This window comes from Aythya marila, assembly GCF_965140915.1.
Source record: "Aythya marila genome assembly, contig: HAP1_HAP1_SCAFFOLD_337, whole genome shotgun sequence".
NCBI classification, from domain to species: Eukaryota; Metazoa; Chordata; class Aves; order Anseriformes; family Anatidae; genus Aythya; species Aythya marila.
The window spans coordinates 51,997-122,500 of record NW_028136741.1 but is presented as its reverse complement, the minus strand read 5'-3'; the positions used below and the strand labels follow the sequence as shown (position 1 = coordinate 122,500).

General features: G+C 43.3%; 1 protein-coding gene, 1 long non-coding RNA gene and 2 pseudogenes across 4 annotated transcripts; 1 reads left to right on the top strand and 3 right to left on the bottom strand.

The window, feature by feature from the left end:
• Positions 1-13,682: 13,682 nt before the first annotated feature.
• Positions 13,683-22,911, bottom strand: LOC309891475 (ubiquitin carboxyl-terminal hydrolase 42-like; the record flags this gene model as incomplete). The annotated part of the gene is made up of 14 exons (XM_082785834.1): positions 22,830-22,911; positions 20,990-21,227; positions 20,050-20,250; positions 19,355-19,465; positions 19,093-19,195; positions 18,821-18,888; positions 18,594-18,664; positions 17,980-18,062; positions 16,950-17,061; positions 16,432-16,572; positions 16,137-16,237; positions 15,532-15,673; positions 14,144-14,851; positions 13,683-13,771 (listed from the first exon to the last, which is right to left on the bottom strand). Coding segments are annotated over exons 2-14 (2,159 nt in total), but the record flags the coding sequence as incomplete, so codon positions are not given.
• A 5,490-nt stretch (positions 22,912-28,401) lies between these two features.
• Positions 28,402-30,766, bottom strand: LOC309891471. Its single transcript, XR_014319513.1, has 3 exons — positions 30,628-30,766; positions 29,521-29,567; positions 28,402-28,522 (listed from the first exon to the last, which is right to left on the bottom strand). It is a non-coding gene; the product is annotated as an uncharacterized lncRNA (long non-coding RNA).
• A 3,613-nt stretch (positions 30,767-34,379) lies between these two features.
• LOC309891474 (ATPase family AAA domain-containing protein 2-like) lies at positions 34,380-43,800 on the bottom strand (annotated as a pseudogene). The gene is made up of 5 exons: positions 43,790-43,800; positions 40,575-40,734; positions 39,617-39,708; positions 38,875-39,189; positions 34,380-34,390 (listed from the first exon to the last, which is right to left on the bottom strand). The product of its transcript is annotated as an ATPase family AAA domain-containing protein 2-like (transcript).
• A 7,576-nt stretch (positions 43,801-51,376) lies between these two features.
• Positions 51,377-57,407, top strand: LOC309891473 (zinc finger CCCH domain-containing protein 11A-like; annotated as a pseudogene). Its single transcript has 8 exons — positions 51,377-51,430; positions 51,631-51,750; positions 52,530-52,653; positions 53,084-53,286; positions 53,834-53,953; positions 54,459-54,517; positions 56,325-56,379; positions 56,899-57,407. The product of its transcript is annotated as a zinc finger CCCH domain-containing protein 11A-like (transcript).
• The last annotated feature ends 13,097 nt before the right edge of the window (positions 57,408-70,504 follow it).

Sequence of the window (70,504 nt, the reverse complement as noted above, 5' to 3'; positions counted from 1 at the left end):
CGTGGTACATGCTCATGGAGCGATTTGGAAAGAACGTGGATTGCTGACTGCTCAGGGAAAACAGATAAAACATGCTGAAGAAATTTTAAAATTGTTAGGGGCTATAAAACAACCAGAAAAGGTAGCTATCATGCATTGTCGGGGACACCAAAAGGGGAACGCCGATTTTGAAATTGGAAATCGATTGGCAGATCAGGAGGCTAAGCGGGCAGCTGAAATAACTGAAGTGAAGGTATGGTCTTTGATACCAGATGGTAAAATCCAAACTATATACATGAACCAAAAGCCAAATTATATAAAAGAAGACTTAAAATTAATTGAAGATTTGAAAGGTAAAATGAAACCAGATGGATGGGTATATTTAAAAGATAACTGCGTAATAATACCCTCTAATTTGACATGGCCCATAGTTCTTACAGAACACAATAAAACACACCGGGGGCTGACATATTGCATAAGAGCCTGAGTCAGACATTAGTGGGACGAAATTTATATACAATGATAAAACAAGTAACTCAACAATGGAGCATTTGCTTACACAATAACCCCAATACCAAGAATAGAATAAAATTTGGAATAATCGATAAAGGAAATTATCTGGGGCAACGGTGGCAAATTGATTTTTCAGAACTCCCTAGAAAAGGGGGGGTATCGTGATTTACTGGTTCTGACTGACACGTTTTCAGGATGGCCTGAAGCCTTTCCCTGTCGAACAAACAAAGCAAGAGAAGTGGTTAAAGTCTTGTTAAATGAAGTAATACCACGCTCTGGGATTCCAGTAGCAATGTCTTCTGATAGAGGTTCACATTTTTGTGCGCAAGTGGTAGAACAGATAAGTAAGATTCTAAAGATAGATTGGCAGCTGCATACTCCTTATAGACCGCAGGCAAGTGGACAGGTAGAAAAAAATGAACCGTTTAATTAAACAACAAATAGCTAAAATCGGCTAATTTGTCATGGCCTCAATCCCTCCCTTTAGCATTACTTAGAATCAGAGTGAAACCTAAAATAAAAGGGAATATGAGTCCCTTTGAAATCTTATATGGAAGGCCGTATCAATTTCTATTTAGTGGAGAAGACCTAACGCAGTTAGGATCAGAATATTTATATGCTTATATATCTGAACTTCAGAAACAATTAAAGAAAGTACATAAATTTGTTTTAGGGACCAGGGCTAGAGGGTTGGATCAACCAATCCACCCCTTTAAGCTTGGGGATTATATAAAGACTTTTTCAGGACAACCCCTAGAGGAAAAATGGAAGGGAAGTGGAGGGGACCATACCAGGTATTACTGACAACACACGCTGCCATTAAGATTAAGGAGCAAGCAGCTTGGATCCACTATTCAAGGGTGAAGAAGGCCCCGGCGAGGATATGGAGCACCACCCCAATTGGACCAGCAAAACTGCGGTTTTCCAGATCCTAATGATTGCGGGGGTGATGTTCTCGGATTTGGGGTGGGCAACTTGGGATGAGAACTTACACCTGTCCCTGATACAAACAATATCTCAAGTAATTAATAAGACGAGATGTTGGGTATGCACCCATCTGCCAGAGCATGGGAATAAGAGTGTATCGTTAATCGGGATTCCCTTGCCTGCAGATTTATCTTGGACTAATTTGTGGGAAAACACATCTTGGGGTCGAAAATATGAAGAAGTTTTGGAACTAGAAGTGAGTAGCTTCCTGCCGTTGGAATCTTACTATGCATGTGTACAAAGGTGTAACCTGCCTAAGGGCATGGGAAAACAGGATTGTATAAATACGAATACTACTTCTGTGGGAAATCAGACATCTTGTGATCGAACAATTGATATTAGTACGACTAGCGGTTGGGCAAATTCAACCAGCTGGCCGGTTCCAGAAGGAAAAGGGTGGTATTGGCTATGCAATGATACAGCCCATAAGGTCTTGCCCGAGAATTGGAAGGGAACTTGCACTCTTGGAGCAGCAGTCCCCAATATGATGGTTACTTGAGTGATCATATCAGGAGAATCAGACGACAAATTAACAATCCGTTGATAGAGAGACCCACCGCTTTTCATAGTTTTGTTCGATGGTTTATCCCATGGTTAGGAGTGAGTGAATTGGAAAAGGCAATAGTTAATATTTCTGCAATTATAGAGAAGTTAGAAAACAAAACTCCGGATGCTATAAAGGCTCAACAAGAAGAGATATCTAGCTTATCACAGGTAGCATTACAAAATCGGATGGCCCTAGACTTGTTATTGGCCGTTCAAAGGGGAGTCTGTACAGTAATAAACACAAGTTGTTGTCTGTATGTAGATCAGAGCGGAAGAATCTCTGCTGACCTGGAAGAAATAGGGAAGCAAACAAAGATCATACATGAAATCAGTAAAGATGATCTTTCATGGAATTTTAGTGAAATATGGAATAAGTTAACCTCCTGGTTGCCCAATTTCCAATGGTTGAAACAAGTTTTCATTGCTCTAATTGCGCTAGTGGTGTTAGGAATATTTGTGTACATGTTGTTTAGATGCCTGCTTTGTTGTGTTACGGCGAATAATAAATCTGATGCAAAAGAATTTGCATGGGAAAAGAAAAGGGGGGATTGATTAAGGAGACATTGGGGAGGCAAGGGCAATAGACATTGGGGAGGCAAGGACAATCCCCCGATAAGGAAGCGGCAGACAGACAGAGAAACAGATGTAAGGACTATAAATCTCAAAACAGAACATTGGAATTCATGATAAAGATACAACAAACAGAAGAATCAGCAAAAGCCAGCTCTTGCAATTCAGAAACATGCCAACCCAGCAGAATTCTGACCAATGGTGAAAAGTACACTGTGAGGAGGACTCGGGCTCTTCCTCCCAAAGACCACTGCCCACATCCCAAAGACCCCTGCCTGCAATTCTTGGGAGGCTATACACAGGTGCAAGGTGCCAAAAAGCTAATTAGCATGAGAAACGAGGGAAGGTGGGGATAGGTGATGAATATGTATAGGCGCTTGTAGAACATTAATAGATTGATTGTATAAATTCAAGACTGCTTTCCGCTTTGGGTATGCATGATAGGTGGAGAGATCCCCCGTGCATCCAGCGCTGCAATAAAGAATATACCACTTCAAGGAATTTCGGCTTCAATCTTTGAATCACCTTTGAGGAAGGTACCCCTTGGGGGGCACCAGGGGGAAATAGGGTTTGTAGTGGTTCCTTTGAACACGTCAGATGTAAGAAATTTTAAGAAGGAAATGGGAAACCTTTTAGATGACCCTTTAGGAGTTGCCGAAAGATTGGACCAGTTCCTAGGTCCAAACACGTATACCTGGGAAGAAATGCAGTCCATATTAGGAATCCTCTTCACTATAGAAGAAAGAGGAATGATCAGGCAAGCAGGAATGAGACTGTGGGAAAGACAAAATCAGGGAGGTCCTCCAGGGGATGTGAAATGGCCAAATACCAACCCTAAGTGGGATCATCAGGCTGCTCAGGGGAGGCAAAATATGAGGGATCTTAGGACCATAATGATACAAGAGATAAAGGAATCGGTTCCAAGGGGACAAAATATAAATAAAGCTTTTAACGAGTGTCAGTGCAGAGACGAATCTCCAACTGAAGGGTTAGACAGGCTGAGAAAAAGCCTTCAGATGTACTTGGGGATAGATCCTGATTCCCCTGCAGGAGGGGCACTGTTGAGAACCCAGTTGGTAGCAAAATCCTGGGAAGACATCCGAAAGAAATTGGAGAAACTTGACGATTGGCATGAAAAAGGATTAGAAGAATTATTGAGGGAAGCACAAAAGGTCTATGTGAGGAGAGATGGGGAAAAACAGAAGGCAAAAGCAAGTTTTTGTGGCAGCAATAAGGGAAAGTCAAAAACAAAGTGGACAGGAAAGCAGGAAAGGATCAGGAGAAAAACAGGGTGAAAGAGAACCCATGGATAAATGGAATGGACAAGATAGAATCCTTATCTGTTACTATTGTGGCAAAAAGGGGCATCTTCAGAGGAACTGTAGAAAAAAGAAACAGGATGAAGAAATGTTGAAGGAAGACTAGGGGTGTCAGGGGCTATATCTTTTGGGGACCCGAACATCGAATGAGCCCTTGATAAAATTATTAATAGGTCCCCAGAGGGAAGAGGTGTATTTTTTGGTAGATACTGGAGCAGAGAAATCACCTATGAGAAAATTACCAAAAGGGGTTAAGGAAGGAAAGGGGAATACCATGGTAGTAGGAGCCCTTTAAGGTTCCTATATTGGAAAATATAGAAATAGAATCAGAAAAGAAACTATGTCTCAATGACCTATTGCTGGTGCCTGAGGCTGAGCACAATCTATTAGGAAGGGACTTAATAATAAGATTAGGGTTGGAAATCAAGAGCCAGGGGGGAGAATTTAAAATTCAGCTATATACCCTAACCCAAGAAGATGAGGGAGAAATAGACCCACAGGTATGGTACCAAGAGGGAGATTCAGAAAAATTAGATATGGAACCCTTGGTAGTAGAAATAGTGGATCCACAACAGCCAATAAGGATTAGGTAATATCCTATCCCATTGGAGGGGAAAAGAGGACTCAAACCAGTGTGAGGAATGTTTGAACAATTCTTGTCAATAGAGAGCTTGAAGGAAAATGTATTCGTAAGTTTTTTCCTTGAAGTCTCTGATATCCGGGGGTTTCAGAACAACTGCTAACTATTACGACTTTTGCATGGGACACTATGCAAGCCCCTGATATCTGGCCAGGAGATGAAGGAGAAGGGAAAAGCTGAAGGACGGCTACAAGACAAAGCTTGCAGGGAACGCTGTGCAAGCTTTTGACATGCACCCAAGAAGTACAAAGAAGAAGGACAAGAAAAAAAGCCTGAGAGGAAGACTATGAGCCTTCAGTATGGGAGACCCCCAGAGACCCCCAGAAGGACCACCAGAGACTGATACGCATGCTCCAGTAGGGGGGTTCAGATTCTGGAACTAATTATAATAACCCTGCTTTTTTTAGAAGTAGTAATGAATATGTATTAGTCTAGGAGCAAAAAAAAATCATCATCTTGATGTAACGGGTGTGCGTCTAGGTGGAGCGGAGACTCCTGGCACACCCAGCACTGTTTGCTTACTTCTATTCCTTTAATAAATTGTAAACGTTGATTATAATCCTATTTGGGGATTTAGCCATTTATAACACCAGTTATAGACAGGTTGCTCCAAAAGGGGATGCTGGAACCATGTATGTCCCCACATAATACCCCCATTTTGCCAGTAAAAAAGGCTGATGGATCATACAGGTTGGTTCAGGATCTTAGGGCTGTGAATCAGCGAACCATAACCAAATTTCCAGTGGCGGCTAACCCATATACTTTATTAAACCACCTAACACCTCTGCATAAATGGTATAGTGTAATAGATTTGAAGGATGCTTTCTGGGCCTGCCCATTAAGTGAAGGGTCTTGGAATTACTTCGCCTTTGAATGGGAAGACCCCGAAACAGGAAGGCGACAACAGCTTAGATGGACTGTACTTCCTCAGGGATTTACTGAATACCCAAAGTTATTTGGCCAAACCTCAGAAAAATTATTACAACTTTTTGAGGTAAAGGGGGAAGTGAAATTGTTGCAATATGTGGATGACCTATTAATAGCTGGGGAGACTGAAAAAGAGACACGGAGAACCACTATCGAATTACTTAATTTCTTAGGGAAAAAGGGTTGAAGGTCTCAAAATCTAAATTACAATTCGTGGAAAAAGAAGTAAGGTACTTAGGACATGGGCTTAGCCAAGGAAAGAAAAAATCGGATGCTGACAGGGTATCTGGGATTTTAGCCCTATCATCACCCAAAACGAAGAAGGAAGTGAGGCAACTGCTCGGGCTCTTGGGATATTGTAGACCCTGGATTGAAGGGTTTAGTGAAAAGGCAAAGTTTTTATATGAAAAATTGACTGGAGAAAAAATTAAGTGGAACGAGGAAGATGAGGAAAAGTTGAGGTTGATCAAGAAAACGTTAACAGAAGCGCCAGTGCTGAGCCTCCCAGATTTACAAAGACCCTTTTATTTATTTGTAAATGTTTCTAACCAAACCGCATATGTTAGTTGCAATTACAGCTAAGTCAAGAATGGGCAGGAATCAAGAAACCTGTGGGATATTGTTCCAGACTATTAGACCCTGTGAGGAGGGGGTGGCCAGTGTGCTTCCAGGCTATTGTGGCTACTGCCTTACTGATTGAGGAAGCTAGAAAAGTCACTTGTAGGGCACCTCTGAAGATATATACTCCACATAATGTTAGGGGAGTACTCCAGCAGAAGGCTGAAAAATGGTTAACTGATAGTAGGATGCTGAAGGATGAGGCCATCCTGATCGACTCCCCTCATTTAGAATGAAAAATAGCTGCTGCACAGAGCCCTGCACAATTTCGATATGGGGAACCCCTAACAGAACTACAACATAACTGCGTGGAAGTGATTGAATTGCAAACCAAAATCCGACCCGATCTCGAGGAGACAGAATTAGAAACAGGGGAAAAATTATTGATGGATCATCCAAAGTAGTAGATGGAAAAAGAAGATCAGGGTATGCCATCGTAAATGGGGATATGGTCCTAATAGAGTCAGGACCACTCAGCGCTGCCTGGTCCGCTCAAGCATGTGAACTTTATGCATTATTACGAGCCCTAGAACTATTGAAAGGAAAAAGTGGCACTATTTATACAGACTCTAAATATGCTTATGGAATAGTCTACCCATTTGGGAAAATTTGGGAAGAAAGGGGACTCATAGGCACACAGGGAAAAGGGCTGATTCACCAAACTTTAGTTACTCAAATATTGCAGGCACTGAGAGGACCTAGGGAGATTGCTGTGGTACATGTCAGAGGACATCAAAAGGGAACTGCCTTCCACATAAGAGGGAATAACCTAGTGGATAGAGAAGCTAGGGAAGCAGCTCTTAGGAAGCATGATGTAGTCCTCACCCTACAAGAAACGGATAACGGAAAAGGGACACAAGAGAAAAAGTATACAGAAGCAGAAATAAAAATTATAAAGACCATAGGAGCAGAACTGAAAGAAGGAAAATGGATTCTGCCTGATGGAAGAGAAATACTGCCAAAGGAACAAACTAGGTGTCTACTTTTACAGCTACACCTACAAACCCACTGGGGAACAAAAGCATTGAGTGATCAATTTCTAAAATTTTATGGGTCTGTAGGAATATATGAGATAGCCAAACAAACCGTCCAAGGATGCTTAACATGTCAAAAGGTGAATAAGAAGGTGATTAGGCAAACACCTGCTGGAGGAAGACGAATTGCATATCGACCATTTGAGAGAATACAGGTGGACTTTACTGAACTACGAAAGAGACGGCTAGAAGAATGGTGGAAAAGGGGTGGACACATGCATCACGAGTAAAGGGACCCGTAACAGGAACCTGGAAGGTTGAGTCTACTTCTGGAGATCCGAAAGTTAAGCTTAAAAGAACTTGAAGCATATCAGGGCATAGCTACCCTTTGGATGCTAATTGTATGTATATTAAATCTTGTACTGATTAGAATATTAGCCATCATTGGAAACTCATATAAAGGCCCTAATAGAAGGATTGGGGGACCCCAAAATCCCATAGGGGGAGTGCCACCTCCAGTAGAGATACCCACAACATCTTGAATTACCTGAAAAATTTAAAATAATAGGTGGGAAAATTTACCTAGATGATTGGTTATCTGCTTTGAATCGAGCCCCCACTAACTCGTGGAAAAGTTGAACGCAAATAGAAGAACTATTGCGTGTGTAAGTCTGGACCATTTCCTAAGAAGCATCATGGAGAGGGCAAGACCGGAGAAGGGACCAGTACTGTGGCTCAAGAAGGTTTACCAAGGGCTGCAACCCCTTAGGGTAATAACCACCGGGTAACATGGCCTTTACCGGACCTCTCCTAATTACATGTGATTGGTCTCAGAATTGTAGTGAATGTATTGTTAACACCCGGAGGGGAAGAATTCAGGAACAAACACTACTATGCCTGTTAAACCTATGCTATGGAAACCAGAGTATGCTCGATGTAATGAAAGCAATAAGATAACCAGTTACAAGCTGAAAGAGGTCCCCTATCAATGGCGGATAGAGGTAAGAGCTAATAATGAAGGAGGGTTAACTGGGAAAAGTACAATTATTATACACCCTGCGGAATCATGAAATTGAAACACGAGCTAACTATGGGATTCCAACCATTGCTAAAAACTTGTTTATAAATCTTACAGAGAATATTGTGAAAGCATTCTTTTATGGTTCAATTGGCCTTGGCCAAATTCAAAGCCAGGACACGAATTAATGACATTCAAAAGAAGAGGAGGGATTGTTATATATGGAGTGGTAATTTGTGTCAGAAAAATGGCTGATATTAATAAAGAAGGGAGAGATTTGGGAATGTGGCAATGGGGGTCGGAAAGCCTCCTGGTTGATGATAACATCAGACTCTTAACGGTGAGGTCATCAGGAATGTAAAGAGGTTAGAGGAAATAAAGAAGGGGGATTGAGGCAACGCCCTGCTGTCTGGGGTTGCTTGTTTTCCCCTCTGTTAAGGCACAAGGCACGGAAGTTGCTGGGGGGGTTGCTGGTTAGAACTGTTAACATTTATTGTTTTATGTTATATGATAATAATATTATTAGTGTGGTTTCAAGGGTTAATGAAACGCGGGAAAAGCAATCCCGTTTTGTTGCTTTTGGGAACCTTGTGGTGGGCAGAGCATGTGCAGAAGAAGAGGGAGACAGTCGAAGCCGCTCCTGCAGTCTGGAACAAAAGGTTGCTAATGGTGATGGGGAAACCGTGAGCCTTTCACCCACAAGGACCGCCACAAAGAGAATTCTAATATGAAGCGGGGATAGGATATCCATATGTATAGGCGTACTTGGGTTTCTTGTAAATATGTAACAGCAATGTCCTCTATATATTTGGAAAGTTTGACAGTTGGGTGCGCATGGTGGTAGAGCATAGACTCCCCACGCACCCAGCGCTGTTTACTTGCCTTTTATAAATATTCTTTTATGTTACTAAATTCAGAGGGAGTTGAGACTTCATTTATAACATGATGAGGTTGCATCGTCGGTTGTGAAGGTAAAAGGCAGTCAGTTTTGACTGTAAAAGGCAGTCGGTTTTGACGGTAAGAAGACGTTGGGATTGACGGTAAGAAATTGTAAGAAGTTGTTGGGTTTTTGATGGTAAGAAGTCATAAGACGTTGTTGGGTTTGACGGTAAGAAGTTGTTGCGTTTCGATGGTAAAAAGGTTGTCGGATTTGATGGTAGGTTTAGTCTGAGTATTGAAGGCTTCCAGCAGTAAGCTCTGCATCTGAAAGACAAAGGGAAGAAATGTCATTCCCTGCTGTGATAGTCTACATGGAACTGTCTGGCTCACTGGTTTTCTTTCCAAAGAGAGAAGTCACAACCCTGTACACGGATTGATCTGCTCTCTGACTACAGGGCTGAACTGACTGGAGAAGGCGGCTTCCAAAGCCCTCCCATTAAACGGACTACATTTGAATTCTATGCTAAAATTGGTGAGCTGTACAGAATAGTAGGACAAAGCTACCTGCTTTGATAGCAAATGGTTGCCCTTAGGTAAGTTACAGTCATTTGAAGGTTTGACTGGACGGCATCCTTGTTTTACTAGTGATCAAAGCTGACCAAATCCTAGCCACAGAACAGAAGCGTTCAGAAACTTGCTAGAGAGAGCACTTAGGAATGCAGGAATTTAACTGCTTTAATGCTGCTCTTTCTCTCACGTATCTGCAATTTCCTTAAATCACAAATTGTCACTAGCTATCCTTGTTCATTTATTCAAAGGAACATGATTCCGGTTGAAAAGGCACTCTAACAAGTCCTCCGTTGCTCCTAGTCTGTCCCTAGCTTCTTTGAGAGCTTCAATACAGTAGAAAATTAAAAATAATAAACTAGCAAATAATTAACATGTGGAAGTGGTCGTTTTTCAGATTAGATTCCACCATTCAGAAAATCCTGCTTAAGAGACATTTTTTCTTTGCTTTGAAAGACTGACCTTCCCCAAAAGGAAACTAATTAGTATCTTTAGGCTTGACGAAATACTTGAATTCCTCAATTTAACAGAATTGCTTTGCACAGCCCTCCTACCCTGCTTACCTTGCAAGTAGTGTATCCAAGTGGGGTGGGTACTGCTGTATTTATCAACGAACATCTCTTTCACGTATATAGCCCAGGGATCCCCATGCCCCGCGCTTGTGTAATGCATGCAAGACGTTTACTTTCTTCCTCTACTTTGGACTGGTTTAGAAAGAACGAGTTCGCCATCTGCTGGCCAGAGAATTCACTGAAGCCCGAAGAGCAGTAGAGCAGAGGCATTTTCTTCTGTGCTCTTCCTGATTTTTCAGCTAGAAGAGATACTTCCAGTCCAGTACACTCAGGATTCTTTTGACATTAGTATCGTAAAAAGTCCATTTTTGCAACACTGGAAATTGAAAGACCTCCGTTCAGTCCCTAATTTTGTTCTTGATAATGGGACAGATTGCATGAATGTTGGCAAGAATGTGTGAACAACCAGCCTCCCCTCCATGTCGTATTTTAAGATGACAACTTCTGGTGCTCCCTATCTTAGAAAAGAAAAATGCTTGGAAACAATTGCACTTGCTCTTAAGCTTGAAGAAACTTGTCAGTGCCAGAATCTACTGACTCTGGCAATTTACTTCATCATCCAAACTGGGCAAAAGATATGAAAACCTCTTCCAAGATTTTACTTCTCCAAACATTACGTAAAAGGCATTCAGCTGTACAGCAAGAAGCTGAAATAGCTGAAGGTAGTATGTTATTCACATGAATTATTCAGGCAGGTTTTTTTTTAGGAAGGCTGCGATTCATTAGAACATTACTAGCCTGTAAGCCTCATGGCATCACCTTCCATCTTGACTGCTAAACCTCCTTGCTCCCTACTATCTTCTTTGCCAAGATACAGCTGTCCACATTTACTTTTCCTACTTGGCTGGACTGAATTTAAGAAGGGAGCTTGCAACTCTTCCTCTTGTTTGCCACTTCATCATCAAACCAGATGAAAACCATTTGCCTTTAACCTCTTTATTTCAGGCCTTCTTTCCTAGTGGTCATTCAAAACTGGGAAAAAAATAGTCTACCAAGTCGGGGTTTTTTTTGATTTGATAATAAATCTGCAGACTGTTAAGTCATCAAGCACTTCAAGACTGTTTGAAATAATCTCGAGATTAATATAAAAGGAATTCCTCAAACACGCTGCGGCCGCTTACCTTTAGTATAGTCGTTGGATGTGATGGAGCTGTATTTCTTGCTTTCGCCTGCACTGGAAGTCTTCCCTTCCTTGTAAGGTTGTTTACTGCTCTCACTTCTGCATTACTGACATGAAGAGCCATCTGGAGGATGGGATTCTTCCTTCTTCTCCCGCGTTATCTTCTGGAAACGAGGATCTAAGTGTTCCAAGGAGCCTTTCGCTTTCCTGGTGTTTCTCCTTTTTCTTCTTTTTCTTCTCCTTTTTCTTCTTTTTCTTACGCTTGCGATTGGCATTGTCAAAGTGAAGCGCACAGAAACACAAATCATGAAGTCTGAAAGAAACATGCAAGTTAAAAAGGGAAAAAAAGATGTGGCACTTGTTGCCTATATGAAACTTGATTTATTTTACCACAGGTGATGATTTGCAGCATGTCAGCTATTTTGTGGTGCTTTGTGCACACGCAACTTACTTTAGATGCAGCAAACTTAAGCCATCAGATTGAAGGACCATAGGTCCTGGTTTGTACACAGATCATTAACAATGGCTAGCTCTGGAATACGTGCAAGCAGAAAAAAATCTTTTAACCTAATCTGGAATGGTGTACGGATGTGATTCGAACTATGTGGTCCAAAGCTAGTGCTCTGACACAATTCAGCAAGAGCTTTCCTATCTTCACTGATCAACCTAACAACATGATCCCCAGCCAGCTGATGCTATCTAAATAACTTAGAAACTACCAGGAAAAAAAAAAAAAAAAAAAAAAAAGGAAGACATGAGAAGCACCCAGAAAAGAATTAGGATAAAAAATGCGGAGTATGCTGGAATCCTTGCTTACTTGGAATCCTTCTCTCCATCTTTATCCTTAGACTTCTTTTTCTTCCAGAACTTGTGATATTTTTGCATTTTTTTCACCACCTACAAGCTCCTTTTCTATCTTTCTGTCTTTCCTTTCTATTTCACTTTCACTACCTTCTGCACGGGTATATTTTCTTTTTCTGTTTCCTTCTGTTTCATTTTTCTGGCGACAGTTCTCCAAATGAGCTGACACAGGTGGAAGCGCATGTCTTTCACGAGAATGTCTTCCGGAATGTTGCTGAGGTACCGAGCAACGATGCAAGTCTGCTCGGGGTGTGCTAAAGCGACGTACATCTTCCTCTCTCAAGAGGGAACCGTGAGGCCATCCGCTTTTGTAACGATAATGCTTATGTGACCTGCTGTAGTAAGTTGCAGTCGATCTGTCAAAGGCTGCATCGCCGTGAGAGAACTTTCTCTCTCTACTGTCTCCTGTCGCATGAGGTGAATAGTAATCATTGTAATAGCTACATCTTTCCCATCTCCGTGCTTCGTCTCGATAGTATCTTTCTCTGCTCCAACTTCTTTCCCCTTTGGATCGGTAGTATCTATTGCTACCTTGTTCTGATCTTCCTCCACTGCCAGATCTGTACTTTGAATATTTGACTGCTCTTCTGCCATTCTCAGGGCTGTTTCTTTCACGAGGGAAAGATCTGTACCTGCTTCCCTCCCAGTACTCCTGCTTGTGACTCTTTTGCTCAACAAATTCCACGCTCTGAGAACACCTCCTCTTGCTGGAAGGACCTGCTTTTTGACTCTCCTTCTCTTCACTAGGAGCATGTTCCCTCTTTCTTCGGTAATGCTCTTTCTCAGTGGTTTTAGTCTTGTCCTTTGTATCTTGGCGTCTATCTGCAATAGCTAAGGAGGAAAGGTTTTTAGAGCTACATTCAGTGTCAGACTTGAGAGAGGAAGTTTGCCGCAATTTCTCACCAGGCTCACAAGACTCTTTGCCGTACAAAACGGTTTCTTTTGAAATGAGGTCACGTTCTTTTGATCTTCTTGGTTTCTCCTTGTCTCCACCGTCATCACATTGGTACTGGGCGAGGTATTCATCATTCCCAGGAGATTTCAGAGGTTCCGCAACACTGCATAAAATAAAAACCCATTTCTCACTTCTGCTGAAGGACGTGAATATTAAGAGTAAAACCTTCCAAAGGCAAACAAACAAACAAAAACCTCCGGACTACAGGAACGCTCGCAAAGATATGCCATTTAGAAACCTCTCCTGTGATTAGGACACCTTCTTCAGCTCCCAGAGAAAGTGTTTTTTCCCCTCTTGCTTCTGAAGCCATTGCACTAAAAAAGCAAACGCATCTGTCTCCTTCCACCTGCTGCTCTGAGAAAAAAGGCATAGGGGCGAGCGGGGAACAGCCAATGTTTCTCCAGACAGTGGAGAAAAACGGAAAAACATTCTATAAAGGAACACAAGTTCTCCTTGAGGCACCAACCTGCATCAGAGTGATATGCTCAGTGCTGATCATTAGTTCTGTTCGTGACACTGGACACACAGTATGGAATTGTACTAATTTAAATCCTTCCATTAAGTACTATTAGTAGACAGATAAAACTGTAACGAACTTCCATAAAGTCTTTTCTTAATAAGACTGTGCTCATTTTACCTCATTTCCTCTGACAAGCTGTTCAGCTGGCTGGCTGTGAGGGACTCCGTGATGACTTCTCGATTGACTGAAGGCATAGCTCCAGGCATCTGCAATTAAAACGCACAAGTCAGCAGACAAAAAAATACTATTTGTAGTAGTACTGAGGACTAGTCTTGTCAGAATGTCTCCATTAAATGGTAAGCAAGACCGCTGTGAGTTGTATGCGTTATCTACACTTCAAAGATAACCCCAACTCACCCCCCAAAATCTACTTTATGAAATTAGGAATTTTTATCTCAGCTGAGCTTAAGTTGACAAGTTCTAATGTAAGCTCAGGTCTGCAAATTCTAATGGGATAATACGACAAAGTCTTACGATCACATTTGTGCTGTGTTTTCTCAGTATTTCACCTGAATTAGGAACACAATAAACACTTCCGGATACATCGTAGGTGAGAAATTCTCGATGGAGCAAATCTATGTTTCAAGCAATCCATTTGTTTTAGAAAAGAACATCTCAGAAGGTTTAACAGGTTCAACTCGGCAAGTGGAATCATCAAGTTTCAGTCCGTTTTCTTTAGATTCAGTAACTAACCTAATAGCACCATTTAGTGAATCTGTTTTTGGCAGCTCATGCTGGGATCTTCCTTTGTCAGCATTCTGACAGGAAGAGTTGGAATGCTGCAATGTACGGACTACCTTTCCAACCAAAATTCCATTAGAGGACATTGCATTGCAATTCCTTTGAAATAAGCCCTTTGACTCCTCCTCAGATTTTCCTGAAGATTCTGCACCATAAGGGACTGTGTTATCAGAGCTGAGTTTAGGATTTTCATTCACTGTTGGCTCCACAAAAATTTCATCAGAAACTTTTTTGTTTGTTTGCATTTGCTTCATTTGCATTACCGAATTTGTAATTGTGGATGAAGGAACAGCCTGGTAGAGATCTTCATCCTCCACAGCACTGCTAAGACAGTCAGGCTGTGACACAGTCTGACGAGCAGGCAATTTATTGTGAATACTGATGGTGATCTTCTGTTTTCTTGACGTATCAGTCATTGAAGGCCTGGTAATTGCCTGGTTTTGAACACAGGCCATTGGTGGTGCTGAAGATGGCCTTTTTAGGGTGACACCAGTGGTCTTTGCGTCCTCTTTTATGGATCCATTTCCATTTAAACGGCTTGAATTCTGTATTTAAAAAGAAGAAATTGCAAGATGGATTAACGCAAACACTGCATGTAACATTTTGAAACACAAAACTCTCCTACTGAGTGTTTCTACAAATGGTCTTAACACCTAAAAAGAAAAACACACTGCCCTTTAAGGATAAATGCAAGTCCAATAAGCGTATTCAATTCCTGCTTTTGGTTTACTGCAGATTGGTATCAAATTAACATCATCTTTGAAAACCAGCCAAGCAACTTAACATTACCTGCTGCTATTCCCAAATATATTTATTTTCCCCTTTAAACATACCCTGAAAAGCCTGAAATAATTGTTCTGGTGCTCAGGAATAAGACAATTAGTTTTCCCTGTCTTAGCTAAAGTGACGAGGATAGGAAAAACAAGTCCTCTTTTAAATGATTTGAGGATTAGTACACTCTGCTTAAATTGTCAAAGAGCGTAGCTCTCTGTGCTTTAGAAAGCTGTCTTGGAGCTATAAAGTAATGGAGTCGCATGGCTGCACAATTTAGCAGTAACCACTGTTTGAGTGACTCTGGCTGTAGCATGAGGGCTGTGAAGAAAGCTGCAGCGTGGGAAGGAAAACAAAACTAAGATGCCGAAAACCAAACAAAAAACCCCACACCAAACCCCAAACCCACTAGCAGTTTGGTGCCGTTATCTGCCCTCCCACTTCCCTGAATTACCTTAATCATATGAGGAAGAAGTCGTGGTCCCATAAATCCAGCCTGCTTACTATTAGCCCCCTGCTGACCAGGAGGGAATGAACAGGGATAAGATGGTGCTGGCAAGTAAAACGCACGTTCTCCAAGTGTCAAATCATAGCGCCTTCAGAAAAGAGCAGTGATCGTAGTTTAGTTTTTCTTTCAGCCTACTCTTGGATTAAATCCCATCCTATCATTTTAGAGGAACAGCTCATACGATATGGAAGCCTTCTCTACAGAAGGCTTTGCCAAGACTACAAACTGAAAAGTAGAGAACAGTCTTCCTACTAAGACTATCACTTGCAGAGCAATAATTCATTCTTACACCACAGATGACCTTCATTTCTCTCCTTCTCTAAAGTAGCCAGCTACAGATAACACATAGATAGCAATTTACACAAGTGCTGCAGTTTAAGGCCAAGCAACAAAAGATAATAAACGACACAGAGAATTTCAGGTTAGACAGAACTGAATTAGACAAATAATAATCTTCTCCCCGGATAGCAAGAAAAACACTTGCAAAACAGAAAAATATCAATAACGGGAAAGTAAATCTCTTCTGAACACATTTTAAGATTTGTTATTACCTGATATAAAAAAGTATGTAAGCTTGCTGACCAAGAACTCTTTTAATGTCAGTACGCACTACTTTTGCATCATTCATCTGATACCAAAGTCCATTACCAGCCTGCAAATAAAGACAACGATTTCTTTAGGTGAATTGCACATTTTCCAAATGAAATCACGGATAGGAACAAAATACACACATGTCAAATAAAAATATAATGAAATCTTTTTCCCTAGAAACAGTAGCTGCTAGTCATGCTTTAATTGGTTTGCCAGCACAACCTTTACCCTGTTAGAAATGCTGTTGACTTCTACCTTTACATAGCATATATAGTGTCCTGAGTGACAGTTGACACCGTGATGTACCAGCACCGCATATAAGGCATAGAGCAGTGGTTCTCCCATTGACTGCGACATGTAGGCTCTCAGGTCCAAATACTCCGGATATTTCACCTCCTAAAGAGACACCAAGAAGATAGAAAAATTATCCCAGAGTACTTCGTGGACTAGCCAGAGAAAAACACTTCCAAAAAACACAGACTAGAATTTATTTCTAGAATATATTTCTAGAATATATTTCTTGATTCACTACAAATAAGTCTTCCCATAAACAATGGTTAAGACTAGAAGTTGCAGAGAACTGTTTCCTGATGAATCAGCCTTCTCAGAGGAAAGCATATGCTTCTTGTCAAGCGGGAACTTTATTGATATTAAGAGAAAGAATAAGCCATAGTCGTTAGTCTACAATTATTGTCTGAAAATATTAACAACTTTCAGCTTTGGGGGATGTCCCATTACACAATGATATAGTTGCATTACAGTGGTAAATATACCTTGTTGATCTTTCCACCTGTGAAATCTGCAAATCTTTTCAGTGATATTGTGAGAACCTGGGAAGAACGGTGTATGGTAAATCTCTTGGACGCAGGAACCATCTTTTTACACCTTAAAAACAAGCAGAGATAAGTGTTTGAAGGCATCTTCTTTTTTCGCCCCCAAAACAAACTCCTTTTAATGTCTCACGCATGCCTATGCTATTTGAATGATATTTACTTGCATAATAGGTTGGTCTTTTTTCTTTTCATAAACCCATGCACTGCGTGTCAGGTTTGTTAATACAGAGAAGAAGGTCAATTTTCCCAACAACTCAGAGCATAGCGGGAACAGGAATCTCTCACGAAAGGGTATTACCAGGTTGGATGGCAAGGTACCATTTCTTGGTCTACAAAAGTGGCTATTTGAACTCCAATCCTGGATACATTCTTTCAGCTTTCAAGGGAAATACAAATACTGAAAGCGGAACGAGAGAGCCTTGGTCCCCAGGACTAGAAATTGCAAATAATCTCCAACATAGGTCGACTATCAACATCAAAAATACAACAGAAGCACATGGTCATTCTACAGGAGGGAGACATTTAACAGTAGGAAGTCTTCATGTACTGAGCTTGTCTGGAAAGACACTGAAACCATCTGCCATCCTTTGAAACAAAATAGTTCAGTTTGACACATTGCCCGCTCCAAGGTAGGACCTACGGCGTAAGCAGTGAAAATTAGCCACTAGCCCAGAGAACAACGTAAACTGGGCAGTTTACATCAAGAAAAGTACTGTCGAGAGCTAATAAATAGAAAGAACAAAAGCACCTCTTTTTGAATTCTGATGGCAAAATACAAGCCAGAGAATTGCAAACCCATAGGGAATGCCTATGAACAAGACTTCCCCCCTCCAAAGAAACAAAAATCCAAGTCTTTTATAAACTTCCACAAAACTTGTAAGTAGATCCAAAGTTTAGAGGTAGTCCAACAGAGTCATGCAACATAGAAAACTGACATCTAGGATTAAGACCTAATCCGTCAAAATCTTACTCGCTACATTTATAGCAATTCTCTCCATCCAGCTCTTCAGGTTTCACAAAGAGTTCCAGAGCTCTGCTAACAGACGAAACCGCCTAGAGCAGCGAGAAAGAAGAGCGTAAAGTCACCGTAATTCAAAATTCCAGAGACACACTAGTAGTTTATAAGAGAATCTTACTAACATACTCAAGCGATCTACTAGGAGCACTGTGAAGAAGGAGGCAGAAAGAGCATGCTCAGCATTGACCTCACCTGGAAGGCATTTGACTTTGGAACAAATACTTTTCCAGTAGCCTAGACAGCATCTATAGTGTGCTTTGTCATCAATACTGGGGACAAATTCATCAGTCTAACAATTAGATGTATATTGAGGTAGAACAACAAAGAAGTATGACAGCATTATCATTTTTGCAGAAAGAGAATTCCTTCCCCTTAAACCCAATGCAAATGTGGAGACTATTTACATGGGTTCCACAGAAGGACAAAGTCCAATCCACTTCCTTAGCACCACCAAGCTCTTATGTTTTAACATTATATGTGGTTTGGTTTTTTAAGTTAAACAGGTTTAATTTAGAAAGTTATGCATGTACTTAAACATCATGAATTATATTTAGAAAACATCTTACCTTTATATCCAAAGTGATATCAAGAAATGCCTCATACGTATCCGAAACTGCTTTGCAATTCAAGCACTTCACTGGAAGCAAAATATAAATGCTTAACATTATGTGAAGGAGACTAACTGTCCAAATTCAAGTTGTTGACAGATACTACTTTAGACAAACTACAGACTGCTTTACTACCGACAAAAGACACAGATCAGTTCTAAGGACAGGAATATTTTTTCAAGTACCTCTCGATCTTAGAAATCCTCCAAATATTTGATGAATGATGGTGGTAGCTTGAGAAGATCTGTCCAATCTGGAAATAAATTATAATCAGACCTCAGAAGATTTAAGGCACAGAGTTAACTCTTCAAAGAGTTTGATGAAAACCAAGGATGATGTAGACTTTCGTTGCTGATAGTAAATAAGGCACTAAAAAGTGCTAGAGATCATTTCTGAGAGTAAATAAAGGACTAGAAGGTGCTAGAGAATGTATGAAAGTGAACTTGTTTATGCTTACTCGGTGCTTCCGTTCAAGCACGCTTCCTGCATAGCATCAACAGTATAGCGCAAGAACTCGTGTGCATCTTCTTGACTGCCAAAACGGAAATGTTGTCCTATTCCTAAATAAGAAGATGATAGTATTGACCCCATTTAAAAATGAAATCATTCTTGTATTTCTAGAATCTCTCTTCATTTGAGTGTTAAAACCACTTATACACATCAAATAATTATTTGAAGATTACAAGCTATCGAAAAGAAACACATCTGAAGCCACTTACGACTGAGATTACTGATAACATGCGTAGGCTCGATGGCATCAACAGTGCAACGCAGGGCCTGGTTAATGTGAGTCTCCATCGTGCACATCATGCAAAAATCTTGTTCACGACCTGAAGAGTGAAAGAACAAAGCATCCCAGTCCAGCGAAATATCCATACCTACAAACATCTAAGTACAATTTAAACTATAGATACAATATCCACTCTCCTTGCTACATTCTATTCTCCCAAGATGCCAATGTCCCAACAGTCTTGTAACATTTCATTTCACACAACTTTACAGAAGAAAAATATCCACTAAGCCTGTATTCAAATGCATTTTGTGATGAGAAATCTAAAAGACTACTGCAAAGTCGCAGTTGTAAAGGCTGACAGGAATGTGAACTCCACAGGCTGCAAAATGTATTACTCTCCAAAATTACTACTAAATGCATTACTGTCCAATGCACTTCATTATTCCCATGAAGCAATAAATGATCCTTTAATAAACAAACAAACAAATAACTAACTAAATAAATAAAACATGGTGCATTAATTGCACTCCATATGCTATTCGGAGCCCACTGCTAATACGGTGCTCAAAGCCAGCTTCTACAGGTAAAATCAGGCAAATAAGCTTATCTCACAGAATCACTGCTGTTCTTTCACCTTCAGAGCTATCCAACAGATTCAAAATACTGTTAGAAAGTACTCACATGACTGGCTGTGCTCAAGAGAAAGCATGTAATTGGCAAGTGGGGGTGTGTAGGTCAAACACTGTAGGGTAGCATTAAGAAAACATGTGTTGCCAAGATTGTACAGGCCAACTCCAACACTTTGTGTTTCTCGCCCATCCATACAAATCTTCTCAGGTGGAAAAAGAATGCTCTGTGGCGGAGCAATTCCATCATTAACGACTGCAAGAAAGTTAAATTTAAAAAGAGATTTTGTTTGTTTGTTTCGAAGAAAGGTATTTAAAAAAATACTATTCTGCAGGAGCACCTAGAGGAGCTAGCTACAATCCAAACCAGAAAAACTTATTGCAGACAGCTTTAATACCACCAAATTCAAATTGGCTGGTCAACACAATGTTTTGGGGAAAAAAAAAACAAACAACTTTAGTCAACCATTTTAATTTTTCTAAGGCAAGGCTAACTGCCATTCTGTTTGTAGCACCTAATGCCAAGTTCCTCTCCATCTATAATCTTTAACCTGATTAACTCAACTACTGTTTTTTTCCTTATTATAACTTAAACCACAAACTTAGACTTGAAATTATACGGTAAAAACGTAAAAACTAGGAACTAGGAATGACGGTACCCCTACAGATACCAGATTTTTTCCTGAGCAATGTTATCATTCAAAAAACCTGTGAAGAATGGAAGCTGTGAATAGCAACCATCAAACACTTTTCTTTGCAAAACAGAAAAGACATGGAGGAATCTGTGCATTACAAAAAGCTCCCCACATTTCTCTGTTGACTGTAAATATATCAAAATTAATTTCTGTAACATCAGTCACTTCAGTTGCCTTAGGGGATTCGCTTTTGAAGTCTTTGTTCACAGTAGTCCCCTTCTCTATCAGTGCAACAAGTAAGAACTGCATTTTCTACTTTTGCTTTGAAGAAAATGGAGGCAGGATAAAACGCACACTTACTTAGATCTCTTGGGGCAAAAGCCTTAGATTTTTCAGATGATCTACAGTAAATAGCACCTCCACGTCCTTGGGCCACAGAGACTTGGCTTGAATCTTCTGCAGGCACTATCCGGCCCCAGTTGGTGGTGCGTGACATCAGTATTTTAGGACTTGGTTTCTTGGATTTGCCAGACCGCCTTGAAGAGGGCTTTTTAGGCTTTGAAGATTTGGGCTTCTTAGCTACGGTCATTGTTCACATCTGCGACAGAGACAGAAGTTCTGGTTGACGTAAGAATATCAAGAAGCATTCCAAGAAGAAAAGAGTAGCAGAAGTCCTGTCACTTAATCTCAAAGAAACAGCCTTAAGAACTAAATCGCTGGTATGAATGATTTAAAAAGAATCCCCAAACTAAACACACAAAGTGAAAATTTCCATCTAAACTCTATCAGTATTACTTCTAGCTTCTGCAGAACTAGTGGCTGATGCCATTTCTTTCCCTTACGTAGGATTTTAATCCATTACAACTCTGGAGTCTTTTTAATATAAAAATGTAGAAGACATTCTCTGAGGGGAATCAGTTATTTATTGATTTCCGGAGTTGCGCAATTATCTGTTAATTAGTACCTATGATCTAATAGATAATTGTTGCAATTATCTATTGCTGGCATGAGTAACGGAACACTATTACCTCACTGCCTGCGTTTTTCTGTTTCGTCTGCACAAAGGTACCCAGAACTCACTGCTACTTTTCTTCTGTCTTTCCAGGGCTCGCCCTCTACCTCACTGTCTACTGCACCAGTCATGAGGGGTTTGTTGTGATTCTATAATGAGCCTAGCTTTTAAATACACCTTTCATGGGCGTCACTTGGTGATAGCAAGTTAATTTCTGAGGGCTCCTCAGTCTACATCATGTGGTCGCTTTTTCCAGGTGAAAAAGCGGAGCCGTAAGTGGCAGTACACTAAAGCCCTGGCATGTTGAGATCCAAGAGGAGAGATGTTTGGCCCTCCTTTTCACTCCTGGGAACCATATACCTCAAAACCCACAGAGGATGGGCTATATCTCAGAGAAATCTTGGGAAAGGAGAGCATGAAGAGCATGTTTGCAAATTTATTTCTCCCTGGGCTTCTTCTGCTTCTCCAAGAAAGACGAGTTTGAATATAACTTTGGCAGCAGTACTTCTGGTGTTTTACTCCTACCACATTTAAAACTCCTACGACAAACTGAAAAGTTAGACTAAAAAGCAGCTCTTTCCGTTCTACTTTGTAAAGTTGCACGTTTTCCTCATGCAAAACAACAGGGGAATGTAAGCTAGAAACGGAAATGCTGAATGTAAAACAAAACAAAACAAACCTCAGCCCTCCAGGACAAAAGCCAATAACTGCTACAAAGTCCTTTTTAAAATGCTGATTAGGTTTCAAGGTGATACCGCTTTAAATAAGCATAGCTGTGTGTCCATAGGCAGAAGCTGAATAATGACAGGATGAACTTCTGTACTTCATGTTTTGTTACTGTCTTACTGTAGCACACAGGGACTTGTTACCTTTAGGGAAACCACTAACCTCATGGAGGGTTTAAAACATAATCTAGTTTGTTATACCAAAATGACGGAGAGAACAAAGCATAAAGTGCTTTCAGATTTCTAGCACGCCTTGATTGCTATCCATTAAACTTCAGACACGTTAAACAAAACACAGTAAATAAGAAAACTCCTAGTCCCACAGCTGGCAAATTGTGTGCAGAGGTTGTAATTAGAACTTTTTTTGCCTTGACGTTTTACATTTAAAATTGATTTTAAATCCATTCTATACACACTTTCCATTCCTGAAAAAACAATACGCAAACCTGACAAATTCATTTACATGAGAAATGAAGTCGTCCTTGTCCGATTGGAAGACTAAGGTGACAGCTCCTGGGCTCAGGGATAAGCTCTGATCTTCACCAGTGACAGCTCCTTTTTTAGGATTGAAAGGGAAAATGTTTCAGCAACACATTGAAAACATACTTAAGGGACAAGAAACAAAATCAAGACTGCAGTGAGAAGGAGAACAGAAAAACAATACTGGGGAGAAAGGGAAGGGAAGGGAAGGGAAGGGAAGGGAAGGGAAGGGAAGGGAAGGGAAGGGAAGGGAAGGGAAGGGAAGGGAAGGGAAGGGAAGGGAAGGGAAGGGAAGGGAAGGGAAGGGAAGGGAAGACCTTGATCTTTATACTGACCAATGAGATAAGCCTTACACATTTTTAAGTTTATTTTTGACAACTGATTGAGGTGTTACCAGCTATTAAGTACGATTCAAGAGCAAATATTAACACTAGAAAGAAGAAATCCGATCCACCACCACTTTTTCAAAATACATCCATTTCTCATTTGGAGATGACGTCTCTCTGACAAGGTAGTAGAAAAACTGTAAATACCGATAGAGCTTCCTCTCCCGATGTTCCATATACATACCGATGCTGTTCCTACACCTACGCTCTGAGCATAAATTTATGTTGACATGAGTATCGGGTGTTACTCCTCTCTTTGTTTGCCTTGAGAGACACACCTCTTGTCCATTGAAAAGTAAATTCAAGATTCCAGATCAGTTAAGACAGTTGCTATCCCCCCATTCAGAGTTCTGCAGCAGCACTCTTCAGATGTGTTTAGCAGTCTCTTTAGAAAATGTTATCACTTAGGACCTGCTTCTCAGTAGGTCCACGTTTGGCCTCCGCTTAGCAGAGAGTCAATCCCAGCTTAAGCTTTCGTACAAGAGCCCCTTCACGAAACGGAGTTGAACCCTGACATAACTGAGTTGAACCTTTAACCTTGAAGCTTCCTTAAAGAAGAAAGCAGCACCCAGGCCAGGAAATAGAAATTAATCGTCACTTTACCCTGAAACACAGTGGGCTATTCTGTGCTGGCAGGATTGCTGCCGGGCTGGCCGATGAGGCGGCGGGCAGCTCCCCGGGGCCACAGGGCCTGGCACAGGGAGCCGCCGGGGGTCTCCAAGGTCCGGGAACAGAGGCAACAGCGGCAACAGCAGGGACAGAGGGGACAGCAGCATCAGCAGCAGCCACCTCAGCCAGGGCCGTCTCCACAACCGCCACAACGGCCTCGGAACGCCGCCAAACTCCGAGCTCCAGCGTGATGCCTTTTGAACCTGGCCGCGCTGCTCACGGCTAAAACCAGAGCGTTTCCTCCGGCGTGTGTTTACTGTCGGTGCCGGATCGGCCCTCACCCCGAGCTCTCCCTGCCGGGAGGGCTTTGGGGTTGGGGTTTCCCTCCCACCGCCGCCGCGGGCAGGCCCCGCGTGCAAGGGGTCCGCGCTGGGGAGCAGCATCTCACCCACGGCGAGAGCCTGAGGGCGCGACACGAAAAAGCCCCGACACAAAAAAGCCCCGACATGCGGCCGAGGCGGCGGGGAGACGGCTCTGAGGGAGCTGCCACTTCGCCCCGCTGTCCTCCCCTCCCGGGCCGCCCCGCCGAGCCCCGTGCGCCTCAGGTGCTGCGCTGAGGGGGTGGCTGGCTACTGAGACAGCTGCCCAGGGCACTGCTCATGGCACCGAGCCTGACGGAGGTCAACAAGTGTTGAACAATGCTCTCAGACATTGGGTCTCACTTTGGGGTGGTCCTGTGTGGAGCCACGAGTTGGACTTGGTGATTATTGGGAGTCCTTTCCACCTTGGGATGTTCTCTGATTCTAGGTCAGCAATCCAGTAGCTGATGAGAAGTGTGGAGTCATTCAAAGGGAAGAGAGAACACAACACTTCTCATTTGCAGAAGCGGCTATTTGTTAACCAAAACGATGATTCTTTTGCTTCTAGAGCAACTAACAGCAGGGATCCGCTTTACAATAGAGGGAAAAGAGTCATTGGCGTGTCATGTGAAGTAAGCTTCAAATCCCAGAGGATGATTTTGTTGGAACTTTATTCAGCTGAAAACACGGAAGCCTTGCTTCTGCTTGTGTTAGTTACAGATCCAGTTTACTTTGGTTGGGAGGGAAGGCATTCCAGGCTAATGTGCTGTACCTGTTCCTTCAGCTCATTGTCCATAAACGGAGGAGCAAACGAAATCAGTTTAATCTCCATTAAATGCAGCAGACAAAGCGGAGTAGAGGGTGATCTAGCACTTAATTTTTCCTGTAAGCAGGAAACCCAGAACTCAACAACAGTTTTCAAATCTTGTCCTGCAGTAAATGACCAGCTGAGTGAAGCTTGCATTTAGAGGATGTGCTCCTACAGTAGATGGAAATAGCTTTTCCTCTTCACAAGTGCAACTGAGTGGTGGACTGGCAGCTATGTGGTTAACTAGTTGTGCCAAAGGGGTTGTGTTGAATGCACAGAAAAATATGCAGGTCCCAACAGTAAAGGGTTGTCTGTAGGCATGACATTGAGTACAGATGTTGTCCGCAGGTTCGTGCAGAGTGCACCACGCCAATAAGCACCCAGAGTCGGAATGCACACAAAGGTCTTTTAATTATATAATTACTTATAGAACTCTGCAGAGTCAGGTACTTGGCCATCTTTCGCAAAGCAAGCACACCTCTGACTGGAATCGTCATCATTTATACACAGGAAACTTGTGAAAACTCTCTCTTTGGCTCCTTTGGATTGGTTATTACAGCTCACCTAACTTATCTCCACTGAGCTTGTGCATTACAGAGGAATACCGGGGGGGAGGGGGAACAGGAGAGGGGACACACACACCGAATCCCACATTAGCATAGATTAGCATTTTGACAGGTGTGATTTTTAATGTGCTAATGACCCTTAATGAGAAAAAGGTTACTATAGGTCAGTCTGGAGCTCGTGTTCTCCTTCCTGTTTTTTCCCTTTTAGCCCTTCTCTTCCTTGCTTCTGCTAGCTCAAGGCTACCTGTCTCTCTCCTTCTTTATTTTCTCAGCTAGAAGACTGCACAAGCTACAGGCCTCCCTATTTGCTTCAACATTTCCTTGTTTTTTTTTTTTTTTTTTTTTTTTTTTTCCCAGCTCTGGGACGACACAGGTGTGGTTTGATATTTGCCAGTATAGCTAAAACTCACGCCAGTCTGCTCACGCACAATAAGTAGTAAGATTTAAGGACTGTTTTCATCAGCTTCTTCCTTACTAACATCCTTCTTATGTTTTAGATATGCTGTAGTTAAATCAACACTAAGTTACTACTTGTGGAGTAATTGCCTTAAGCGACTAGGCATCATAAGCACACCTCCATTCCAAAAGCACCCCGCCTCCAAGGTGCAACCACCCCTCACTGAGCACGCCCTCGGAATTTCTCACAGTCTGTACCTTTAAACGCAAGTGAGATCATTTCTACCAAGCACAACCAAGATATGCACGACTAGAGTCACTCAAGCTCCACCTTAAAGATAGAAAATAATACCAATTGGTTTAAGAGAAAGGGGATGTTAGGGAAGATACTATCAGGAAGGATTCCTTCTGACATCACTCGACAGGCTGAGCCTCTCACTCCCCCACCCCCACTCCATTGGGACGCCGTGGGGTAAGATCTGAACGCTTGCTTATACCAGGCGTCTCTGTGGAATCTTAGAAATCTCTAGAGTTTTGATGCTTTTTAATGTCTTAATACCTAGGCTGTGTGCCTGTGCATTTCATGCATGCTAGCTTGCTTTTGCAGACAGTGAATTTATCACTGACAATCCAAAGAACCTGTGTACCTGTCGCCGTAAGAAATTGCACTTAATTGCATTCTTCCTAGCTGTGAGAGTTCTCCTTGAACGCGACTAGAGCGAGGCCGTACTGCGTTGTTGGTGAATCCGTGACCGTGATAGTTCAGCACCCTGAATCCGACGGGACCCATGACGGTCAATCGGCTACACCCCTTAACGCGACACTACTAGAGGAAGAAGATGACAGGGCTTGCATGCACTGCATTAGGCTTTGCATGTGAAAACACCCCCAAATAATTTCACGTGCATTTAACGTTTTTAAAGGGAAAAAAACAGGAAGGTGTAGTCTCTCTGTAAGCTACAGCCCTACATAGTTAAGGCATCAGCATTCATTCCTTTGCTTGATAGCAAAGTATGAACATACAGAAGAGTTAAATATTTTCTTTGCATTCTTAAAGGCGATTTTTCAGACTTGGGCTTCAGTTGTTGGAGTTGAAGAGATCAGTAGACATCCTTACTTTTACGTTAAGACCAAAATCTTTATCTAAGATTGTGTTATCTAACGCAACTAAACTCCCACCCCCATGGTTTTTTTGTAACTTCGGAACGATCTTGCTGCAGTCCTACTCCGATGGTCTTTCAGTAACATGCAGACTGCCGTGGCAGATTCTGTTACAGTGCTTTTCTATTGACAGTGTGCATAACACTCAAGGTAAAGCCCCTCATTTCGCAGTGGGGACATAAAGTGTTTCTTTGGACCCTGCTGCTTCTGTTAGTACTCATTTTTTCACAAACTTGTTGAACCTGAGCCGTGCCTACTGAGCCAACGAATGCTTTGATGACACAGTATTTGTTCAAAGCAGTTTTGCTTCTTGGAGCTACAGAAGCAGCTCTGGCTACGTGATAGGGAATTGTGCTGCATTGGCAAAACCAGACTTAGCTACAGACTTACAACACTTGCTAACTTGATCTATTTCAAATCTCATTTTAACTTTAAAGGACAATCAGTTTTGTGGCTCCTGTCTTACTAATTTGCCTTGTTTTGCATGGAAGGGCAGCCTGTGAATGTTTTGCTTTATTGCATGCTTCAAAAAAAAAAGGCTGAGGAAGAGACTGGAGGAACCTTTTCTATTCTATGGACTTTCCACCGAGAGTGTGGAATTGCAGGCTACTTGGATGAATGTTCGAATATGAGTAAGGGAGCAGACCTCAGCCAAAGGAGGTGGAATCCTTGCTTAATAGTAAGTATCAGTGTGGGGACATCTTTGCTTAACGGGAGCCATTTAAACTCTTCATAGAAACAAAATAAGCTGGACATCTTATGCTTGGAAAGCAGTATGGTTACACAGCTGCTAACATAATGACTTGAGTCTTCTGCTCTGCAACTTCAGGTTTTGTTTTCAAGCAGTGCATACATCAGTTTAAGCTTTGGACAAGGATATTTGCAATGCAAATAGTGATAAACCAGAATCAGCGGTGCTGACGAGTGTAATGGTGAAATGCAGCAAATCAAGTATTCCTGGAGAAATGTGAGATTACAAAACTAGTAAGCCATGAAGCACTTTTGTTGTTGTTGTTGTTTTTTAAATCAATTCTTATATGCTGAAATAGCACCTTCAAGAAAATCTGTTTATCTAGTCAGGTAACGGTGTCTCCCTGTAAACATGAAGGAAATGCCAGGAGCAGCCATAACTCTTTGCTGTCAAAATAAAGAGCAAGTCGAGGCCAACATCATGCCATAGTGCAAAGGCTTGCTAAGAAAGATCATTCTAAGAGGTCTGCAAGAAAAGATGACTTACTTTGTCATAAGTTTGTCAAATAGAATGGATGAGTTAGTAGTCGAGTACCGACTGTGTCCGACTCTACAGCTGCGGCGCAGCTCCAAGTCCCTGTTTTCTCCGTGGACTCGTCTCACAGTTTTTGCACCAGCTCTGCTCCTCAATGTTCTGGTGACTGAAACGCAGAAACAAAGTATTTTGAAACAGTGAAGATGGGATTCTCCTTATTTCACCGTTGCTCTTGTAAAATGTAAACAGACAAACAAAAAAGGCACCCTGAAGTGGATTGATTTTTCTTTACATTTCAGATCAGAAGTTGTTGTCACAACCACTGCATTCCACTTCTTTATCGCTCTGCACGTTTAAACTGTCTACTTAAAACTGGGACCTGTGGGGAAATTTTTAAAGAGACTGAAAGCTAGCCAGACAAAAACAAACGTGCAACTTTTGTTCCATGCAGGAGGGAAATCTACTCCAGTTATTTCTGTCTTGGAAAAGTGAGAACAATCAACACCTTTCTCTAAGGTGTTTTCACTCCATTCATGTCAAACTGTATCTAACAGTGCTCAAAACAAACACTATGACATTGCAAGCCTCTTCCTAAGAGGTGTATGTTTGATTACTCTGTTTATGCATGCAGCACTTCCATTTCCTGCATTAGGATCTAACAGCTCAAGGAGGGAAGAATCGTTTCAAGAGAAACACCCAAACACCAGATAACTCAAACTCGTGCTTTTTAGAAAAAAGCCTGCCCATTGTTTACCATACAGCACCCTTTGGCACAGGTTTGTTGCTTGCACTGTCATTAAAAGAGACAAGAGGACAAGGGGAAGGAAAGAGCTACACCACTGTGCTGGTAGGATCACAGCTAAGGTTTACTTTTGTGCTTGCCAGCTATAAAACTAAGTTTGAACTTATCAAGTATTGATTTACTTTGCACAATTAGAACAGTTTGCTTTGTGCCTACCAAGCTGCAATTCACACTGCTCCCTCCCCAAGGAATTCATAAAATCTCCTATTTGCACCTACCTCTCTTCACAGAAAAGTCACTGAGGAGTGAATTCAGCTGACTACAGAAGGCTTTGGGGCCAAATGAAAGCGATGGAGTGACCAAGTGCCATCCTCTTCAGTAACCAGCGTAAATAGGTATCCCGGGGACTTACAGCCACTTACCTGTGTTATATTCTTTTTTTCGTTCCAATTTTGGCTTTCTCAACTGCCTACATTAAGAAAGAGGACAGGGCAGAGAAGGGAGAAAAGACTTGTTGTATTAGACCCATCAAGGATGGGAAATTTCACCATGTTTACAAGCCAGTGCTCCATGGTATACAAAGAGAAGCCTGTAGGCCTCACGCAGGATCCACATCCCAAGTCTGTTGCGTGCCATATACACGCGGTTCTGTATGTACCCACATTTCCTAGCTTGCTCGTGTTGAATTCTCAAAATTATGAGCAATAGCACCCAAGTGGAAAAGATACATGTCCTGGTTTCAATTAGGACAGAGTTAGTTCTCCTCCTAGGAGTGGGTAGGTTGCTATGTTTTGGCTTAGAATGTGTGAAAGGATGTTTAGAAGAGTGCTGATACCACCCCGATGTTTCAATTGCTGCAGAGCAGTACTTACAACAAGCCAAGGACCTTTCAGTGTCTCACTGTCCTACTGGCGATCAGAATCGGCGCACAGCAACAGCTGCGAGGGGACAGACTCAGGATGGCCGACCCCAACTGGCCAAAGAATTCTATGCCTTATGGCAACACGCTGCACCATGGATAGGGCGGGGCAGCCGGGCTGCTAGGGGTTACGCTGGGCACTGGTCAGCGGGTAGTGAGCAACTGCATTGTACATCACTTGTTTTGTACACATTACTAGTAGCAGTACTATCATCATCATCATCATCATCATTATTATTTTCCTGTCTTAATAAACTGTCTTTATCTCAACTCGTGGGCTTCACTTTCCCATTTCTCTCCCCCGTTCCAGAGAGGGAGGTGGGAGGGTTGCAGAAGGGCTGTGTGGTGTTTAGCTGCCGGCCGGGCTAAACCACAAGAACACCTCAAAGGGGTTGGGAAAAAAAAAAAAACAGTTTTTTTTAGAAAAGCGGGAGACTTTCACTGAGAAGAGGGACTCTAGTTTTAAGGTACTGGTACGCCATCAGCATGCTCACAGGCCTCTGCTGATTTTAGCCGGAGGTTTATCAGGCCACAACTCACTGCACATGCTTTCTCTCTTGCTTTTCAATCTACAAATCGAACAGAGATTGAACATATAGAAATACAGTACCTTGAAAAGCATCTTCTCTTGACATTTCCCCTCAGTATCGCCATACTTTCTTCAAAGCTGGAGACTGAACACCGCAGGATGCTTTTGCTCATTGATCTTAAACGGTGTCCGTTGAAACATTCAATACTGGGAGAAGAATAATCCTAGGGAAAGAAGGAAACAAGAATATATTTATGTGAACCACGTAGATTCAGATAAAGAAATTCTGCCTCACGCAAGTTTAATTGACCCTCCTGACTTGGTAGTGGGGCAACTAATGGCAGGCAGACACTGAAACGCTGCTGTGCTCAAGAAAAACCTGGAGAGAAAAAAAAAAAAAAAAAAAAAAAAAAGCTTTCAAAACTAAAGCTTCCCTCTCCCCACCATTTTCTTGTGGATAACTTAAGCTTAATATCCTTGGCAAAAAGATATTGCAGCAAAACCTTTCACATAAACTTAGTGTTTCGTGAAAAACAACAACAAAAACTTTAAATTCAATTGGAATTTTTTTCAATAAATTCAATTGGAATTTAAATTCAAAACTTTAAATTCAATTGAATTTAAATTAAAAAAAATAAACTAATTAATTTAAATTAAAAAAAATTAAATTCAATTGACTGTTCAGAGGAACAGTCAAGCTTGACATTATACATCCTAGAATTAAAATCTAGTTTGAGTTTTTCTCCCATCTCCAGACCTTGCTAAAGATGCTTATTAGGAGCTCTGTCAAAAAAAGTGTAAGGCTTGTTATATCAAAGCTTTGAACCCTTCTTACTGCCCTTGACCTTCTTCACATTGCTGCTCCTACAAGGGTGAGTACTATCATTTTTAGTACGGGAGGGAAGCTGTGATATCCTTGAGTGGGGGGTCGTTCTGTTTACAAAATGAAGTTCCAGTAAGAGTACATCAAATGAACCAACTTTCTTTGAACTTTAATTCATCACTATATTGAATGAATGACCTCTGGATTTCTCTCTCCCATTTGGAAGTCAATTTGAAAACAAACTACCTCTGCCATAAAGAGCCAGGCATCAGAGACACCCGTTGCGCCTCAAGAACAGAGAAGGTATGAACGACAAGAGCAGCTGAATAAAATGCAACTTGCCATTAGAAATGGGTGTACTGGCATCTACAGGTGCCGCTGGCACCTCCTCATTTTCATTACTCTCTTCATCTGGTTTCTCGTCTTCAGTAGCAGGGTTCTGCTGTGGTGACTTGGAGCTGTCGCATGGAGCCACGCTGCAGAGGTGTGACCTTGCAAGAAAGAATAGATACCAAAGATCTTCGTCGTGCATTTTTAGTTACAAATGCAGAGACAAGTCTTCAAATCCTTAGCGTTAAAGCACGTACCTCTTTTCTCACGAGATTCTTTAATTTGTTCACAAAGTCGTCCAAACTCTGTATCCGTTTCGTTCCTCACCATTGAATATGCAGTGTCTTGCAAAACATAGGCGCTGTGACGATCTGAAATTTTACAGACTTTAACTGAATGTTGTCTACCAACCAATGAAACTGTTTTGATCACAGAAAAAAATTGCTTTCTTCATAGGTTGGTTCCGAAAGGTTCTCTCAGTGAATATTTTCAGCATAACATCGAAGTTAATTAAAACAAAAGCACTAGTTCCTTGGGAACACTTATATCACAATTCCATGCCCAAGTAGCAAAATGATAAAATATTTACAGTCTGGACGTCCAAAATCATCTAATCCATCCGAAGTCTATTGTCCGCACACAGCATTTCTCCATCTATACGTTTGACAGATTTTTTAAACTAGGGCTAAAAAGCACATCCTCACCTGTAGATCTTTGATCCGGGTAGTACTCTAAGGCATTGTTACAGATTAGATTGATGTCCTTCAGCTAGTCTCCTGCAGCGAGGTACTGGCACGAGTCAATTTGAGTCAGAACTGTTGAAAGATCCATCGGCTCTTTAATCCTTGTGGCATAGTCAGGTACCTGCAGATCAAATACAAGCATTCAGAGGTTTTCATAACCTTGCACACTGTCTACTAAAATTATTCTGAAAACTTTAAATAAACGACTTCCTAAAAACCCTGAACATTTGCGATGCATCAGAAGACGCTGAAATTAACCAGTTTGCTTCTCAAAAATGGAAGGGCTCTTTCATTTTTCATTAGAGCGGCTAGGAGAGGACAACAAGAAGTAGGGAGGTCAGAAGCATGTGCATGGTAGAGAAGAAACACTGAGGGTGGGAGATTAATTTCACTTTGCTTCAGAAAATCACAACAGTGAAAGCTGAGCAAGCCATCCGGCATTCTCTTCGTTGTCGACATTGAGGAAAAGGTGCATGAATTGCACCTGTGAAGTACCTATTGCAGGCATCTACTTTAGAATGAGATAACTGGGCCCTGAGGTGCTCATTTCTTCCCTCAGACCAGAAGAGGAGACTAATGACCAGTTCAGATGAGGACATATGTATCTGTCTAGATTTTTCACAGCTCAAGAACCTAGGAGAAAAGGGGAAGAAAAGCCAGTGGATGCCCACAAGAAGAGGACTTTGCTGATCCGCAGGTATATTCAAGTTACATCTGTCTTTGAAATATACGCCCCTAGTTTAGGCTTATCTCATAAATTAAGGAGAAAAAGGCATCTAAGCAGCCAATTGGAGGAAAAAGAAAACACACTGCACTTACGGTTGATTCCTATTGAGGAGTTCCAGATGAAACAGAGAACAGGATCTCAAAACTTATTTTTACAAACTGCTGCTCTTATTCCTGTTCCCACAGGAACTGACAGTCCAAGAAAGGGCTTCAGACTTCATTAAAGTAGTCCTGTAAATACTGTTTGTAATTATAAGGAAAGATCTCTGTGCTTTTCAGTGCTGTGACACGCCTACATATCAAAGCCTTTTCACGAGCAAACTGTGTTGGCATTTGGACTGGCTTTTTAGAATGAAACCAGGGCTTTCAGCGAATAATCCCATAAGACACATTTGAGAGTCAGCAGAAGTAAAAGCACTGCCTCTGCTTCTTGCAAAATCCTTACAGTGCAGCCCTAAAAACAAAGTTGAACCTCACCCAAAACGCTGAGAAATACGAACACTGAGAAGTTACAGACACACACAGATCAGCACTACTTTACCTTCTGTGGGTCAACGGGCTTTGCAAATTCCCTGAAATGTCTGTCAGTGGCAAGTCTGTGAGTAACGTCCCTCAAGAAAATTCTAAGGTCACGCAAGGTATCCTCCTCTTCCTCCTCCAACATCCCTACTTTTGTGGGGATCACTCTTGTGGCTTCTGAGGCTCAGCTGGTGGTGCTACAGGCACGACTTCCAATGTCCAATCAACTTCAATTCATCAGGAAAAATTAGCCAATTTACAGTACTCAAATACAAGCATATGACAAATTACTGACAGAAAATGACCACCAAAGCAAAGCCCAAAGAGCTAGTAACTTCGATAGGAAAGTTTTAGATGTACTTCTCATATCCTCCTCACCTCTTTTCTTTACAGGAGGCTTAGCCACTTCATTTAGAATTAGGTCCTCAAAAAAAGATGCTCTCTCTGCCCTACCAGGCAACTCAATATTGCACACTTCTCCAAATTCCTTATTAAATAATTTTTGGATCTAAAGCAGAAGGACGAGAGACATTTCAGATTTAAGGCCACAAAAAACTCATCTTCTATTCCAAAAAGACGAGTACCTTTTCAAATTAATAATAACCTGAAGAACACAAACTGAAAAAAGTTATCTTCCTGGCCTTAAAAGGCTACATTTTCACAGGCTGGCACGGCAAATTCAAATATCACCTTTAAGAATCACCTATAGAATTAATGCTCGGTGAAGGGATTGTACGCTACACTGATAAAGTAATGGCTTTCACCACATCCAACAGCGCCTCCTTTGTATTTACTTGCCTTGCTGCAGCCCTTACTTAGAACCTTTATGGCTATAGAGGGAAGAGAAAGGCTTCAGCAGACAAGTGAGGGCTTTTTGCTGAGTTTTTATTTCTCTCCCAAAAGGTGTCTGAAGTAGCTAGTACCTCTACGTCTTCCTCCATTTTCAAGTTCTAGTATTAAAAGGTAGGTAAGGAATTTCACTACTTATTTTAGAAGGAATTTACAGCCTGTACAAAAACTTCTGTGGGAACTCAAGCACTTTCAAAGCAGTTGATAATAAACACGTCTAGGTAAGACCCGTTCTCTTCCCCCAATGACTGAGACCAAATCATCAGAATGACAACAGCGTGGTCCTGTTTTGGGCACCTTCCCTTAATGTAAACTCTCAGAAGTCAATGAAGTTCTGCACGTACTTTTACTACACTTTATTTAGGACTACAACTAGAATTCGATTCCAAAGTTACTTTAGCAGAAATTGGAACTCAGCTTTCCAGCTTGGAAAGCTTTGGCCTATATGAAGAAAGAAACTGATTTATTTATTTTTTTTTTTAATCAAAGTGTTTCAATTCTCTACTAAATTGCATTATTAGCAGTTTACCCAACATAGCATGGAATGGCAGACTGTCAGAAGAAATCTCTTCAGTAAAAACATCCTCTTGTCATTTCAAGCACTTCATATTCTTGACTGAACCACTTTGTAGCCACCAGAATTATTGTATTAATTTATTATTTGCATGTGTGAGAAGGGGGTGAAAGTCACTTGCTTGATTCAGAAAAAACCTGAAGCAGATGCTTTCACAGTATTCTTTTTCTCTAAGCAAATTTTAAGTGATTTGTTAGGGTGCCTGAGTAATAACAGCATGCATTTAAGAAAGCACAGCATTTTGATGCTGAAAGCATATATAAATTACAAGACACTGAAGAAATAGTAAGAAAAGTATTGACAAATACCTCTTCTGGGAGATCTGAGTGACGTACATCAGACGTAGCAAGCAGCAAAACTGGCGAAAATGCTGGAATGTTACGTAGTAGAGTTAGAAAAGTAAGTTTCAAGGCAGGTCCAGCGTTGTCCCACCATAAATGGATATCTGGGACATAAATTGTGCTTGGTGCTGTCTTCTGAGCATTTCGGATCAGCTAGTGAAAAGGAAAGCTTGGGTAAGAAAACTAAAACACGTACAAGAACCTCTTAATACATAGCTACATAGCCATCTGACTGCCCCATGAAATGAAACTGCGTGAACAGAGTGGCAAGCATCCTTTCACATAAGGAATTTCTCTGTGCACCCTTTCAGATTATCAGTATTCGGAGAACTCTAGTCAGAAGATGGGAAGGATATATTCAGGCAGTGGCTAGACACCGTAGCTATATGGCCACAGCCACAATCATCGCATAACAAAGAAAGGAAATGTCCCTCTTAAGGGACACATCAGTATTCAGTCGTGTAACATGTCTGTCCTTACTTGTATGGCTCTCAAATGTTTCCACTAAAGGTAAAAATATTTTAAGGTAGTGATGCCAAACAAGAAAATGGATTTCCTGCCTAAAAGTAAAAACACCAAATCTGTTCATTTTTTCTAGTTAAAACCACATCACCGTGCAAATGAAGTGTTTTCTGAATGTTAATGCTTTTATTGCACATACTGCAACAGCACAAGTTGTGTATGTCCGTGCGAAAACAAAATAAACAGAAGCCCCAAACCTTGGTTGCCTTACTAATATAATTTAGAAGAAGGCTACAAAAAGTAGCCGACATGCAGTCTGATACAGAGCCATCTACTGGGAGCACACAGTCTTAGGAGGCAATGAGAACTACTTTCTGGATCCCAGTGACATGAGCAGCATTTCTTTCCACAAAGAGATGTTTATTAGCAACACCGCCCAGCTTCCTGAGCTGCTAGCAACAGCCTCACTGTAAAACTGGGTATGGAAAATGTCGACATGTACAACATCCAGATTGTTTGTGGTGCTGTCTAAAAGAAAAGGGGATTTTCAGACAGAAGCAAACATCCCAGCACATTAAAACAAGGCCACCTCCATTACCAATGAATTTTGCTCACCTTACTTGCAACTCCATTGATCCTTTACATACAGTCAGTGAATCCGATGAGAAGAAAAAGAAAAAAGGTACCTGTCCACAGATTTCTTCTGGCGATGCAACGTTTGTAAGCAGAACAGAAAGGTCCAGGGTGTGAACGGGAAATTTCTCCAAAGCGTGCAACACCGCGGGTGCCACGTAAGAAACCTGGCCGTACCCTTCTTTTTTACTATTAGCAGACGGGGCTGGCATGATGTTGGTTCACAGAAAGCACTCCTAGAACAGGAGTTAAGAAAACAAGTTTATAAATGAGGTGCTGAATAGACACACAGATGTTCCAAGTAATTTTCCTATAGACTTTCTTTTCCCTCCCCAAATAATCCAAATGGCAGCGGTACATTAAATACATGTAAGATTTCCACTTAAGTTATTCAGTCATTCCAATTGTTTCACCTTCTTCCCTTGTGTTTCCTATTCTTTACTAAACCAAGACTGCAAATTAATATCCCTGCAATCTTGCTTTACTTTATTATAAATTTATTATTTATTATATATTTATTATTTACTTTATTATAAATTTATTTTTATTTAAAAATAAATTGGTGAGGAGCATTTGTTTCCCCACTACAATCAGGCTGTACCTCTGCTGGCTTAAATCAAAGATGCTAGAGACTTAGCCTTGCTCTAAAGCACAGAAAATCTTCTGGACAGCACAGCAATAGAAACTGAGAAAAATAACTGATCCAGCTGTGACAACATGATCTAACTTTCCAACTGTGGGCTTGCATGACTTCCATACTAAAATATCACAAGATTAACACAACTCGGTGGCTTAACAAATAAAGACACCATTCAATTTTCTCTCAAGGTGTTTTAACAAGCCCTTTCTCAGTTTTCTTTCTGCTACATAATTCACTACTGGTTTAACAATCCTGGAAAACAGAAGGGCAAAAGGTGGCAACACAAACCCATAAAGCTGGGGTATTTTTAGCTAAAAGGACAGACTGCACATTTATGTGGTCTTGAGTCTTTCAAAGAATGCCATGGATTAAGTCAACGTGTTCTGGTAGTCTACGGATCACTTTGGCTTACGAAGAGAAGCCTGGCCTTTTCAATTTGGTCATTCAGAGCAACTTCGTTACAACTTTAGTCCCTCCACCCTTTCTTCTTGTGAATACCAAGCACCCCTTCAACACACAAACTTGATGTTGCCCCTTCCTCTACCACCCCTCGCACTTTTAACAGCTGGAACTGTTTACAAAGACTCAGCAGACCTGAGAATTTAAATGTAACAGGGATCTATCTTTCTTTACCTGCTGAAACAGAGGCATTTTTTCTCTGGTCCGTCAGGCATTCCATCTTTTAATTCATCTCCAGAAACCAAGGATGCATCGTCATCACTGTCAAACATATCATCTTGTAAAATAGGATTGAAATGCTCTGAAAGGCAAAAGAGGTTTGTTAACTTTCCTGAATAGCCTTTGTCTCTTTCTCTTCCATTAATACAGCTTCTAAATCAGTGCCAAAACCCTTTCTTCATTTGAGAGCACACACTGAAAGCTATTTCCTAGAGTTCAGCCCACCACAGATCTAAGGAGATGGAACAAGGCCCTACAAAGCTGTACTAAGTCCCACTGATGTGTACGTATAAGGTACGCTACTCTTGGTGATTTTTTTCTCCCCCTTAGAATAAAGGAGATTACGAACAATTTCTGCAGTTGCTAAATAGCTAAAATAAAACAAAAACAAACAAGACCATTTCTTTCTGGAGGAGGTTCTCACAATGAAAGCATGGGGATAAAGGATGTGATGGCCACAGAATTCCATTCATCTAGTAAATATCAATGCTAATTGATCTCACGTGTATAGTACGATCCACAAACATTTAAATTAGGAGACTGGTTAAAAATGATGATAGCTAAAACAATATTTAGCTTAGACCAGTTATACTTGTATCCTGGTCCTGACATTCTTCAGAAAGGAATTAGAAACATTGACCTAGAAATGCTTCCCCTCCAAAGATCTGAGTTTTGATTTTTTAAAGAAAAATAGGTGCCTTATACTTCAAACCTCAAGTCAACCTCTACAAATGCTAATCATCTTAGCTGCCCTCAGAAGCAGGATGCTTCAGTAGAGAACGCATCATCCTTTACTGTGTTTTGAGTCATTCAGAGCTTCCATTTGGCATTTCAGTTTCGAATCCACAATAAAACCTATGCGTTGTATTCCAGACTTGCCCAAAAAAAAGACATGCACATGGAAATAATAAAATTCTACCACCATTATGTCTGAAAGGTTTAAGTTGATTGCACAAACCGCAAGTTTTTGCTTTAGCAGAATTATAAAGAAGTGGATGCTGTGGTTATACCTTGCTGTCGGTCCTTCTTTAGCGCAAGCTGTGCATGCGGGAAGATCTTCTGCACAACTTGTAAAATATTCTCTACTGATCTTTTAAAAAGTGGCTTGAAAATGGGTGATAGTGCTTATACGGGTGAAGCCTTGATCCGGTTTGAAGCTGGAACAACCTTCTTCATAGCCATGAAAAAGTCCTTTGCTTTTATTTTAATAGAATTAACGTCTAGTAGCAACTTCTCCCTACTTGCATAAATCTGAGGATAGCATCGGCGTAGAGAGCACAGCACAGCTTCAGTACATAAAGATTTGATATCTGCACCACAGTATCCTAACAAACAAAAATCAAACGTTACATCGGTCAAGGCCCAGGTTTACAACATGCAACATTTAAAGAATTTGTAATGCCAAAACCAAACAGCTTAACAGGGAATTCAAAGTGCTACCGCTCTGCAGGGGTGTTTCATGTTGCTCACTGCCTGATATCCTGCGCTTATGCAGCTGAAGCAGACTCCTCATCAAAAACTATACTCTTGAGGAAGATGCCCCAGAACCATTTAATGTTCTCAGACAACAAGAGGAACGATAACAAAGAGTAAATAGATGAAAGCATCTCACTCTGATTGCTATGAAGGCGTGCCAGCTGCCTCGTTGACTAGTTGTGCAGCAAGGCACAAGAGCATGGGTACTGCCTGGTACAAGCTAAGGTTCTTTACAACTTGGTCACAAGCAAGAATCCGTTTCTGTTTCAGTCTTACCAATGCATTTCTCAGCTAGTTCATCAAGCAACATGTCCGGTGGCTGAGGGGTCCAGTCACAAGTATGAATCTTGAAAATTTCTTTTCCAACCCTGAAGCAAAATCATTGCATTTTAGCTTGTCCCAAGTTTTCCTTAAAAATACCAACAAGAAACAAACAAACCAAAAGGCAAACAAACAGACAACAAAAAACAAAACAGTCCTCCCTCAAAACCCCTCATCTATTAATACACTTTTCTTACTTGCTCAACTTTCAAGTATTTTACAGTTATTTAATATACACTCTGCATTGTCAACCAGGAAATTGAATATTTCTTATTTGTTATACTGAACTTTTTCTAGGAACCTACAGTGAAAGAAAAGGCATTTATAGCTTCAATAACAAGTTTCCAAACTACGAGACCTAAGGACCCAGAGGAAAATACTGTAATGAAAAATTTATCCAGAAACATTTCTTTGCTGTCCAAAAAACTTCTCTAAAACTTAGCAAGCTTTCATTGGGACAGTCTCATTACTTCATCACATTTGCTTTCCAGCCAGTAAATTCACAGAAAGCACTTCTGGCACAATGCTTCCAATTGCTACAATTACTATAAAGAAGAAAAGAATTATGACTCAAACTACTACCACTGATCCGGGGCACAATCAAATGCAAACACGTCCCCTATTCACTCATAAGTGAAGGATTGAGACCAAAAACACAACTTCATGATGAAAGCGCCCAAGTGGACTAAATAATTAAGCAAACAGGTACAACTTTGGGAATTAAAGGTTTGATTATAGAACTAACTACTTGGTGGTATCATCCTGACCATATATATCCAGTACCAGATTTGCCCTCCATGGAACAACGCAGTGTCTCCACGTGTCACTCTTTTGTTCAAGTTGTCAATTTTTTTTTTTTCCTATAAAGTTGGACTTTGCCATGGTAGCACTAACGTTGAATTTAAGTTCTCACCTCTTAATTTGGCAAGTTGAAGAGGAACTGTCTGCCAAAGCGTCCTGGTCTTCGTAAAGCAGGATCTATAGAATCCAGTCTGTTGGTAGCTCCGATTACCACGATCTCCCCTCTGTTATCTATGCCATCCATAAGCGTCTGAAGAGTTGAAACAATGGAACTAATAGAAAAATATAATTTTTACTTACTGGTTCAGTAAATTTTGATACATTCCACATGACTTTTTTGATGCCGGAATAACCTTCTTCCTAGTGGTCATTCAAAACTGGGAAAAAAATAGTCTACCAAGTCGGGGTTTTTTTGATTTGATAATAAATCTGCAGACTGTTAAGTCATCAAGCACTTCAAGACTGTTTGAAATAATCTCTACGTTAATATAAAAGGAGTACTGCACACTTCTGCTCAGGAAGAAAATCACGGAAAATGTCAACTTTGATTTTAGATGTTGAATTTGTTGCAGTGAGATCTTCCGCATCGCACGATTCTATTTGGATTTAAACCATATTATCTATGGAGAGACCAAGATTAGGACAAGAACAGCACAGAGTTCAGCATGAAGCCAATCAGGAGCTCAAGTTTGTATTCTTTGTATTCAACTTTACCCTTCTCTTGCTGGAAGGACCTGCTTTTTGACTCTCCTTCTCTTCACTAGGAGCATGTTCCCTCTTGCATTCGTAATGCTCTTTCTCAGTGGTTTTAGTCTTGTCCTTTGTATCTTGGCATCTCTCTGTAACAGCTGAGGAGGAAAGGTTTTTAGAGCTACATTCAGTGTCAGACTTGAGAGAGGAAGTTTGCCGCAATTTCTCACCTGGCTCACAAGACTCTTTGCCGGACAAAACGGTTTCTTTTGAAATGAGGTCACGTTGTTTTGATCTTCTTGGTTTCTCCTTGTCTCCACGGTCATCACATTGGTACTGGGCGAGGTATTCATCATTCCCAGGAGATTTCGGAGGGTCCACGACACTGCACAAAATAAAATCACATTTCTCACTTCTGCTGAAGGACATGAATATTAAGAGTAAAACCTTCCAACGTCGAACAAACAAACAAAAACCTCCGAACTACAGGAACCCTCGCAAAGATATGCCATTTAGAAACCTCTCCTGTGATTAGGACACCTTCTTCAGCTCCCAGAGAAAGTGCTTTTTCCCCTCTTGCTTCTGAAGCCATTGCACTAAAAAAGCAAACGCACCTGTCTCCCTCCACATGCTGCTCTGAATAAGAGCCAGAATATTCAAAGCCACTCTATTTGTTCTCCCCACATAGCCGAAAAAACACCAGTTGAAACAGTTTTCTACCTCTCTCCACGAATTTACATCCACATATCCTATGACTGCAAAAATAGAAGGCGGGGCTCAGGAGAAACAGCCAGTGCTGGAAATGAAAAAAAGCAGCCTGTTTCTTCAGAGTCTTAAACCTATGCTACTAGGAACAAAACAAAACAAAACAAAACAAAACAAGAGGAGAGGAGAACAACAGCGGGAAATTTACCTATTCTCCAGGTGTTCAATTGCAAAGCCTCCTCTGGAGGATCAACAGTTGTGAATTCAGTGTGCTTACGAGAAATCAGATCTACATCTGAACCACAACTACTTCAGTAGTATCACGAACTTCTGTTACTCTGAAGAAGCAGTCAGCACCGTTTCTATGTTAGGAAAGAGCTGAACAGAGTCTGTTACTCACATCAAGTAGTCAGGCAGGTTTCTTTAGGAAGGCTGGGTTTCACTAGAACATTACTAGCCTGTAAGCCTCATGGCATCACCTTCCACCTTGACTGCTGAACCTCCTTGCTCCCTACTATCTTCTTTGCCAAGATACAGCTGTCCACATTTACTTTTCCTACTTGGCTGGACTGAATTTAAGAAGATCTTGCATCTAAGAAAGGGAACAAAAGCTGCTGCCCAGCAGCGTCTGGCTCAGGGAGGAGTGAGAAAGCTCTGTGCAGTCCCCAAGGTCCGTGCAGCAGGAGGCAGGAGGTGCTCCAGGCTCACAGCAGCAGTTCCCCTGCGGCCTGTGCAGGGAGAGGCCCCTGGTGGAGCAGGCTGTGCCCCTGGTGGAGCAGGCTGTCCCCCTGCAGCCCATGGGTCCCCCGTGGAGCAGATCTCCACGCTGCAGCCCCCCTGCGGGTGGAGGAGCCCCCGGTGGAGCAGGTGGCTGTGGCCTGGAGGAGGCCGCGGCCTGTGGAGAGCCCCCGCAGGAGCAGGCCCCGGGCTGGACTGGAACAGGCTGTGCTGAGCCTGCTTTGCCCGTGACGCTCCTTGTGGAGTGATCTCCCTGTCCTTCTGGCAGCCCTTGAGCCCTTGCCAGCCTCTTTTCTCCCCTTGGCGTTGGAGGAGGGGCAGGGAGAGAGCGCTTGTGCTGGAGCTCGGCTGCCCAGCTGAGGAAAACCACCACGGCTCTGTCTTGCCGCTGCTGCAGCACGCTGGTAGCAGCCAGCACCGTCTGTTCTTCGAGCCTCAGCAAGCCCACAGCATCTTCCGTGAAGGGATCCCTTTCCTTCACGCCTGACAGGCGCCGCCTCCAGAGGCTGAGGGCTTGTGCCCCGTTTGCAAGCGCTTTCTCAGTGCCCCCTTCCCCAGAGACGGATCCCAGCTGCTTGGCTTCACTGCCCTCTGCTGCCAGGCTCCCGCAGCTGCTATCCCAGCAGCGCAGCGAACATGCGGATAGAAGGCTGCATCATCGTGAGTATCCGCACGTTCCCATGTTACATCTTTCATTTTCCCTCATTCACAATCGTGTTTTTTGGTCAAGAAAAGTTATCACAAGGAAAAAAAGAATTGTACTTCTCTAATAAGTAGTCTTTGTTGTCCGGCCAGTATCAGTAAAAATCCCTGCTCGCCGGTAACTAGAGCCCTTCATAGACCAGCGGGGGGCAGGGGAAAGGCCTCCTGCCCGGCCGGGCTCCCCTCTGCTGCCCTGAGGGGGAGCAGGCCGTGTCGCGGGCCCTGTGGGTCGGGGTGCCCTTAGGGGAGGGGGGGGGGGTGAAGGGCGCAGGGCCTGGAGGCAGGGATGGGGGCTGGGGTGTTCCCTCCCCCTGTACCAGCCCCTTCTGGGCCCTGTGAGACGTGGAGCTGCTGCCCGGGGTTAGGCCCAAGGTCTCCTGTCAGGCCCGGGGCCGCCCTTCCCCTCGCCCTGCCCTTCCCTCCCGCTCCTGAACCCTTCGTCAGGCCTTGCTGGGCCCTCTGTCCGGCTGTCTGTCTGTCCGTGCATCTGACCCTCTGGCCATCTGTCCCACCACCCTGCCCCGTCCCTGCCCTCTCCCTAAGGAAGCAAAGAGTCCCCGGGCTGCCTTCATGGGGGGGGTAGGGGGGAGAGGGGAGGTTCTGCTGAGAAAAAAATGAAAGATTTCCCCCTTAACGGGCGCCTTGCGAGTTCTTTCGAGTTCCAACCTTCTGCCTTCCTTCCGTAGCAGTGCCTCTAAGGGGTGCGCTGTAAGGCAGCCCTCATCTGGCGCGTTGCTCCTCCGTTCCCCCAAGGAACTGCCTTCAGGATCTGACTAACTCTGGATGCACCTGGTTGTCGCCTTAATTTCTCCTTTAGCTTGCTGAAAACAAGCCGGTTGGGTGACCTTTTGCGTTTCTCGCTTAAAATTTGGATCGAGGAGGTCTGTGTTTCCTTACGCTGATGTCCACGCTGAAGGTGCAGAAGGGTTCCGTGCTGTTGCTTGGGTCAGCCTTGTTGCCAGGTTTGGAATGTTTAGCCTACCGGTGCTTCGGTGCTGTTGGGCTGCACTCAGAGTGTGAGCTCTGGGCGTTATTTCTCAAATACTGCGTTATTTGAGCGTACAGACCCGAGATATTCTGCGGAGAGGTGATTTAAGGCACGTCAGAACCACCGCTGCGGCGTGTGCCAGCGTCGGACGCCCGTTCGAGTGATCGGGCGGAGCAGGTGAGTTGAATTTGGTGCTGGGTGGCGAGGTGGTGTTGGGGGAAGAGCTAGGCTAAGGAGAGCTTCCTCTTGCTCTGCCCCTTCCCATCTCAAATGGCCGCTTCCTGGGGAGATGGGTTCGTTGGGAGGTTAACTACAACGTTACAGTGAGGATGAGGAATCACCTTTAGTCCCGTAGGTATTTGCTGCCAGGCCGCAGCGTTGATTTCAGAAATTGTATTTAAAAAAGGGAAAAGAAAGGAAAGATGTATTCTTTAACATACTCTCTTTTCTCGGAGAGTAGATGGAGGAGCTTCAGCCGTGCCCTTCCTCCGGAAACGATTCCCAGTGTCTGCTCAGACACTGAAGAGGAAAATGGAGGAGAGCCACCCGATAGAAATAAAGGAAAGAAGGGGTCATGGATTAAGGGAAAAGCACTACTTAAAAAATTGGTGCTCTCTAAAAACGGGTTAAGGGTTTGGGACCTGCAGGTGCTGCCTACACCTGTGTGCGTTGCAGTCGTGCCTGTTGCCACTGAGCAAAACGGGGAGAGCTGCTTTGTCGAACGCGGCGTGTTAAAGCACGTGCCACTGCCTGGAAGAAAAGCACGGACTTCCCTCGTGTGGGCCTTCTTCCCTAGCGATCTGTGGTTTACCTGATGGTTTCCCATAAGCTGAGAATGTTTAAAAGAAAAAAAAAAAAAAACAAAAATCAAAAACCAACACCAACGTTGAGAGTGGTGAAGCAGATCCTCACGTGGGGACTCAGAATCAGCGGTGACATCACCATGCGAAGCATTATGTGTGCTTCGGGTTGGGGCTGCTGCGAGCCTCGCAGCGGGGAGGGAGAGCGGATCCGGGGTGCCTCTGTGTCAGCCCTCTGCCCTGGTGGCTTCGTGAGCACTGAGAGTTTGACTCCTGTGTTCCCAGCTTTCGCTTCCGCACCTGCGGTGTGGCAGAGCCAGCGAGCTGCTTGCTCAGCTGGAGGAGGAAGAGGAGTGACCTCAACATTGCCGAGGTAAAGCACAATTACTGAAAAGATTTGGCAAAGATGTGGGTTGTACCAGCGTGGCTGCTGCAGCTGCAGCAGATCCTGGAGCATTGGAGAAGATAGAGAGGGGTTTCTTCATGAAAAGAATGCTGTTAAAAGTGTTTTCATGCCAGAAATTAGGATAAACGCCTCTGTTGTTTGACATCCTCTATTGAGCTGGCACATTGGCATTACAGCGTACCTGGCACGCTGTTTGTATTAAAAAAAAAAGGTATTTTATTCAGGGCAGGCCAGAAACCTGCCTTGGCACTTGCACATCGCAGCAATGCTTACAGACCCTGCATCCTGGCTGCCAGGCCAGGATCTAAATCCGATGGTGCTGTTGGTAAACTGAAGCTCAGGAAGCGCTTCTGGGTTTTTTTGTCCTTCCATGTGAATTTTTACCCTGTGAAGATGGTGTATTAAGCTATTTTCGTAACAACAAATAGGTTTAAAAGCAGTTTCAGTTTAACATCTACACGCTTGGGTGTTATTAACAGAGCTTTGTATACTGAGCTGGTGCTTGGTAGGAGAAAAAACATCAATCTTACCTGGGAAACCTGGACCCCCTCAGCTACATACTGCTATGAGGAAACTCAGATGTAAGAACACACTTAAATAACACCTCACCAGAGCTGTTGTGCTCCTGACCACCAAAGGCACCTTTTTCCAACACCGTCGTACTGGAAGTTGATGCAGCTGGTTCCATCCGTAACGTGTGACTGTACAGTGCTGTAAAAGAACTATTTTTTCACAGCTTTGGAGAAAGTGAAGCAGAGAAAACCACGCATAACCACTGATACCTGGACCCCAAACTGCCACAGGCTGACGGTGATGCCCACTGGATATCTCCTGATACCCTGCTGCCTTCTGACTGCTCCAGCAGAAGTCCTGTTTTAATTAGCCAGCAGGTCCCTCTGAGGGAGGGACTTTGCTAAAACTCCTGCCGTAGGAAGTATCCTACGGGAGCCAAGTTGCTAAACTGATGTGTGGTTTTCCCTTAACCCCCTCACCCCTGACTTTCCAGCTCCTGACAGCACTGCCAACGTGTGCAGTGTCACCGTGTGCCAACTAGGTGCCAGCTGCCATGGTTTATATATTGTAAAATTAGTGATTTGGGACTCGTGAGCACTGAGGAGAGGCTAGCAATTGCTTAAGAGCTTTCCTTGTGTCGCTCTGGGGCAGGGAGATGGGTGAAACATCTTAGGCTTGAAAGTGATTCCCTGCAGAGTGACGTGCTCAGATCTGCACAACAGATCTGTCGTTTTGGTCACCTTATTAGATCCCTGCTTGAGAGGTTGCTTGCAAGAATCGATTCCTCTTCACCTTGATGTGTCAAGCTAAAGAGAAATCTGTGCCGAAGCACTGTTTGATCAGACGAGTGCCTCAGTTCAGGATTGTTCTTTGACAGCTACAGAAACAGCAGGACGATCAGCGCCTTCAGGAACAGATGAATTTGATCTTGAGGCTGTCGTAAAACAGGTCCCTGAAGTCTGAAGACTCTTCAAATAGTTTGGGCCAGCAAGGAGCAGCTGTACGTGGCGGCTGCGGTAACTCGGGGCTCCGAGTCTCAGAGAGCGTGGTGAAAGGTGACCCCCAGCTGGCTGCTGGAGGAAGCTGAGGCAGCGTTCAGCTCTAACCTTTGCCTTCTTGGCTGGCATCTTTGCACTCCTGCTGTCAGTGGGTGTTGAGTGTCCTTCCCGGCAGCCTCAGAACGTGCCCTCAGATGTAGGCAGCGTTTAGCAGCTAGAATTCCCTCAAATAGAAAGAGTACAAATGATGCGTTTTCTGCTTTTGCTTTGGAACTCTTAGCTTGAGGTTTTCCTGCAGGCCATGAGGTTTCTTGCAGCAGCAGGGATGAGTTGTGTTAGCAAGAGGCTGTTCTGTGCTTCGACTGTGGGAAGATGAATGGTTACGTGTGCACCGTTAAATATAACTTGACACCTAGCACACCGCACTTGCAGCCTGTGGGGTGCTTTAACAAGCAGGTAAATCAGCAGAGGCTGTTTTGCAGCCGGGGTGATGCTGGGTGATTAAAAAGCAGGGGCAGAACAAGGAGTTTCTAGTGTTTGTTCTTGCTTGTCATCCGACTCTCCACTTCCACTGTTCTTTAAAAAAAAACAAAAACAAACAAACAAAAAAATACAAGCAAGGGGTAAGCATCTTAATATCTTTATTATAAATGGAAGGCACAAAAGAGGCCAGCAACAGAGACTGTCCAAGAGAAATGCTTTGTGCTTTATAAACAAACAAGGAAGTACCCTTAGGTGGGTGTGATAATCCTCCTCTAATGCGTTTTTGGGGTGCAAAAATAGATTTGTTCCTTTCTTGCTCTTCTCTGCAGGACAAAGGCAGAATAGGCACTGCAAAGTTAGACCAGGGAGGTCAGTTTGTTCCGTACTGAGAAAGACAAGCCTGTAAAACAAACTAGACAGATTTTCTTTGTACTATTCATCTTCCTTCAGCGAAGGCAAAGCTTATGACACTTGTTGGTGTGTATTTCCAGACCCCCAGCTACTGGCACTGTAGCGCATCTCTAATTCTTTGGTACAAAAGGTTCAAAATCTCTTAATGCAAAAATTTTACCAGCACCCTGGAGCAAAAAAATAGAAATCTAAAACCCTTACCAACTTCTATTACAGACCTGCTGAGTGCACCAGAGTTACTCATTTTTATTCAGGCTTTCAGGGGCAACTTCAGTTGGTTTAGCGCTTGGATTGCTATGTTGGCAGATGTCAGTTTAAAAAAAAAAAAAGCTTTTGAGGTCCTTTTTAAAATGAGACTGCTTTTTTGGAATTTGGAATACTGCAAGGTATCGTTGGTTTTGCTTTCTTCCCATTCCTTAGACCAGATCCATTCAGATTCTGAACAGCGTTCCCGGTGTGTTCAGGAAAATGGAAGGCAACAAGCAAAATGATGAGCTCCTTGGGCAGTCAAAAGAGCTAAATCTGGAGAGTGTTTTGAGTCAAACTTCATGCTAAGGAGCACCAGTAATTGTTAGAAGTAGCTGCAGAGGAACCTGCATGGCACTGGGTGTGTTTCTGAAGGTGCTAAAGGTCCGAAGTGACGATTCCTATCCATACTAAAGAAGAGAAGGAAACCTTGCACTTAACTACTGTTTTTATTCCCTTTGTCCAGCAGTCAAAAGCAGTAACTAATATGAGAACCCAACTTTTCCTCTCTTTATTTTAGATTTGGGAAAATTCCCTGCCAAAACAATATTTCCTGGAAAATTCACTGGTGTTTGTGTGAGTAAAAGCTTCCAACCTTTTATTATTAATTTGTAAGAACTATTTCATCCACTTTTGTCCAGAAGAGTCAGAAATAATTTGCACAGAAATGTGCAGCGTTTTAATGAAAGGATTCAGAATCACTCTAATTTGAACTGGTTGCAGGTTTTGTGACATTTAGTGTCTTTAAAAAAAAAAAAAATCAAAATTTCTGACTTCATATCAGAAAAAAAGAAAAAAAAATGCTTGTGGCGAAATAAAATCTGTTGCAGCTCTGCTCATCGAAAACTCATTGGCTGTTAAATTGGACCTAAGTCGTCTTCTCTAACCTTTCATGATCCTGCAGCAATGGCTGATGATGGATATATGGATTAGGGAACAGCACGTGATGGCAAACCTGTGGTATTTGCTACTGTACTGGGTCTGGCTGGAATGTTTACTTTCCCTGCAGCAGCCCATACAGTGCCGTACTCTGTACTTGTAGCTGGAACAGCAGTGTTATCACCCCAGTGTTGTGTCTACTGCTGAGCAGCAGTGGCACAGCATTGGGCCTTTCTCTAACCCTCCTAGGGGGTGGGCAAAAAGGTGAGGAGAGAAACATCACTAGGGCAGCTGACCTAAACCAATCAAAGGGATATTCCATACCATGTGATGTCCCACTCAGCAATAAAAGGTGGAAACAGGAAGAAGAGGGGAGGGGTGGGCTCTCGTTGGGAAAACGTCGGTCCTCCTCTCGAACACCGGCTGCGTGCGTTGAGGCCTTGCTTCAAGGACGTGGTCAATCATGGCTCATTTGTGGGAAGTAGAGAGTAATTTCTTTCCTCTGCACTTCCATATAGCCTTCATTTATTTTGTTTGTTTGTTTTCCTCCTTTCTTTTTATTTTTCCTTTTCCCCTCCCTTTTCCCCTTTCCCTTTTTATTTCCCCTTAGTTAAATTGTTTAGTTCATGGTAGTCTTTATTTAATTATTATAATTTTTTCCCTTTAATTAAATTATCCTTATCTCAACCCGTGAGTTGTTCTTTGCTTTACTTCTCCCCCTCCTCATCTAAAGGAGGGGGAGTGAGAGAGCGGTTGTGGGGTTTAGCTGCCCAGCACGGTAAAACCACCACAGCTACAGCGCAGAAAGAAAAACCAAATTGCTTCCAAAAAATCAAAGTAATTCAAAATCCTTGGTATCATGCAGCCGTGCCACTGGCAAAGTGAGCATTCCCCTGCCTCTCAAAGCTTGCTGTACCCTTGATCTGCTGTCTTGCTGCTGTTAATTGATTGCAACTCTACATGTCTGATCAGGGCTACGAGTTGTTCTCGATATGGAGATCATACAACATATACTGTGCACGCTTGTGTGTATAGATATGTTTATCCTGTATGCATGTACACCCGTATGCATGTTTGTGTGCTGGCCCCCAGATCCCTCATGTTACAAAGCATCGGCCTCGAAGGCATACTCATCAAAATCTTTTGTAGAGCCTCCATTTTTTTCTAGTTCCCTCAAAATGAGAGAATTTTTACGCGCTCTCTGTGTCGAAAAGGCAAAAATTCTGATTTTCACTGTCGCTCTCGCTAACTTTCTCTCACTCCCTCCTCGTGTGTGTATAAACACAGATGTGTGTATGCGTATGCACATCTGTGGATTTAGATGCACTGGTATGTTTTTTGCTGTACAGGTAATAAAGACGGGGAAAGGTTTTTGTGTTTTCTTAATAGGTGAAGAAATCTTGAAGACCAGAGATTGGAACATGCTGAATTTTAAATTAAAAAAAAAAAAAGAAAAAAAAAGTTAGATTGTCCGGCTGTGGAAGATGGAGCCTCATTTTTGCAGCCACTTTGAATCACGAGTTCATCTCTAAATGCGCTGTTTTTTTTTTTGTTTTTGTTTTTGTTTTGTTTTGGTTTTTGTTTTTTATTTTTTTGAAGAGCTAACTAACCGTGGCTGCATCCAGTCTGAGAGAGCATTCAAATGGACTTGCTTCCTCTCTTAGTTATAAGCTGTTTAAAAGCGCATCCTATGTTTGAATTGTGGATGAGAGGTTCCCTTGGCAAAGTGAGGAGGAAAATTCTTCCTACCCCTTTATTATTAATTCACGGATTCAGTCTTGGTTCGGCCTACAGGAGCAGTTAACTGGAAGCCTTTGAAGATCGATAACTTTGCTGAGGTTGTCCAGGTAGGTGAAATCGAAGACCCACAGGGCCTGGAACGTGCTGTTTAATGCGTCCTAACTGTGTTCTAGAGAAGTTATTTGTAGCCATAGTTGATTATTGACTTGCATGTATCATCAGGTGGTTTTTTAAGGAGTGACTCCGTTTTCAGGCTTCCAGATGTGCTCCAAGTCATATTATTGAGGATGTGGAAGAGAACGCTTGCTGACAAAGCTCCTGGCAGCTTTACAGAACTTTAATATTTAGTTAGCTCATGTAACAGCTGATTTCAAGGCTTTGCTCTTTTTGAGAGACTGATAACTTGATTTGATTAACTGAAGAAAGCTGGAAAAATGTTCGTTCCTCATTATTTTTCACTTGTTACTTTCTTTCGGGTTACTTTTAAAAAGAAGATTTCACTGACCACAAGCCAGTAGAAGACTTTCAGCCCAAGCAAGGGTGAAGACAGCTCTCTCCAAGAGCAGAGGAAGTCCCTGTGGAGAGAACCCGAGCTTGTTAGCAGAACTCGTCGGCATGTCTAAACAAGGAGACGATTGCTACTTCTATTTCTATTCTACCTGTAGCAAGGTATGGCTGGCTTTCCTTTGCTTTGCTTTTTTTCCCCCTTTTTTTCAGGAAGGAGTAGATTAGGAGGAGGAAGCACACTGGTCTTTGGTTAACTTGAGAACCAGATAGATTGTGAATTCAGTTGTAGCACCATTAGGCAGCAGCATGGCCATTTTTGAGGCTGTACTCTATTTTCCTTGTTGGTTTCCTTTTGGTTCCAGGGAGACAAATGTGCCTACCGCCACTGCGAAGCTGCTCTGGGCAATGAGACGGTCTGCAAGCTGTGGCAGGAGGGTCGTTGTTTCAGGAATGTCTGCCGATTCAGACACATGGAAATTGACGTGAGTGCCTAACAATGTGTTCTCAAAATAAATCCACAAAAGCATTTTTCAGTGCCGTAGGTGTACTGATTGTGCTTTTGCAGGATAGATTTGTTTGCTTCAAAATCATACTGGTTTCTGTTACCAAGAGAGGGGGTGGGAGGAAGCAGAGGGAAATAAAATCAATGCCTTAGGTATGTCTTAGCAAGATATTTGTTTATTTTTTTTTATTAGATGCTGACAGTTTTCTCAAGAGATGCAGAATAGCTGTTAAATAGACTGCTAAAACCTGCTGGAGCAGGGGGGTAATAAACAGGCTGTTCTATCCTCATGGGAGCAGGCTTGATAATGAACTATCAGGTGTCTTCTGACCCACAGTCCTTCAGATAACGCTGTTGTAGCTGCCTGGGGTAGGAAGTGGGGAAAGTTAAAGGTGCAGCAGAACTAAGTCTCCAAGAAGTAGTTCTAGACAGGGTTAACCTAGGCAATTTCAGATGTTCTTTTTGCCTCTGAATAATCCTAGTATAATCCTAGGTGTATTAGTTTAAGCCACCCTCAACTGATGTCTGAGAGTGCCTGTCTTCTCAAACTGAGTGATGACCAAACTAAATGTGCATAGTGGTTACAGCTTATGCAAACTTTGTGAATATGCCCAGAAATACTACACTTAACTGAGAAACTGACCTTTGGAATGCTGTTTCAGCACTGTGTTGTGACAGCTGTCACGATCTGGAGCTGTGCATCTCTTTGCAAGCCTCAGGTGCATGTTATCACGAGCTTTTCTTTCTTTCTGTCTTCAGAAAAAGCGCAGTGAGATTCCTTGCTACTGGGAGAACCAGCCGGGAGGCTGTCAGAAAGCCAACTGTGCTTTTCATCATGCAAAGGGACGTTACATCGATGGACAATTCTTACCACCAAGCAAGAGTGAGTTTAGGTCCTTTTTCTTTAAGCGCTGAAGAATTAATTTTGAGTATTACTTAGTGGGTGCCAATCCTGTAGGGGGCGTCAGGTAACTGTTCATTTGTGAGGGCAGGAAAAGGTCTGCAGTCATAGGTGTACTGCACCGAGTGTACTGCTGGTGTTTGTTTTCTGCTTTCGTGCTCAGCTTCTCTTTGCTTTGTGTGATGTTTGCCTTGCAGTTTGCTTCCTGTTGTTTCCTCTTTTGCTGGGTGGTAGGGAGATGTGTTGTTGTTGGAAGGGAAATCATTGTTCACGGTGTAAGCAGTGATGGGATGGGCAAAAGGAGATGCTGAATTCGTTGTCTGTGCGGGTTATCTGCCTTTGCTACCATCTCTTTGCATTGTGGTCAAAGTTTTAAACTGCCATATTACCGATGATCCTCCTCTTCCTCTAGCTACACTGCCAAGTCCGCCTGAGTGCGCGGACGATGATCTGAAAGTGGCTCAGATGTCACTGCAGCAAAACAAACTTTCTGTCCAGTCAAATCCCTCTCCACAGCTAAGGGGGTGACGAAAGTGGAAAACTCTGAAAATGTCCCAAGCCCTACACACCCTCCAGTTGTAATCAATGCTGCAGATGATGATGAAGATGATGATGGTGAGCATGTTTTGGTTCTTGGAAGGAATTTGTGCTGTAAATGAATGTGTTAAATCTTTGGTTCTTGAAGGAATCTGTGCTGTAAATGAGTGTATAAATCACAGATGACCTGAGGTCTGACTAGCGATAGGGCAGGCAGTCTGGCCAGGTCACTGGTGGCTTTGTCTGGCAGTCAGTGGACAGAAGCTGAAACGTTGGAGGAAAGCTTAGAACCACTCCTGGCTTTAGCTGGTCTTTTGTGTAAAGTTCTATGTGAAACTAGGAAGGAAATTTCTTTTTTCTGTCTGAAGAGCAATGTGTTGTGTAGTAGTTAAAGCTGCAGAGAGAATCTAGAGTCCTAGATGTTTTGTCCTAGTGTATTCTACTTAGGAGTTCATCAGGTCAGTGTAGCTGTTTAAAAACAAACAAACAAACAAACAAACAAACAAAAAAAACAAAACAGCAACAAAGTTTTTTATATGAACCATGGGCTGAAGTGTCACTGCATGAGCTACGTAATCATGACCAACCTGGTCTATGCATAACTGAATCGATTTTTCCCCTTCAGACCAACTTTCTGAGGAAGGAGAAGAAACTAAAACTCCCGTCCAGCATCCAGCTGCGGAAGGCAAAAATGGATTACGGGTGATTTCCACTCGGAAAGGCAGTTCTATTACTACTAAACAAGGTATGCCAGCACCTTAGTAGGATAAATCAGAAGAACTTGACAGTTAAGTCAAAAGCAGCGTGGTGTAAAAACACAACAAAATGTAGGGGTGCTGAATGGAGTCGGTTATTTCCATGATCTCATTTCTGCCATTAATACCATCATGTGCCCATTGGGTCAGAAAGGTGAACTCCTTTTCTTTACTTTTGGAGAACAAAACAGGGCCACAGCATGGAGTTTAAATGGCTGCACGTGCAGCCTTGCAACCACTGCTGATAAGCCATATCTAACGATAGAGGGATCTAATATTGTGTAAATGGATTAAAATTAAAACTACATTTTGAACCCTGAAGGATGAAAGGAGGGGCAAAATGCCATTGGTTCTATGGCTCTTTCACTTGTGAGGAGTGTTGACAGGCTTTATTCGAAATACTTCAGAAAGTTCCTGAGCGCTAAGAAGCCTGAGGACCTGTGGTCCTCAGTGAGTGCCTCTAAGCCTGTCTCACGAACTGTTTCCTGTTTTCAGAGGGCAATCTGAATTTTGGAATAAAAACACTTGAGGAAATCAAATGGCAGAAGATGAAGGAAAAAAATAAGAGACACGGTGGTGAGTTAATATTGCCTACTTTCTTATCCTGTTCACGGCAGGTGATGGTGACTGGGAGCTGCTTGAGGGACAGACTTCCATTTTTAGCTGGGGGCATAAAGCAACCTGATTCTCAGCCAGCTGGTATTCTAAATGGGAGTCCAAAGGGCAACCAGAGGCAAATTAGTCACCTCTCTTCTTTACATGCTCTGCTTGCTGTATTTTTGACAGTAACAAATCATTTAAAGTTTTTTGTTCTTTGTGATAGTTTTTTATGTTGGGTAAACTTCCTTATGTTTTGGTTGCTCTGAACAGAAGGTTCTTCAAGATCTTCTCTTCGTCCCGTTGATTCTATGATTTTTCCTGCTCCAGAAGAGGAAAATGTCCGGACAGTGGTGAGAACTGTGACAGTGTCTTCCAAGAAAGGTAATAATGAATGCTTTTGTTTTGATTTCATTACTCCTAAACTGGAGGGTTAAGCAATACTTAAAACAATTCACCCATGTTAGCCTTCTGGTGCTGCCTTCTGTTCAAAACGTGCTTTTATGCTTAAAGTCCCTGGTTGTACTGGAAAGATTTGGTGCTCAGGTTAAGTGCAGTGGCAGGAGAAAAAAAAAAGTGTCAGTATGCCAATAGGGGGGTAACTGAAAAACAGAAGAGTAACGAGAAGAGCGAGCTGTAGAAGCCAGTGCTATATAAGAAGCAATTTCTGAAGCATTAAAGAGGCGTACAGTGGCAGGTGTGGACACAGTATGACAGGAGTTTGTGTATAAATTGTTTAGAGCTGTGCAAATGCCTTTTAAAGGGAAAAAAGTGTGGAAGTACTTTTACTCGTAGACATTCACCTTAGAAAGGAATATTTCTCAGCATTTGTACCTAAGAATATTCTGCTTGCTTATGCAGCTTTGTTCTGCACAAAGTATAGGTGTCAAGCAGACTCAGATTCACTCTCTACTATCTCAGCTGGAATTTGAAGCAAGCACTGAGACTATTAATATTTTTTTTCCATGTTAATTATAGTTAAAGTATGAGTTTGTGTGGTTTAGCTGTCAAAACAGTGTCTGACTAGGGTTTTTTGGACGTGGGCTAACAGGATAATATTTCTGTTGGCTACTGGTTTCTGTGAAATAGAAAAAATAATTCCCTTTTGTTTTAGGGGAGGAACCTGTGGTTCGAGTAGATCTTGCTGATAAACAAGGAAAACGGAAAGCCTCCGCGGGTAAGAACTTTTTACGAGCTGTTACGTAGGTGCTGCCTTCTATATATGACTGCATTAAAGAGTATTTGTGATGTATGAAAGGAAAATACATTGCAGTGGAGATCTGTGTTGACTGCAGAAATGGCAAAAAAAAAAAAAAATCATTTAAATCATTTAGCAGCTGAAAGGCAATTCTATGAAAATATGCTTGAAAAAGAGAAGCTTATTATTGTCTGTTCTCAAACCTTCCTGCAAAGAAAAGTTCTTACAATATTCCTTGTTTTCTCTGAAGATGATGTAGGCAGCCTTCCAGTGAAGCGCAGCCTTGCTGAAAGGCTGGGGAAGAAGGTAGAGGCTCCGGGAAATGCTGACAAAGCACCCAAGAGAGAGACAGGTACTAAACGGGCATCTGGATTGGATTCCTGGGTTTTGTATTTAGTCTTTCTGTTTGTCCTTTTCCAGTGATGTTTCTTTTTGCATGTTGGCTGAGGTCGTAATCACTGGGATTCAAAGTTACCTTTCCTGTCTTGTTTTGAAATGTGAACCTGAAGTTGACATTATGCAGCCTCCCTAATTTGTTCTTTTTCTGTTTTGCAGTTCGAGTTCCCAAGTCTCTGAAGGACAGGCTGGGATTACCTCCTAAACAGACCAGTACTGAGAGAGGTAACAGCTAGATATTAAATATGCTTTCTCCTCCTTCCTTTCCACGAACTTGGACTGCTTTCATACATCCCTACAAACTAATTTAAACGAAAACAAAGAACTGACGCCTCTTGGTTGAGTGCTGAAGCTCTTCTGACAGCCACTATCAGAACTCTGGCTCTAGGCGTGTGTTTATTTTCTACTTGTGCCTTGTCGAGGTTTTTAGCTGCTTCTGTGAACCGTTACGTACAATTAGAATAGAACCACTGCCAGGAGCAGGAATTTGAAATGCAGTCTGAAAAAGTAATAAAGTAAAGCAGCATTTCTGTGTAGCAGTTCTCTCTGGATAGGGCTGGTCTTCAAAATACAAGTGGCTCAGAGGAGGAGGAGAATGTTGTTCTAAGGATATTGTTCTAAGATGCTTTATTGGGAACGCTCAAGATGAGTTTTCCTTAGTGCTCTGACAAATTTTGGAGACTTAAAATATTGCTGGACTCTCTTTAAATGTTGGTGCTTCTCCTCATTTCTTGATGATGACAGGGAAGGCTGCCAAGCCGATGGGAGAGATCCATGTGAAAACACTGGAGGAAATCCGTCGTGAGAAAGCTCTTCAGAGACGCGAAACTCAAGCCAAAGCCGAGGCTGAAGGGCACGGTAAAACTGAAGATTCCAGCGCAGGGGCAAGAGCTGCTCGTGCAGGTCGCATGCAAACTTTCTCTGAAGCCTTGTCTGAAAAAAAGAATAATCGCTTGGTAGAAGAGAAGAAAAAAGCAGGAGAATGCCATAGCAAGAGCAAAATTCAGGGTGAGTCCAAGAAGCAGCTCGCTCTGTCCGGGCCCAGCAAAGGGCAGGCGAAGGAGCCGGCAGGAAAAGTCAAGCCAGAAGGAGAAGTGCGTGTTAAAACCTTGGAAGAAATAAAGCGTGAGAAAGCTCTGCGGATGCAGCAGAGTGAAGGAGATGTGCCAGCTCCCTCAGCACAACCCGGACCTGCCCCAGCAGAGCAGAAATCTTTATGGAGCACAAAACTAACAGGTAATAAGATGCTTTAATGCCTGCCCCAGTGAGGTGCTTCCCATATTGAGCAAGTTCAGTTTGCTCAGGATCTGCTTCATGGATAAATGCTGAATGGCTTGCACATTGTAGCCTTTCTCTCTCTCTCTCATGGGACACAAGGAAATAAATGCACAAAGGAAACAAGTACCCAGCTTTCTTTATTTCTGCCGTTGACAACACTTTTTTTTGTCTTTTTTTAAAGCACCTGAAAAAGAAGAAAAGAAGGCAGTGGAATTGAACCGGCCTTTTCCTAAACTTTCCTCTGGACCTGATGTACAGGTGAGTCCTCTGTGAAGACACACATACATTCGTACAATTTCTGATAATTCTGACAAGTTTTGTTACTCACCGTGTGCCACCCTCTTGAGTGTGTTCTTACCCTTCAGCAGCTGGTAGGAGCTGCAGTGCAGTCTAAATCCTATCGCCAGCAGCATTTCCAGACAACTCTGTAATCCTCAAACTTGGAATCAGTCTGTTTATACCACAGCAAGAAAGAAACCCTGTTAGCACCAGCTGAAATCTACACAGTTAACGTGGAGGGAATTCTTTTTGTTCTTACTGACTTGATCTGTCAGACATGAAGGATTTAATACAGAAGGCCAGAGTTCTGTGTTCAAGGAAATCAATCTGTCAGTGGATACTGTATAGGGGAACTTGTATGACTTTCTGCTGCTTAAAAAGAATGTGATAAATAGATGTACAGCAGAACACCCTAGCTGTTTAAAGAAGCTTGCCATAGTGGATATTGCAGATATGTGAGACTGCGTCCATAGTAAAGCATGGCTCTTGTTACAGGCAGAATTTTATGGGAAAACAAACAAACAAACAAACAAACAAAAAAACCAACAGTAACCTGAACGAGATTAATATGCTGTTCCACATCAAGACCATTTTGGAGGGATTGCTGATCAGATTTTCTTAACGAAATCTCCACGGATTTTATTTATTTTTTTTGTCCTACTCATGCACTACTTTTCTTTCCTTCTAGCCCACTCAGCAGAGTGGAACTCGTAAATGTCCAGAGAAGAGCTTTGAAGAGAGACGGTGGGAGAAGTGGCAACAGAGAGAACAACAAGAGAAGCTTCGGCAGGAGGAAGCTGCTGTCAAATCTACTGCTGGCTTCTTTAATACTGAACCAGCAGGGAAAGTGGCAGCTCAATTTCAGGGCCAGGAAGCTAAAAGTAAGTGTTGAAGGTTAAGAGTTACTTAGGTTGTCTTCTGAAATACAGACAGAAGATGACACTTCTCATGCTGTAACTCTGGCTGGGTGCATTTTGCCACGCAGTGCTACGAAGCGAAGGGTGTACTTTCTTTTTCTTAGTTTGCTTCTTTTCCTGCCAGCCAGATGTTAGGTAAGGAACGGGAGACTAGAAAATGACACTACAAATGTGGACTTTGTAGAACAACTTAACTGTGGGACATCACTGCAAGGGAGAGGAAGCTGGTACAAGAGTTGCATACACTCTTGTCCTACTATAACTGCTGCTTTTTCCTTTCCTAGCGGGAGCGGGACTTTAAATATAAAAGCTGTCTATATTTGTGAACCTAGCTTGCACTTAGGATTGCTATGTGTCTGAGGTTTCCCTTGTCCTGGATTATTATTTACTGTAGCTCTTCGGTTTCTTTGTTCCTTTGTATGGCTTGTTGGTAGACAGAGTTTACTATGTGGAAAAGATTCCTGAGAATCCAGGCAATGGCGGTGTAATTGTGCTGGCCAAATGCATTTAAGTGTGTAGAAGGACTGTGGAAATGATTAAGAGAACCTGGATTTTTCCTGAGGCAGAGCAAGACTGTATCAGTTCTCTCTTCCTTTTACTCTAGCCAACTTTATGACATCTGCAAAGCCTTCGCGTGGGAAAGTCACTTTCCCCAAGAAGAAGGCACTGAAACGTAAGGCACCTGGGAGTTACCCGTCTGCCATAGCAGCTGTGGAACTACAGACTGCCTTTGATGCTGACATGATGGGACCTCCAGCCAGAAAAGCAGCCATGGTAAGGCCAGGGGCTAATGCAGCGATGGATCCCTTGTTAAATTTCTACCCTCCTCTATTTGAAAAGGTGGAAAACTCAAACGTTCTGCAGGCCTTCTGTTTCCTTAGAAATCCAGTAGCTGTCTCCAGGATGCTTGTAGAACCCTTCTGTATTTATGAGATGAATGGCACTCTTTAACCGGTACTCTGATGCTGTGATTTCTCTGGTGTGGGGGATTTTGTCCATTAATGCCATGTTCTTAAAAGACACCAGATCGTGAGTAACCTCCAGGTGAATGTGAACTTTCTTCAGGAGCACCTTGGTTTTGTATTTTGGCCACGGCTCCGCAATGCCAGAGGAGAAGCAGTGTGGAGGAAAAAGCTATTAAGGAATCTTTTACCCATGTGTCATAAATACTGTTTTGCTGCTTTCTAGGGTGTTTCAGACGTGCCGGAGCACGTCCCAGCCATCAGACTTGAAGAAAATCCCCAAAACAGGTGACAACCCCAACTTGTTCTTTTTCTTAATCAGTGTATATCCCCAGGGAAACATAAGTTCTGTCACATGTGGGAAAAAATGAGGGTTCTGAGATAATTGAAGCCAAAATCCATCAAAGGAATAAGTCACCTGAAACCACTTTCTAGCAGCTAGCAGGATTGCTTAATTAGGCTTTCTTGAAATGCTGCAAGTCAGCACAGCTTTCCGGTGACTTCTTGGGTTGTCTGAATACCTGAACGAGGATGAGGTGAAGTTCTACTTCCTCGTGAGGTGATAGATGATGAGTAGTGTCCTCTGCCTTTTGGTCCTCAAGAATGCCACCTCAACTCCAGGTGCCCTGGCTTCACAGATAAACCCCCAGACTGAAAAATGTACCTGGTAACACATCGGGCTCTAAATGTAGCCCTGGGTTGATTGATAACAATCCCTGTGTAAGATTGAAGCATAGGAGGGCTTGCCTACAGTTTTAAGAGCCGGTTTGCAGGAAAAGGATTTCCCGTTAAGAAATGGCATATCCTGATTGTTCTTTCTTGCTCTCCCAAGACCTGAAGTGCGTCTTGGAAGCCCTGAAAGATTTGAGGAGCAGATGGAGATGGATCTCGAGACCTCGACCTCAGCTTCTTCCCAGCCAGAAGAGGCACGGACACGCTGGCTGAGTTCCACAGGGAACGTGCCCTTATCTGCGGATGAAGATTTTGAGAAGCTACTTTGGGAAATCTCAGGAGGCAGACTGGAAGCTGAAATCGACTTAGACCCAGGGAAGGACGAGGATGACCTCCTCCTTGAACTCTCCGAGATGATTGACAGTTGAACTGCGTAGTCCTACGGTATAATTAAAAAAAAAAAAATTAAAACTGTTCTTCTTGTTGGATACCCCGAGGTGATCCTTTTTCTAACTGAGGCTTTGCAATGAGACTTAAAGCACAGTCCGAAGTGGTAGAAATTGGCAGGATCTGCGCTCAGTTGTCCTAAATTTCCCTGCTGGTCAGAGTTAAGGTCTTGTGCATCCGTTCTGTAACTATAGGTGGTTACCTTCGATATCGAGAGGACAAAGCACTTCTTTTGGCACAGAAAGATCTCCATTGGCACGCCATGGTGGCTGCAAATGGATCTTCTGATGGAGCGATGCTCTGAAGGCTTAAATGTAAAGCTTCTTCCTTCCTCCGCCCTTGGCACAACTCGATGTTGGGCACATCGTGAAGCTTCGGTGTTCTGATTTCTCGGACAGTTGATAGCCAAATCCTGGAGTTACTATGTCAACTCTTGACTTTTACTCGTGTATGCCATTGTTTTGACTGTACCCGTGTCAGATGATGAAGCTGTAGGGGTGGGAGGGAGCAGAATCGTTATTCCAGTGTGTTGTGGACCAAACTTGCTGCCAGGAATGGGGGTGGGGGTCAGCCCACCCAGCCTTCCTTTCAATTATCAGGGAGGATCAAATGGTGAAAAGCAGCAGCTCTGCCATGTGGCTCCGCTACCCCCACTCCCTTCTCTTGTGCTATACCAAAGTTCCCCCAGGCTTTGGTTGGTGCTTTTTGCCTGTGTGAGGACTCCGGGGCGAGCAGTCGGGACTCTGCCGCAGTCACGGGGTCGATGAAGGGTTGTTTAAGTGCCTCTTGGTTTTAAAACTTGCTCCCCTGAGCTGCTGGCTCTGCTGCCTGCTACAGCAAATGTTCGGGTGCCATCAGCATCGCGCTTGGGCGTGGGCACTGACCCTGCGGAGGACAGAGCTGAGATTCGGGTGTATTGTGTACCCTGCTACCAGCCATCGTTTTTTTTCCCCTAGCAGATCAATTTTGAATTATTTTCCGAACTTTTCGCGGCATGGTAGGCACTTCCCGCTATGATTTGTGAAGCTGTGGGGGCCCTCAGGCATTTGCTGCTGGCAGAGGAAAAGCGCTTGTCGAATTTGTTGTAAATACTTAATGTTTGGACAAAACCACGCGTCTCTGTGTGTGTGTGTGTGTGCTGTGACGCCCCGGCCCCACCAGGGAAAACCTCCGCCGACGAAACTGCTGCTGGAGCTCACGCAGGCCTTCATCGTGCCGAAGGACTTCACGGGGACTTCTGCCGGCTCAGAAATGGGGGAGAAAAAGCAAACTCAGGAGGAGGAGAGCTCAGAGACTGCGCCCACCTGCCCTCGCTTTCCCTTCACCCCAAGAAGCCCTGTTCTACCATCAGCCTTCGCCTCTTCTGCCTGCGGTGCTGGGAGCGGGAGCGGCGAGGCGGCAGCAGCCATGGCGTACCGCGGGCAGGGCCAGAAGGTGCAGAAGGTGATGGTGCAGCCCATCGTATCCTTCCTGCGGCTGGGGGGTGCCGGGGAGGTGGGTGGGGGGCGGCTCGGACCTCAGGGGGCTCGGCCCGGGCCTTGAGGCCTTGTCGCGGGGCCCTGAGGCCTCGCTGTGGGGTTTGGGGCCTTGTCCCGAGCCCGGAACTGTCGTCCCCGTGCTGAGCCCTTAACGCAGCGCCCTAGAACCTCATCTTCCGCTACCTGCAGAACGTGAGTACCGCGGGGAGGGGGCGGGGATGGGGATTTGGGGAGTGTGGGGGGAGTGGGGAGGGTCTGGGGATTCCCCTCGGTGAGTTTTCGGCTCCTGGCTGTGTCCCGGGACGGGTTTGTGGGGGATGGAGAGCTGTGCGGTGTGCTGGTGGGCACAAGGAACCCTGCATTTCCCCCTCGTGTAGCCGGGCGTGCAGGGGTGTTCCCTTGTGACTGGAAACGTGTTCTTCACCAAACGTGTAGTATTCACCCGATGGTATAACGCTCAAATGTCAGATTGCACATTGGAACTGCCCCTGAGAGTTGCTCCTCGGAGCGTTTGGGAGCTGTCGTGGCTGTGGCTAGCAGGTATTTCTGAACACATGAGAGAACAAAAGTGCTCAGTGTTTGTGGCCCGACTTACTCTCCTCCTTCGTTCTGCAGAGGTCGAGGATCCAGGTGTGGCTCTATGAGCAGGTGAACATGCGGACAGAAGGCTGCATCATCGTGAGTATCCGCACGTCCCCATGTTACATCTTTCATTTTGCCTCATTCACAATCGTGTTTTTTGGTCAAGAAAAGTTATCACAAGGAAAAAGAGATTTGTACTTCTCTGCCTTTGCCCTCGCCCTGCCCTTCCCTCCCGCTCCTGAGCCCTTCGTCAGGCCTTGCTGGGCCCTCTGTCCAGCTGTCTGTCCGTCCATCCGAACCTCTGGCCATCTGTCCCACCACCCTGCCCCGTCCCTGCCCTCTCCCTAAGGAAGCAAAGAGTCCCCGGTCTGCCTTCATGGGGGGGGGGGGGGGGGAGGGAGAGGGGAGGTTCTGCTGAGAAAAAAATGAAAGATTTCCCCCTTAACGGGCGCCTTGCGAGTTCTTTCGAGTTCCAACCTTCTGCCTTCCTTCCGTAGCAGTGCCTCTAAGGGGTGCGCTGTAAGGCAGCCCTCATCTGGCGCGTTGCTCCTCCGTTCCCCCAAGGAACTGCCTTCAGGATCTGACTAACTCTGGATGCACCTGGTTGTCGCCTTAATTTCTCCTTTAGCTTGCTGAAAACAAGCCGGTTGGGTGACCTTTTGCGTTTCTCGCTTAAAATTTGGATCGAGGAGGTCTGTGTTTCCTTACGCTGATGTCCACGCTGAAGGTGCAGAAGGGTTCCGTGCTGTTGCTTGGGTCAGCCTTGTTGCCAGGTTTGGAATGTTTAGCCTACCGGTGCTTCGGTGCTGTTGGGCTGCACTCAGAGTGTGAGCTCTGGGCGTTATTTCTCAAATACTGCGTTATTTGAGCGTACAGACCCGAGATATTCTGCGGAGAGGTGATTTAAGGCACGTCAGAACCACCGCTGCGGCGTGTGCCAGCGTCGGACGCCCGTTCGAGTGATCGGGCGGAGCAGGTGAGTTGAATTTGGTGCTGGGTGGCGAGGTGGTGTTGGGGGAAGAGCTAGGCTAAGGAGAGCTTCCTCTTGCTCTGCCCCTTCCCATCTCAAATGGCCGCTGCCTGGGGAGATGGGTTCGTTGGGAGGTTAACTACAACGTTACAGTGAGGATGAGGAATCATCTTTAGTCCCGTAGGTATTTGCTGCCAGGCCGCAGCGTTGATTTCAGAAATTGTATTTAAAAAAGGGAAAAGAAAGGAAAGATGTATTCTTTAACATACTCTCTTTTCTCGGAGAGTAGATGGAGGAGCTTCAGCAGTGCCCTTCCTCCGGAAACGATTCCCAGTGTCTGCTCAGACACTGAGGAGGAAAATGGAGGAGAGCCACCCGATAGAAATAAAGGAAAGAAGGGGTCATGGATTAAGGGAAAAGCACTACTTAAAAAATTGGTGCTCTCTAAAAACGGGTTAAGGGTTTGGGACCTGCAGGTGCTGCCTACACCTGTGTGCGTTGCAGTCGTGCCTGTTGCCACTGAGCAAAACGGGGAGAGCTGCTTTGTCGAACGCGGCGTGTTAAAGCACATGCCACTGCCTGGAAGAAAAGCACGGACTTCCCTCGTGTGGGCCTTCTTCCCTAGCGATCTGTGGTTTACCTGATGGTTTCCCATAAGCTGAGAATGTTTAAAAGAAAAAAAAAAAAAAACAAAAATCAAAAACCAACACCAACGTTGAGAGTGGTGAAGCAGATCCTCACGTGGGGACTCAGAATCAGCGGTGACATCACCATGCGAAGCATTATGTGTGCTTCGGGTTGGGGCTGCTGCGAGCCTCGCAGCGGGGAGGGAGAGCGGATCCGGGGTGCCTCTGTGTCAGCCCTCTGCCCTGGTGGCTTCGTGAGCACTGAGAGTTTGACTCCTGTGTTCCCAGCTTTCGCTTCCGCACCTGCGGTGTGGCAGAGCCAGCGAGCTGCTTGCTCAGCTGGAGGAGGAAGAGGAGTGACCTCAACATTGCCGAGGTAAAGCACAATTACTGAAAAGATTTGGCAAAGATGTGGGTTGTACCAGCGTGGCTGCTGCAGCTGCAGCAGATCCTGGAGCATTGGAGAAGATAGAGAGGGGTTTCTTCATGAAAAGAATGCTGTTAAAAGTGTTTTCATGCCAGAAATTAGGATAAACGCCTCTGTTGTTTGACATCCTCTATTGAGCTGGCACATTGGCATTACAGCGTACCTGGCACGCTGTTTGTATTAAAAAAAAAAGGTATTTTATTCAGGGCAGGCCAGAAACCTGCCTTGGCACTTGCACATCGCAGCAATGCTTACAGACCCTGCATCCTGGCTGCCAGGCCAGGATCTAAATCCGATGGTGCTGTTGGTAAACTGAAGCTCAGGAAGCGCTTCTGGGTTTTTTTGTCCTTCCATGTGAATTTTTACCCTGTGAAGATGGTGTATTAAGCTATTTTCGTAACAACAAATAGGTTTAAAAGCAGTTTCAGTTTAACATCTACACGCTTGGGTGTTATTAACAGAGCTTTGTATACTGAGCTGGTGCTTGGTAGGAGAAAAAACATCAATCTTACCTGGGAAACCTGGACCCCCTCAGCTACATACTGCTATGAGGAAACTCAGATGTAAGAACACACTTAAATAACACCTCACCAGAGCTGTTGTGCTCCTGACCACCAAAGGCACCTTTTTCCAACACCGTCGTACTGGAAGTTGATGCAGCTGGTTCCATCCGTAACGTGTGACTGTACAGTGCTGTAAAAGAACTATTTTTTCACAGCTTTGGAGAAAGTGAAGCAGAGAAAACCACGCATAACCACTGATACCTGGACCCCAAACTGCCACAGGCTGACGGTGATGCCCACTGGATATCTCCTGATACCCTGCTGCCTTCTGACTGCTCCAGCAGAAGTCCTGTTTTAATTAGCCAGCAGGTCCCTCTGAGGGAGGGACTTTGCTAAAACTCCTGCCGTAGGAAGTATCCTACGGGAGCCAAGTTGCTAAACTGATGTGTGGTTTTCCCTTAACCCCCTCACCCCTGACTTTCCAGCTCCTGACAGCACTGCCAACGTGTGCAGTGTCACCGTGTGCCAACTAGGTGCCAGCTGCCATGGTTTATATATTGTAAAATTAGTGATTTGGGACTCGTGAGCACTGAGGAGAGGCTAGCAATTGCTTAAGAGCTTTCCTTGTGTCGCTCTGGGGCAGGGAGATGGGTGAAACATCTTAGGCTTGAAAGTGATTCCCTGCAGAGTGACGTGCTCAGATCTGCACAACACATCTGTCGTTTTGGTCACCTTATTAGATCCCTGCTTGAGAGGTTGCTTGCAAGAATCGATTCCTCTTCACCTTGATGTGTCAAGCTAAAGAGAAATCTGTGCCGAAGCACTGTTTGATCAGACGAGTGCCTCAGTTCAGGATTGTTCTTTGACAGCTACAGAAACAGCAGGACGATCAGCGCCTTCAGGAACAGATGAATTTGATCTTGAGGCTGTCGTAAAACAGGTCCCTGAAGTCTGAAGACTCTTCAAATAGTTTGGGCCAGCAAGGAGCAGCTGTACGTGGCGGCTGCGGTAACTCGGGGCTCCGAGTCTCAGAGAGCGTGGTGAAAGGTGACCCCCAGCTGGCTGCTGGAGGAAGCTGAGGCAGCGTTCAGCTCTAACCTTTGCCTTCTTGGCTGGCATCTTTGCACTCCTGCTGTCAGTGGGTGTTGAGTGTCCTTCCCGGCAGCCTCAGAACGTGCCCTCAGATGTAGGCAGCGTTTAGCAGCTAGAATTCCCTCAAATAGAAAGAGTACAAATGATGCGTTTTCTGCTTTTGCTTTGGAACTCTTAGCTTGAGGTTTTCCTGCAGGCCATGAGGTTTCTTGCAGCAGCAGGGATGAGTTGTGTTAGCAAGAGGCTGTTCTGTGCTTCGACTGTGGGAAGATGAATGGTTACGTGTGCACCGTTAAATATAACTTGACACCTAGCACACCGCACTTGCAGCCTGTGGGGTGCTTTAACAAGCAGGTAAATCAGCAGAGGCTGTTTTGCAGCCGGGGTGATGCTGGGTGATTAAAAAGCAGGGGCAGAACAAGGAGTTTCTAGTGTTTGTTCTTGCTTGTCATCCGACTCTCCACTTCCACTGTTCTTTAAAAAAAAACAAAAACAAACAAACAAAAAAATACAAGCAAGGGGTAAGCATCTTAATATCTTTATTATAAATGGAAGGCACAAAAGAGGCCAGCAACAGAGACTGTCCAAGAGAAATGCTTTGTGCTTTATAAACAAACAAGGAAGTACCCTTAGGTGGGTGTGATAATCCTCCTCTAATGCGTTTTTGGGGTGCAAAAATAGATTTGTTCCTTTCTTGCTCTTCTCTGCAGGACAAAGGCAGAATAGGCACTGCAAAGTTAGACCAGGGAGGTCAGTTTGTTCCGTACTGAGAAAGACAAGCCTGTAAAACAAACTAGACAGATTTTCTTTGTACTATTCATCTTCCTTCAGCGAAGGCAAAGCTTATGACACTTGTTGGTGTGTATTTCCAGACCCCCAGCTACTGGCACTGTAGCGCATCTCTAATTCTTTGGTACAAAAGGTTCAAAATCTCTTAATGCAAAAATTTTACCAGCACCCTGGAGCAAAAAAATAGAAATCTAAAACCCTTACCAACTTCTATTACAGACCTGCTGAGTGCACCAGAGTTACTCATTTTTATTCAGGCTTTCAGGGGCAACTTCAGTTGGTTTAGCGCTTGGATTGCTATGTTGGCAGATGTCAGTTTAAAAAAAAAAAAAGCTTTTGAGGTCCTTTTTAAAATGAGACTGCTTTTTTGGAATTTGGAATACTGCAAGGTATCGTTGGTTTTGCTTTCTTCCCATTCCTTAGACCAGATCCATTCAGATTCTGAACAGCGTTCCCGGTGTGTTCAGGAAAATGGAAGGCAACAAGCAAAATGATGAGCTCCTTGGGCAGTCAAAAGAGCTAAATCTGGAGAGTGTTTTGAGTCAAACTTCATGCTAAGGAGCACCAGTAATTGTTAGAAGTAGCTGCAGAGGAACCTGCATGGCACTGGGTGTGTTTCTGAAGGTGCTAAAGGTCCGAAGTGACGATTCCTATCCATACTAAAGAAGAGAAGGAAACCTTGCACTTAACTACTGTTTTTATTCCCTTTGTCCAGCAGTCAAAAGCAGTAACTAATATGAGAACCCAACTTTTCCTCTCTTTATTTTAGATTTGGGAAAATTCCCTGCCAAAACAATATTTCCTGGAAAATTCACTGGTGTTTGTGTGAGTAAAAGCTTCCAACCTTTTATTATTAATTTGTAAGAACTATTTCATCCACTTTTGTCCAGAAGAGTCAGAAATAATTTGCACAGAAATGTGCAGCGTTTTAATGAAAGGATTCAGAATCACTCTAATTTGAACTGGTTGCAGGTTTTGTGACATTTAGTGTCTTTAAAAAAAAAAAAAATCAAAATTTCTGACTTCATATCAGAAAAAAAGAAAAAAAAATGCTTGTGGCGAAATAAAATCTGTTGCAGCTCTGCTCATCGAAAACTCATTGGCTGTTAAATTGGACCTAAGTCGTCTTCTCTAACCTTTCATGATCCTGCAGCAATGGCTGATGATGGATATATGGATTAGGGAACAGCACGTGATGGCAAACCTGTGGTATTTGCTACTGCACTGGGTCTGGCTGGAATGTTTACTTTCCCTGCAGCAGCCCATACAGTGCCGTACTCTGTACTTGTAGCTGGAACAGCAGTGTTATCACCCCAGTGTTGTGTCTACTGCTGAGCAGCAGTGGCACAGCATTGGGCCTTTCTCTAACCCTCCTAGGGGGTGGGCAAAAAGGTGAGGAGAGAAACATCACTAGGGCAGCTGACCTAAACCAATCAAAGGGATATTCCATACCATGTGATGTCCCACTCAGCAATAAAAGGTGGAAACAGGAAGAAGAGGGGAGGGGTGGGCTCTCGTTGGGAAAACGTCGGTCCTCCTCTCGAACACCGGCTGCGTGCGTTGAGGCCTTGCTTCAAGGACGTGGTCAATCATGGCTCATTTGTGGGAAGTAGAGAGTAATTTCTTTCCTCTGCACTTCCATATAGCCTTCATTTATTTTGTTTGTTTGTTTTCCTCCTTTCTTTTTATTTTTCCTTTTCCCCTCCCTTTTCCCCTTTCCCTTTTTATTTCCCCTTAGTTAAATTGTTTAGTTCATGGTAGTCTTTATTTAATTATTATAATTTTTTCCCTTTAATTAAATTATCCTTATCTCAACCCGTGAGTTGTTCTTTGCTTTACTTCTCCCCCTCCTCATCTAAAGGAGGGGGAGTGAGAGAGCGGTTGTGGGGTTTAGCTGCCCAGCACGGTAAAACCACCACAGCTACAGCGCAGAAAGAAAAACCAAATTGCTTCCAAAAAATCAAAGTAATTCAAAATCCTTGGTATCATGCAGCCGTGCCACTGGCAAAGTGAGCATTCCCCTGCCTCTCAAAGCTTGCTGTACCCTTGATCTGCTGTCTTGCTGCTGTTAATTGATTGCAACTCTACATGTCTGATCAGGGCTACGAGTTGTTCTCGATATGGAGATCATACAACATATACTGTGCACGCTTGTGTGTATAGATATGTTTATCCTGTATGCATGTACACCCGTATGCATGTTTGTGTGCTGGCCCCCAGATCCCTCATGTTACAAAGCATCGGCCTCGAAGGCATACTCATCAAAATCTTTTGTAGAGCCTCCATTTTTTTCTAGTTCCCTCAAAATGAGAGAATTTTTACGCGCTCTCTGTGTCGAAAAGGCAAAAATTCTGATTTTCACTGTCGCTCTCGCTAACTTTCTCTCACTCCCTCCTCGTGTGTGTATAAACACAGATGTGTGTATGCGTATGCACATCTGTGGATTTAGATGCACTGGTATGTTTTTTGCTGTACAGGTAATAAAGACGGGGAAAGGTTTTTGTGTTTTCTTAATAGGTGAAGAAATCTTGAAGACCAGAGATTGGAACATGCTGAATTTTAAATTAAAAAAAAAAAAGAAAAAAAAAGTTAGATTGTCCGGCTGTGGAAGATGGAGCCTCATTTTTGCAGCCACTTTGAATCACGAGTTCATCTCTAAATGCGCTGTTTTTTTTTTTTGTTTTTGTTTTTGTTTTGTTTTGGTTTTTGTTTTTTATTTTTTTGAAGAGCTAACTAACCGTGGCTGCATCCAGTCTGAGAGAGCATTCAAATGGACTTGCTTCCTCTCTTAGTTATAAGCTGTTTAAAAGCGCATCCTATGTTTGAATTGTGGATGAGAGGTTCCCTTGGCAAAGTGAGGAGGAAAATTCTTCCTACCCCTTTATTATTAATTCACGGATTCAGTCTTGGTTCGGCCTACAGGAGCAGTTAACTGGAAGCCTTTGAAGATCGATAACTTTGCTGAGGTTGTCCAGGTAGGTGAAATCGAAGACCCACAGGGCCTGGAACGTGCTGTTTAATGCGTCCTAACTGTGTTCTAGAGAAGTTATTTGTAGCCATAGTTGATTATTGACTTGCATGTATCATCAGGTGGTTTTTTAAGGAGTGACTCCGTTTTCAGGCTTCCAGATGTGCTCCAAGTCATATTATTGAGGATGTGGAAGAGAACGCTTGCTGACAAAGCTCCTGGCAGCTTTACAGAACTTTAATATTTAGTTAGCTCATGTAACAGCTGATTTCAAGGCTTTGCTCTTTTTGAGAGACTGATAACTTGATTTGATTAACTGAAGAAAGCTGGAAAAATGTTCGTTCCTCATTATTTTTCACT